The 72,089-nt window shown below is 35.9% G+C and overlaps 1 protein-coding gene and 2 pseudogenes across 1 annotated transcript; 2 read left to right on the top strand and 1 right to left on the bottom strand.

Moving 5' to 3' along the window:
- Window positions 1-3,475: 3,475 nt before the first annotated feature.
- Window positions 3,476-12,072, top strand: LOC139900342 (probable RNA-dependent RNA polymerase 1; annotated as a pseudogene).
- Window positions 12,073-16,747: 4,675 nt separating this feature from the next.
- Window positions 16,748-18,550, bottom strand: LOC139900341 (uncharacterized). The gene is made up of 3 exons (XM_071883121.1): window positions 18,267-18,550; window positions 17,651-17,843; window positions 16,748-17,572 (listed from the first exon to the last, which is right to left on the bottom strand). The coding sequence occupies exons 1-3, from the start codon at window positions 18,548-18,550 to the stop codon at window positions 16,748-16,750; spliced, it is 1,302 nt and encodes a 433-aa protein (XP_071739222.1).
- A 6,735-nt stretch (window positions 18,551-25,285) lies between these two features.
- Window positions 25,286-47,826, top strand: LOC139900340 (probable RNA-dependent RNA polymerase 1; annotated as a pseudogene).
- The last annotated feature ends 24,263 nt before the right edge of the window (window positions 47,827-72,089 follow it).

The raw sequence follows: 72,089 nt of genomic DNA, 5'->3' as shown, positions 1-72,089 counted from the left end.
GGATCCATATCTAAGATTCGCGTTCATGGTTCAAAAACCAATGATTAAACGTTACCGAGCTAAAGGGAATGTTTATGCCGTTGTATAACCCACACATATATAAGTTTAAGTACTCGTGCCTAGTATGTAAAACATAAAATCCGCATGTATTCTCAGTTCCCAAAATAAGTTAAAGTAAAAAGGGAATGCTATAACTCACAATGATATGTAGCGGTAAAGTAGTAGTCGGGAAAGGTGTGCAAGTAAATGGTCCGAAGTCCTCAACCTAAGTCAAATAGTACTAAGTCAGTAAATCATCTTAATAGGTTTAAAAGTATGTAATTAAGGTCTTAAGGGTCATCATCATTCATCATCAAACAAAAGGCGTAAAGTAAGTTTCGTTTATGAAAGTAGTTTTCAACAAAGTCTGACTTCAGTCAGTCACCACGGCCTCTAACCTTACTGAATTAAGGTGAGACCAGTGGCCATGGCTCCGTCTATGAGTCCCTTAAGTGTGGTAAAATTTACAGAAGCAAACTCGTCTTGGTTTGACCGTGGCGACGGTCTAAGTGCGAGTAGGTCAGAAATTTCTGCACAACGTTAAAGGACATAGTAACGATCGGAGGGCCATAAATCCTAAACCGTAACTCGGATTAAGATGAGTCCTATATGAAAAGTTATCTACTCGAAAAGTTCTATCTAAAAATCAAGGTTAGAACAGCCCAGGTCTATTGGTCTGTTCCAGAATCATCAGGTCAGTAGGTTTTGGACAGAACAGTGAGTTTAAAAGGGTTCCGGTGGTCTTGGTGCTTGATGTTCATCATGGTTCTCATCCTTGATGCATATAGCTTCAATTGTACAACTCATTGATGTATCTACATCATCTTAACCAAGTCTTGACCATCATAACCCATGTGCAAGTCTAAGACATGAAGCACAACTCACTTAAGAGTTGTATGAAGTTTGATGAACCAAAGTTGCATCAAGGTCTTAGATCTAACACATACATGGACTTTAAAGCTAATAACAAGTTACAAACTTGAAAGTAAACTAACTAATCAAGATCATAAGTAGTAGAACATAGTTCTTAGTTTGATCTTGAAGATCCAAGACTCAAAAGTCTAGATCCAAAGTTATATTTAATGAAAACTTATTTGTTTGTTCTTGAACTTTCAAAGTTAACTTAATTTGTTCAAGAGATATGAGATCAAGACTAACTTGTAGTACTTGACCATATAAACTAACTACATGAAATTAAAGTGTATAAAATAAAGAAACAAGTTAATTAAACAAGTAATTAGTTCAAGGGTTGCTCATACTTTAAAGATTCAACCAAAGTTGATCTTTAAGTAAAGTAAACTTTAAGTTTACTTCCATGACTTACAAGTATGATTTCAACAACAATGAACTTATATCTTTTGAAACAATATATGTAGAACATAAACTAGTAAGTTTAGTTCTTGTGTTCTTGATGAATACAAGATATTATGAAGAATCAAGACTAGGAAGTTAGATTCTTGGAACTAAGTAAGATTAACTAACAATTTCATGAAACAAACTAACAATAACAAGTAATCAATCTAAAAGTAACAAAAGATTAAAAGAAACAAAGTATGATGATGATGATTTAGAGCACAAGGCCCACGGTTTTTGAAAGAAAAAGAGAAAGAAAGAAGTTGTTTCAAACACTTACAAGTATGAGAGAAAAAGAGAAGAAAGTTTGAGGGAATTTGCAAGTAAAGTGTGTGTGTTTTTGAGAAAGCATACAAGTGAGAGTAATGAAGAAAAAATGAAGTCAAAACACCCCTTAGAGGGCTCCTAGCCGACGGTTTTTGGGTGGGGGAGGGAGGATGGCTTTGTTTGTTGGTCACTAGTGTGTAAAGTCTTACAAAAGTGGGGTAATAAGGGTGCTTACATGGGGATTATATGATAACAAGATTCTAAAGGAAGTAACTAACTAGTTACATGTTAAATGGTACTTACAAGTTGCAAGGGTGGGCTAAATGGTCCATTACAAAATGTAGGGTGGGCTTGAAAGTCCAATAACATGAGTCCATTACACTAACAAAGCCCAAGTTCAAATAAATCACAAGTTAAACCAATCAAAGCCCAAGTAACTAACTAATAGCCTTAGTTAATTAAAATGATTAATAAATTTAATCATGAATGTAAATAATATCTAAAAATATTATTCGTGAAAGTCCCGGGTGTCACAAAGACGTTTCGGGCACTTAAAAGCCAAGTTCGGGCAATCATGGCAACATGTAAATGTAATAACGTACATTCGTTTAATCACACGTATTAATAATAATAATTATTAATAAATAAACGTTGGAAATTCCAGGGTCGTTACAGTATCGTAAGCGATATCAATAATATACAAACAAAAACACAAAATACAAACACATTTCGTTGACACATTTTATCGAACAGTTGGCGTGCTAAAACTTTGTTTTAGCACATAAATATAAGAACTCGAAAGTAGATCGATGAATAATATAACATAGATCTAAGAAATCTAACCTGTTCTTGAGACATAGTGAGCGATGATGGTGATTCGATGATGTTGGTGGCGTAGAAGCTCGCTTGTACTCGGGAAGATCGACGATGGAAGGATGAAGATGACCTAGTAAGGATGAAGATGTGAGGAGGATGACGTGAGGATGATGATGATGATTTTGCGAGTGATTTGCGAGTGTTTGGGAGAACGTAAGCAAGCTTGATGAGGATCTTGCGAGTGACGAGCGAAAGGGCACCAGAGAGCAGTTTGCGTATGATTGTGGTTGTAAGGGAACAGTGAACGCAAAAGTTTCATTTAACTAGTTCTTTTAAGGAAACACGCAAGGTCGCAATGTCGCAAGGTCGCAATGACGCAAGGTCGCAAAGACGCAAGGAGTCTTGCGCCTTGCGAGGGCAAATTGTCAACTTTTTTTTTAAGGGCTGTCAGTCAACATGCTTAAAAAAAAGGGCATTTTGGTGATAATCCCTTTGGATTATGTTGACTAGGTGCAGTTGCACCTTCAACCCCGCCCAAAGCCCGGCCCTGAGTTTATCACTGCAATAAAAAGGTTCGGCAAGGTTTATAAGTCCAGAGGCTAGATGTTAGTTTTATTATTTATTTTAATTTTAATTAGTACTCGTATTACATTAGAGTTATGGTAAGTCTATAATTGTCAATTTTAATCAGTATTAGAATATAAGAATTATGGTATGTTTAGGAATATTGCAGAGCTATAAAGAGTCTTGGGTTTAGGTTTAATCTACTCGTATTTTCTGGAGTCAGATTGGGAGATCGACCTACGTCTGGAATTGTAGACTTATATCAGGTTTTTTTTATTGTTTTTGAGTGTTTTTTAATAATATAATAAAATAAATCGACAAGCGTTCTTATCAATTGGTATTAAAGCGTTGTTTCTGGGCCATTGTTTTTTTTTTATGTTCATCATCGATTTTTTTAGTTTAATTTTCCAGGTTTCTTTAATAAAATACAGGTACAATGGCAAACAACATCAACAAGCGGATTGAAAACTTGGAGGCTGAGTTGGCCCAAATTAAATCACTGTTGGAGGAACTTAAGATTAAGATTACACTTCAAACCGAGGTTGTGTCATCTATGAAACAACATCTGGTTGAGGCAGCAAAACAACAGAAACATGAATCAGAACTTCAAAGGAAGGATCTAACAGCTATGATTAGAAAAGAGTTGCTTGAGTTCATGGAAACAATGAAGAATTCTGCAGCAGCAGAAACGAGTGGCTCTATAACTAAAGAATCAAAAACCAGCATCAATGGTGGTAATGATTCTGAAGAGGAAGAGTTTTTTAATGAGAACACAGGGTCAAAAGATTTCAAGACAAACCCAAAAGAATGTTGTTATGATCCCGTTACTTGGATAACCGAAGAATACCCCAGGAAAAACAAAAAACTAACATCTCCTACTATCTCGTTAGATGATGGTCTCGTGTATGTTAGACGGGTTGAGATAACACCATCAAAAATGTATTTCCGTGGGCCAGAGGTTAATGTTTCCAATCGGGTTTTACGCCATTATGCAGAACATATCGATAACTTTCTTCTTGTAACGTTTCTCGTTGATGAGGAATGTTCCACACGTGTAATTAGTACAAACGTGGATACCAGAACAACTGCCATCTATAAACGGATTCTGAAGGTTCTTAGAGACGGTATCGTTATCGGTGAAAAGAAGTTTGAGTTTCTCGCTTTCTCGTCAATTCAGTTACGTGATAACTCTGTTTGGATGTTTGCTTCAACTGAAAAAGTTAACGCTGCTGTTATCAGGGACTGGATGGGTGACTTTAGCCGCATAAAAAACGTCGCTAAACATGGTGCTAGTCTTGGCCAATCTTTTGGTTCTTCACAAGAAAGCTTAAGCGTTGCATATGACAAAATTGAATGGAGCGAAGAAGTAGAAAATGCACGATTCGGCACTCACTACGTTTTTTCTTACGGATGCGGGATGATATCGGAATACTTTGCTAAGAAAGTTGCCAATAAATGTGGTTATGATTATATTCCATCAGCTTTTCAAATTCAATACGGTGGGTACGAAGGTGTTGTGGCAATCAATCCAACTTCATATAAGGATATATCATTGAGACCGAGTATGCGCAAGTTTGAATCGGCTTACACGAAGCTCGATATACTTAATATCAGTAAGTACCAACCTTGTTACTTGAATCGCCAACTCATCACACTTCTTTCGACCCTCGGAATTCAGGATTACGTCTTTGAAAAGAAGCAAAAAGAAGCAGTTGACCTTCTAGATGCTATTTTAAGGGACCCGTTGAAGGCACAAGAGGCGTTAGATTTAATGTCACCTGGAGAGAACACCAACATTATGAAAGAAATGCTTTCGTGTGGTTATAACCCTAATTCAGAACCGTTTCTTTCAATGATGCTCCAAGTTTTTCGTGCAACACAGTTGTTTGAATTGCGTACTAACACACGTATCTATATACCCGAAGGTAGATCGATGATTGGATGTTTGGACGAAACGGGTTTTCTTAAATATGGTGAAGTTTTTGTTCAATTTTCTAGTGCGGACTCGAAAACGCGCAAAATTGTTGAAGGGAAAGTAGTTGTTGCTAAAAATCCATGTTTGCATCCTGGTGATGTGCGTATCTTGAATGCTGTTAATAATGACTTAACTGATGAATTAGATCATATGGTGGATTGTGTTGTTTTTCCACAAAGAGGGCCAAGGTATTAATAAGAATTTTATTTATGTTTTTTTATTCTTAATTTTATTTTTAAATATAAAATTTGGGCTTATATATATATTTTTGTTCGACTGTGACTGAAATTGAGTGTAGGCCTCATCAGAACCAATGCTCGGGAGGTGATTGATGGGAAAATAATCACAACGGGCAATCTACAAAGCGGAAACAAACCCGTTTGACAAGCATTTCCCGACCCTTATGAACCCGTGAGGAAACTAACAAACAAGCTATATCAAAACCAACCCAAATCAGTCCCCAAATCTGTTCCAAATCAGTAGCTAAACAATAATCAAGCACACACTAAAACACGAGACTTTTTACGTGGAAAACCCCTCAAAATCGAGAGTAAAAACCACGGGACTCGTAAGCCACTTAAATTCCACTATCATCAACAAAGAGAGCAATAAAATAATCCTTCTCTAGATCAACTAGAGGTATACAACATCATCATACTCTTGAACAACAATAATCAACAAGTATATGAAACAATTAAAGACAAAAGAAGAATTTCATCACCCAAAATTCTGCTACTGTTCGACCTGCTGTAACTCGAGCTACAGACCACTTGAGATGAATTCAACGGTTGAAAATGTTGGCACTGATGTCAGGAAGACACAGCCCAAAAATGAAGAAGATTCAACGGTCGGATCTCCGGGGATCGAAGGTTTTCTGGCCTGCTGTCACTGTAGACGGGAATTGGGGTTTCACACAATTTCTTGATCTATCTCTCTGCACTCTTTTGTGAATACAGCTGCACAACTTCAAATTAAAGATGCCCCTTGATGGTTGACCAAGTCAAACAATCAATTGGGCTTAATTTGTTGGGCTTGGGCTAACCACATAATTGGAAACCAAATAAAAAACCCAACAAATCTCCCCCTTTCCAATTATGAGGAAGGGATCGCCATCCCGGCGATCGAGCAACATACCTTAAGCTTCTCACTTGCTAAAGCCTTTGTGAACATGTCGGAACCATTATCATCGGTATGAACTTTATCAAGTTCAAACGAACCATCTTCAAGACGTTCTCTAATCCAATGATACCGCACATCTATATGTTTTGTCCGCTTATGATACATAGAATTTCTAGCCAAATGAATCGCACTCTCATTATCACAAAGAACCACATATCGTGATTGCTTAAACCCAAGATCTTGTAGAAACCTTTTCATCCACAATAGTTCTTTGCACGCTTCTGTTGCTGCCATATACTCAGCCTCGGTTGTAGACAATGCAACACACTTTTGTAACCTTGATTGCCATGAAACTGCTCCCCCTGCGAAAGTCATCAAATATCCAGAAGTGGATTTCATGTTATCTTTGTTTCCTGCCATATCTGAGTCTGTATAACCAACAAGCACCGGCTCTCCATTTCCGAATGTGATACCTAACTTTGAAGTACCTCGTAAGTATCTCATAATCCATTTAACCGCTTCCCAATGCTTCTTACCCGGATTTGACATAAACCGACTAACAACACTTACCGCATGAGCTATATCTGGCCTAGTACACACCATAGCATACATCAAGCTACCAACTGCTGACGCATATGGAACTATATCCATCTCCTCAACATCCTCCTTTGAAGTAGGACAATCTCTTTCTGTTAGCTTAAAGTTGTTTGTAAGAGGGGAACTAACCACTTTAGCATTCTTCATGTTGAATCTACTTAGCACCTTTTCAATGTATTGCTCTTGTGATATATGTAACGTCTTAGCACCTCTATCTCTAGAAATCCGAATGCCAAGAATCTGTTTTGCTGGCCCCAAGTCTTTCATAGCAAAAGACTTGCTCAATTCTCGCTTCAACTGCGCAATTCTTTTAATATTTTTACCAACAATTAACATATCATCAACGTATAACAACAATATGATGAAATCATCATCACCAAACCTCTGAAAGAAAACACAATGATCTGAAGTTGTCTTTCGGTAGCCTTGCTTTCCTATAACCGACTCAAACTTCTTATACCACTGTCTCGGTGCTTGCTTCAACCCATATAAACTTTTCTGAAGTCTACAAACATAATTTTCTTTACCCTTAACCCGAAAACCTTCAGGTTGCATCATGTAGATTTCCTTATCCAAATCACCGTGAAGAAAAGCAGTCTTGACATCCATCTGTTCAACCTCAAGATCAAGACTAGCAGCTAATCCAAGAACCACTCGAATAGATCCCATCTTCACAACCGGTGAGAAAATCTCATCAAAATCAATACCCTTTTTCTGGCTGAATCCTTTAACGACTAACCTAGCTTTGTACCTTGGTTGTGAAGTAAGCTCATCTGTCTTCACTTTGAATACCCATTTGTTTCTCAAAGCTCTCTTGCCTTTAGGTAACTTCACCAGCTCATAAGTATTGTTCTCATGCAAGGAATTCATCTCATCTTGCATAGCTTCACCCCACTCTTTCTTATGCTCATCTTTCATTGCTTCTGAATAACATTCTGGCTCTCCCCCATCAGTAACTAATACATACTCATCAGCAGAATATCTAACAGAAGGATGACGGTCTCGGGTAGACCGCCTAAGTGGGACAAATGGGGGCACATCTGGTACTGGAATCTCTACCTGCTCCGGAGCATAATCATCATCAGTACCATGTTCATCATTATGAACATCATCTCCAACATGTTGTGGAGTAACTGGATCCAAATCAACAAGATCAGCACTAGGTTGAGGAACTGAATCTGTCTTATCAACATCTTTTAACATCTGATCTTCTGTAAAAACAACATCTCGGCTTCGTACAAGTTTCTTCTGAACTGGATCATATAACCTGTACCCAAAATCATCTTCACCATAGCCGAGGAATACACATGGCTTAGTCTTCATATCAAGCTTTGACCTCTCATCTTTGGGAACATGAACAAAAGCTTTACATCCAAAAACTCATAAATGACGGTAAGAAACATCTTTGCAGCTCCAAACCCTGTTAGGAACATCAAAACGCAAAGGAACACAAGGGGTTAGATTAATAATATGAACTGCCGTATTTAAAGCCTCACCCCAAAAGGAATCGGACAACCCTGCATGTGAAAGCAAACATCTAACTCTCTCAACCAAAGTTCTATTCATCCTCTCTGCTAAGCCATTCAACTGAGGTGTCTTTGGTGGAGTCTTTTGATGCCGAATACCATTCTCCTTACAGTAAGCATCAAATCTGCCAATGTATTCACCGCCATTATCAGTCCGAATACACTTGAGTTTCTTTCCCGTTTGCCTTTCAACTAGTGTATGAAATTCTTTAAACTTTTCAAATACTTGATCCTTTGACTTTAAGGTATAAACCCACACCTTCCTGGAATGATCATCGATGAATGTAACAAAGTAGGAACATCCACCAAGTGTCCTAGTCTTCATAGGCCCACAAACATCCGAATGAACTAGATCAAGTACGTTCTCCATTCGAAAGGGAGAATGACTCTTAAACGCAACTCTGGTCTGTTTCCCTGCCAAACAGTGAGAACACTTACTCAAATCAATACCACTAACACCCGACAACACATTCTTCTTGAACAAGATAGACATCCCCTTTTCACTCATGTGGCCAAGTATTTTATGCCACAACTCAGTAGAATCAACATTGTCCACTGCGTTAACAATGTTCTGGATGATCTTCGGACGCGTGATGTATAATCTTGAGTCTTTCTTGCCTCTTCCCACTATCATAGAACCAAGAGTTAGTTTCCAAATACCATTACCAAAACCGTTATAATAACCATCATCATCAAGAATGCCTGTTGAAATAACATTAAGTCTCATATCCGGAACATGTTTTACATTATGCAAAACTAACTCCATTCCCGTGTCAAATTTCAAACAAACATCTCCAATACCAACGATCTTTGATAACCCGGCATTACCCATCCTAGCAAATCCATAGTCACCTGGAGTGTAAGATGAGAAGTGATCTCTACAAATTGCAACATGACATGTAGCACCACTATCAACAATCCAACTCGTGTCATCATGAGTAAGATTGATCATATCATAATCAATACAAACAAAGAACTCATCTGTGATAGCGTTAACTTCAACCTTATCATCATCACCACCATCACTTTTCTTTTGTTTATTCTTGTCATATGCCTTTTTCTTCTCATTCTTCAACTTTGGACAATACCACTTTGTGTGCCCCTTTTCATGACAATTATAACACTCAACGTTAGCAAATTTGCCTTTGCGTGAGCTGCTACGATGATTGCCTCTTTTACCCTGACCTCTACTATGACTTCTCCCCCGCGTTTCTGTGACCAAGATATTTGACTGTGAAGAGGAACCTTGTGACTTTCTTCTCATCTCTTCATTCAATATACTACCCTTAGCCAATTCCATGGTGATAGTACCATTCGGTGCAGAGTTGGACAAAGATGTCCTAAAAGTCTCCCAAGAGTCTGGTAATGTACCAAGTAACCAGAGACCTTGAATCTCATCCTCAAACTTGATACCCATACCTGCAAGCTGATTTATAATACCCTGATATGCATTTAGGTGATCTGTAATAGGAGTCCCATCATGATACTTCAAAGCCATCATCTGCTTAATTAAGAACAACTTGTTATTCCCAGTCTTTCGTTCATATAACTGCTCAAGCTTTTTCCATAAGGCTTTAGCATCAGTCTCCCCAGTAATATGATTCACAACATTATCATCAACCCACTGCCGAATATACCCACATACTTGTCTATGCAAAATTTTCCATTGAGCATCAGATTTTTCCTCAGGTTTATCCTCAGTAAAAACAGGCAAATAATAATCTTTCACATAAAGAAGATCCTCCATCTTGCCTTTCCAAACATGATAATTTGAACCATTTAAACTAATCATTTTACTTGTATTAGCTTCCATCTTTCACACAAGTCAATAAAAAAACCTTAAGCTCTAGATACCAATTTGATGGGAAAATAATCACAACGGGCAATCTACAAAGCGGAAACAAACCCGTTTGACAAGCATTTTCCGACCCGTATGAACCCGTGAGGAAACTAACAAACAAGCTATATCAAAACCAACCCAAATCAGTCCCCAAATCTGTTCCAAATCAGTAGCTAAACAATAATCAAGCACACACTAAAACACGAGACTTTTTACGTGGAAAATCCCTCAAAATCGAGAGTAAAAACCACGGGACTCGTAAGCCACTTAAATTCCACTATCATCAACAAAGAGAGCAATAAAATAATCCTTCTCTAGATCAACTAGAGGTATACAACATCATCATACTCTTGAACAACAATAATCAACAAGTATATGAAACAATTAAAGACAAAAGAAGAATTTCATCACCCAAAATTCTGCTACTGTTCGACCTGCTGTAACTCGAGCTACAGACCACTTGAGATGAATTCAACGGTTGAAAATGTTGGCACTGATGTCAGGAAGACACAGCCCAAAAATGAAGAAGATTCAACGGTCGGATCTCCGGGGATCGAAGGTTTTCTGGTCTGCTGTCACTGTAGACGGGAATTGGGGTTTCACACAATTTCTTGATCTATCTCTCTGCACTCTTTTGTGAATACAGCTGCACAACTTCAAATTAAAGATGCCCCTTGATGGTTGACCAAGTCAAACAATCAATTGGGCTTAATTTGTTGGGCTTGGGCTAACCACATAATTGGAAACCAAATAAAAAACCCAACAGTGATTTGGATGGAGATATTTACTTTGTTTGTTGGGACCCTGATCTAATTCCACCTAAGCAAGTCGACCCGATGGATTATACCCCGGCGCCAAGTATGCAACTGGATCGAGATGTTACAATAGAGGTATAATTTTTAATTTAGGGAGTGTTTGGTTTCTTATTCTGATTCACTATGGGTATCAATAAGTAGATCTAACCCCCTGGGGCAACCATTTTCTTGGATTTGATATCTTTATTTAGAGCCTAAACTCACATCCAAATTGTCTGAATCAGAATGAAACCCATAGCTTAATTGCCATTCCCATTAACCAAACACACGTCAGTGAGCCAACTTTACCTGAACCAAACACATATAGAGTAGTTAGTCAGCCACCCGTGTTTCTCGTTTAGTTAGTTACTAAGGTTTACTGCATAAAACTATAAACATATGCCCACGTTTAGTTTAGTTACTGATCCTGTTATCTACTTCAGGATGTGCAGGAGTTTTTTTCAGATTATATAGTCAACGACAATCTTGAAATAATCGCAAACGCCCACACAGTGTTTGCAGATCGAGAACCCGAAAAGGCAATGTCTGATAATTGTGTAGAGCTTGCAAAGCTCTTTTCAATTGCTGTCAACTTTCCCAAAACGGGGGTCCCAGCAGAAATACCCGAACATCTTTGTGTCAAGGAGTATCCAGATTTCATGGAAAAAGCAGACAAAACCACGTACGAATCACAAAATGTAATCGGGAAGCTTTTTCGTAAAGTCAAAGACGTCGCACTAATACACATGACCCCGGTCAACCCTTTTACACGTGAAGTGGCAAGGCAGACATATGACCGAGACATGGAAGTAGATGGTTTTATGGATTATGTCGATGATGCGTTTGAATTCAAAACAGAGTACGATTTCAAATTGGGTAATTTAATGGACTACTACGGGATTAAAACCGAGGCGGAAATTTTTGGTAGTAGTATTATGAAAATGTCGTATGGTGAGGCAGTTAGTTTGGCTGTGAAGTCGTTAAGGAAAGAAGCTAGAAGCTGGTTTGAAAAAGGAAGAGGAGATGATGATATTTATGCAAAAGCGTCAGCATGGTATCATGTGACGTTATCATCCATATTCGTACAATGAGGATATGTCACGTGGACATTTTCTGAGTTTCCCGTGGTGCCTTCACGACAAATTAGTTGAAATCAAGAAGCGAAAAGCAGCTAGTACATAGGAAACATGTTGATTCGGATTGGTTCTAAAAGCAGTTTGGTACTACATTTAGGTTGGTATAATTGTTACAGCTAGGTACTTTTGGAAAATTGGTTTAATCTACTTGTGCATAACTTTGGCAGAAATATTAAAAATAAAATAATGTAAAATAATTCAAATAGCACAGTTTAATACTTAGCTTAACTAAGTGCCTATTCTAATATGTTTCTTTCTGTAATGTCAACTATAATTCCATTGAAATAAAATTAATGAATGCATTATATATGCGTGAATATGCTAGCTTGTGATTATGTTAATTATCTAATTAAGTGTCAAGTCAAATATTGCAATAGTAAGTTCAAAAACATAGCACAATATTAATTTGCTTGTAGAATTCAAATGTCAGCCATACAATTATGGTTTGCTAGTTCACAGTACTGGTGTTGTATCCTCTAAATTTGGTTACTTCAATGTATAAGCCTATAATACGCAAGTGCAACCTACATTCCCATACTAAAAGCCACCCTGCTGTTGAGTTGGGTGAACGATTTTGGTACCATTTGAGCCCTAAATATTACAATGCATGTAGTTATTTAAAGTAAGGTTATAGGATTACACAAAAAACAATCAATCGCTCATGTGATAATAGAAACCTAAATTGCCCATTCCTCTTTGTACCCTGTTTTAAATATAAAATTCTCGATAACCCATAAATCGTTTACTCAACATAGTGTTTGTGGTTTTCTGTTCATTTTTATTTATACTTATAACAATTAGGTCTCATATTTCTGCTTGTGCCAGAAAATACAATCCATAAACCGAGTGTAAGATCAGTTGAGGATAATAATAATTTTTCCTTTTGACAGTAAGGCCACTTGCAATGGAACCGCCACCACCACCGTTACCCATCGCCACCGTGTCACCACCATCACCAGCAAACCGCCACTGGCTTCGCCAGTGGCTGCTGCAACGGCTGTAACGAATGAAAAAGTGGGCCCCACATCGAATTTTTGAATGACTGTTGTTTTTTTTTTCTTTTTCTTTTTTCCAACCCAATTCATATACATATACACCATTCACAACCCAAATCCAAAACAAAAAACACTTATCTTAGTTATTTACACTTAAAACGAACAACATCTTGGCTTGATGGTATCCTTGGTTTCACTTCGGTGGGGCCAGGGCAAGGGGGAGAGTGGACTCAAGTTCGAGTCCCACTCTTTAAAAATACCAGTGGTAGGCTTACTTACCATAAGCCGGGTTGCCCCGTGGGAAGGTTTTACCGACCTATTCAGGACCCAGATCCGACCCGTCTGCCCCTCGAGATGGTTTAAGGTTCGGATCCCTGTAATATGGTTCGGGTTTCCTGCCCGAACGCGTGTGTGTGTGCAAATGATGAGTGTCGTTGATGATACGCTGATGCAAGCTTGCCGTTCAAAAAAAAAAACGAACAGCATACTATCACCGTCATTGACGGTAGCGGCGGCGTTGTCACCGTCGTTGATGACTTCGTGAAAAGAGGTACTGTGAAGTGAGGGGGTGATTGGCAAAAGGGTTATTGCAAAGTTAATTAAAGGGATGATGGGAATAGGGTTATTGTTAATTGAATCAATTAACAAGTAATAGTTCTTGTGAATAAAAAGAAGTGTGATGTGTGAAGAAGAAATGTAAAAGGGATTATTTTTATACGATAATTTTTATCTTTTTCTTTATTTTAATTCAACCTCTTACACAAAAATAACATGGTAGGTCACAATTTCCATGTAATGTTTTTAACAATATAATGTTTTTATTTTATTAATAAAATGTTATTTGTATTTATTTATTGTATTTAAATAATAATTTTAAATTAGTTAAAGTTTAAAATGGAGTGTATGATAATGAGTATTTAGTGAAAGGAATGTGAAAGGAATGTTAAAGGGTTTGCGCTGATGTGGCAGGAAAAATGATAGTGAAAGAGTTGTACCATAACAATTGGCCTAAATATTATATCTTAAAACCCTTCATCCCCAAATTAATATCAATATCAATATAACTTTTATACGACTGATCAGATACATACAATACAAGCTTTAATTAATAAACAGTAAAATTGTAAATTCGGCAATGAATGAATCAGATAAAAGGTTGAAACAGAAGTCGAGATTACCTCGAAACCACAACCGAAAAACTCGAGCATGAACCTTAGGCCACTCTTATCGGTTCGTCTTGCACCCGCCGTTGAACATCGTCGATCAACGGCGCCGATATTAGCAAAGCGCCGTTGATCTCGCCGTTGAAGCCCGCACTCGAAAATGTCGTTGGATGACAAAACCCATCACGGAAGAAAAGCAGTGTTTACGTTTGAAATTGCATGCAGGTGTATACGTTTGCAGGTTTACATTTAATTTCAAAATCTTCAATTCTCATCTATATACACACACGAGTATACACACTTACGACACTCTTCACAAACATCATTCTTGTTTCAAACATAAACATATACACACACTGTTATTATTCAAACATAAAACACACACTCAATCAAACATAAACACACACTCAAACATAAAACACACACTCAATCGTTCGAGTTTAACTGTTTCGATGGCGCGTTTAACTGTTTCGATAAATGTTTGGTACGGGGGACAACTAAGCGAAGATTGGAAGATGTACCTGGACGGGCAGTGCAAGTCGTTTGTTGGGACACGGGGCGTTTGTTCGACTACATACGCGAACATGTTGACTTCGAGGCCTCGAATTTTGCTTGGTGTGATCCAGAAACCGATAAGTTTGAGTTTATCACGACTGAAAAAGAATGACATGAAATTGTCGGGAGAGCCTTATTCAAATGCAACCGAATCGAGCTGTATTGTATTGGTATTTGGACCTGACAATTCAACACCCGACCTCATTCTCACTACTCGCACGACAATAGCAATGAGGGTTACGTGAGTGATGACACGATCAGTGGCGGAGCCAGGATTGTAACTGGTTGGTGTCATAACATAGCATAAAAATAGTTTAAGTTACAAAAGTTATTGACAAAAAAACCAAATTACTTTCAATCACAATTGTTTCATTTGTAATACTAGCAAGCGTTTTATCTTTCTATGACACCAAGAAAACAACCGTTTAGATATTCAGCATTCATTCAATTGCATAAGTCTGTCTAATTTCACAAGCTTCATTGTCGAAAAACACCTCTCTACCGTTGCGGGTGCACATGAAGGTTCTCCTTCATCACATGGTTTGCACTTGAAGGTTCTCCTTCATATAGTTTTATTTTTACAAAATTATCTAGTGTGCCTTGCATCTCTATATAATCGACGTTAAATAGAATATGCAAATAAATAACATAAACAATTCATGATATATCAAGTAAACTAGATTATCAAACTAAATTAAGCATAAAACTTATATAATAAACCCTAAGATTTTAGATTGCTAAAAATAATTAAAAGAATAAAATATTCGAGATGTTTTAATAATATCTTAAATAAACTTATGAACTTTAATGGGGTTTACGAATTACTCTTTTATGAGCCTTAAAAGATGACGATTGACGAAGTGACGAATCATGAATAAACGGCAGAGCATAATATAATTATTATTATATGAATATGAGCATGAGTATACATAACTCTAATTTGTTTGGCAAACTTTGTAACGCACCAAGTCAGTGACACCAAGTACGTAGTATTTGTATTGTATTACTCCGTATTAATTACTAAGATAATAATAATAATAATTGGGCCGTACGTCCATAGTAAACAACTGGGCTGAAGTTTCCAATCCAATTACAATTACCAAATGCAAAAGGGAAATTCGCCCAAATACACTTGTTTATAAAGTTTTATTCTAAAATACACTTTTTGGAAGAAAAAAAATTGTCTATTTACACCATTAGGTCGACCACCCTTTGGGTCGACTACCCCTTGACCTGGTCGACCACCACAAATTTCAATGTAGTCGACAAACATTCTTTGTAAGAGATGGTCGACTACTTCAAAAACACGGTCGACCACGAGGTCGACCGTATTTGCATTGTAGTCGACCAACATGTAGGTCGACTAAGCATAAAAGCACTCTTTTATTGGATAAGATATATCAGATTACATACCTAACTTATTATTAAACCACAAAGACTTAAACACACGAAACAGAAAACATACAAACACACATACCTATCATCCATGACATTTAAACACATTTAAAACTTAAAAAAAGAAGCTAATCATCACTCAAATTGTAAGTCGAGTCAAATTGTGTTGAGCATGAGTCTTCACGTTTTCCTTTCCCCTTCCCCTTTACCATCCCCTTCGGCTTTGCCTTCGTTTTTGACTTAACTTGAACTTTTGTGTACCTTCAGATAGATCATAATGTGCGGTGCAAGTTGATCTAGTGTGTCCTGGTTCCAAGCAAAGACTGCATTTTCTTTTAGATTTGAAATTGTCTTTGTCTTCTCCTTGGGACGGTATACGAGCAGTACTCTTCGGTCTACCTGATTGTCGTTTTGTAACCAATGGCGGTCGGACGGTTTGTAGGTGTCCTGGATCTATCCATTCAGAAATATGATCTAGCGGGTTAATGTCTTCCATGTATGCAGACTTGTACGTTTCAGTGCGGAAATACTTCTGAACGTGTGTAGTAACGTCACGTAAGACAAAATACCTTGCTACTGCCATTACATGTCCACAAAGTAGACCGAAAAACTGTCATTGTTTACATGTGCAAGTTTTATCTTGTAGATTGACTTTACCGCCTTTTTTCATATCCATTATCTCAAACTTAACTTGTGATATCGGTTTGACACTCCAAGTAAGAGACTTACGATTTCTTTTACCCAGCTTACGCTCTGCATATGGTGTGACAGGTGTTGTTAAACCATCAGCAGTGTTTCGATGTTCCCAAAACCATTGTTGAACTGAAGCTCTAAAGAATTCTAGAAGCATTGTAACAGGGAGCTTCCTCGCATGAAGTGACAGCGCGTTTATGAACTCTGCACCATTAGTAGTCAGGTAAGCATACCGAACACGATCTGCATGATGTCTAGACCATCTGTTGAGGCCAACAGTAGTGAGTGTACGTGTACTGTCTGGAATACGTCGTGATAGTATACCATAGTGGTGATCAAAATCAGATTTTCTATACGCTTTGCACATTTTCCAGTAGTGCCACTCGTAACTTTTAACCCTTTTAGACACACTTTTGAGGTTTCCCAACAAATGTCTAGCACATAGTGCATGAAATAGTTCTGGAAATACAATTGATATGCCAGCGGCTATTGCAGGTGCCCTGTCAGATATAATGGTAACATTATCAATACAACACCCCGAAGACTGTAGAGAGTCTCTTAGATTACCAAAAAACCATGTCCAATGATCGGTGTTCTCTCCTGCTCCAATACCGTAGGCTAATGGAAGGATTCCAGTGTTAGCATCCATAGCGACAACAATCAAGTTAGTCCCCAAGTAACAACTTTTTAAATGAGCCCCATCGACTATGATTACTGGTCGTGCATAGTTAACAAACGAACGTGTCTACATATAAAAGTATTGGAAAATTGTTAATGAATACGAGTTAAATTAATAAGTAAATGATGAGAGCATTAAACATACCGCTTCACCAATGGACATGTAACTCATAACAAATCTGCCTTGGTTGTCCATTCGAATGTTGGTTACACTACCTGGGTTAGACAATCTAAGATTATATAGATAATTAGGTAGTACTTGAAAGGAATCTTCAAGACTACCCCTCAACATCTCAATTGCGTAACATTTGGCTTTCCATGCTTGGTGGTATGATAGACTAATTTTAAATCACGCAGACATATCAGTCCTGATATCATTCGGTCGATAGACACGACCTTCTTGTTTCATCACCTCTTTCAGTATATTCCCTAGGACCTTCTTGGTGGCATGCCTATTGTTTGGAAGAATTTGCGTATTTGAGCAGGTGTGTAGATCATTCAACTTCTATACTTGAAAGTTGTTGCAATCTTGTATACACCTAGCAGTAATTTGCCATGAAAAATTTGGTGATATGCATGTAGCTGTATACCTTAATTTGTCTGAGTACTTTGGTTTTATCTAGAACCCTTCAGTAACACACTTTATACGTAATTGCATAAGAAAATCTTCTTTGTTTTCGAAAGTCTGATTCAATTTAACTAGATCTGAGGTTTCATAGATTGCCATTGATTAAGGTTTCATTTCGGGTTGGGTGTTAGACAGTAACGGTGGCATGTTCCAAAATATATCATCTGGTTGGGGATTATACTTAATTGGCTGGTCATAAGTTGATTTTTGATCGACGTATTCATCTTCGTATTCATCATTACTATCAGGAACATCATCCTCATCAACTATGTAGCTAGAAAAAGGGTGTTTTGTTGGTTTGACTGGATTCACATTTTCCATATCATCATGCTCGGATTCGCTTTGATCAGATGTAGGTAGGTCAACGATGTAAGGATCTTCCTTTTCTTCAACTTGTGGTTGTTTGGGGTTCAACATATTGGTGTATTGTATTTGTTGGTTGATTTCATCTGTAGTTTGAGTGTGTAAGTTGAACTGATTTACAGATTGATTTTGTAGGTTGAAATGATTTGTGTATGGATGTGTATGGTTGTACTGATCATTATACGGGTGGTGAAGGTTGAACTGATTGTCAGTTTGGTGTTCTAGGTCGTACTGATTGATGGATGACTGTTGTAGGTTGAACTGATTATTGTATGGATGTTGTAGGTTGAACTGATTATTGTATGGATGTTGTAGGTTGAACTGATTATTGGATGGATGATGTAGGTTGAATTGATTATTGGATGGATGATGTAGGTTGTACTGATTATTGTAAGGATGTTGTAGGTTGAACTGATTATTGGTCGGATGTTGTAGGTTTAACTGATTATTGTATTGTTGTTGTAGGTTGAACTGATCAGTAGGATTAGTAAGGTTTCGACCTAAAACATGCATTGAATTCGTTATATCTTCTAGATATATGTGAACGGGTTGATTTGAGATGGCGAAATTCATAAAATCATTAAAATCATCTTCATCATCATTGATATCCAAGACACAGTTATCGACAATGTATTTCATAGATATAACTAAATCTTGTGAAACATCGATCATTTTTAACTCATTTTTTAACAAAATCGTACGATTTAAGGGTTTGTTTGGCGCGATTGGAAGTTTCAAAGGTACTCTGAGACAATTAAGTGGCATATAAACTATATGACTATTGACATGTTCAAAATAACCTACTGAACAAATATATATCTTTAACTTACTCATCACTAAAAATGTAAAGACATATAAAAGTATTACTCACCAGTAAGTGATGACCTCAAAATGACCTCTGAATAACTTCAACTACTAATTTGTTGTGAATATGAATTTGGTGTGTTTGAATATCGATCATGTATGGTACTACTTATAGAGTACAAAAGGATAAAAGGATCTAACGTTGTCCAATTAAAATCATGAAAGATGGATTTCCTATCCGTAGCTAATAAGGATAAGAAATGTTATCTAAATGTGGGACCTAGGTTGCCTTTTTAATCATGAAAACCATTTTTAGTCGACCACTTCATATATAGTGTTCGACTAAAGCATATTTGTCAAGTGGTCGACCCACAACAGGGTCGACTATAGTGTATTTCAGCAGTGGTCGACCACTTCATATATAGTGGTCGACTAAAGCATATTTTACAAGTGGTCGACCCACAACAGGGTCGACTATAGTGTATTTCAGCAGTGGTCGACCACATTTTACATTAATGGTCGACCACTCAAAATGGAACCTGTAAAAGCAGTATGTTTGGAGCCTGTTCAACCTGCTGACTTAGTATACAACTACACACTACACATACATACAACACTATATAACCTTTTCAAAATATAATACCAACACAAATATTAGATCGACCTTTTACGTACTTTGATTCGAGATCTAAAGAATGTCCTCCCCATCATGTGTCTGTATTAGCCGTATCTTTCTCAAACGGATACGTTAGCTCACAAAACACACGCTCCATGTGCATGTAAACCCATACACCACAGTCACCTTAATATCCTGACTGCTGAGGTGAATCGATATACGTAAATGTAGATGGCATCGAGACATGTGGTGGAGGAGTGTAACTAATTGCCCTCAAGAACTCTGGCAGACACTGACCTAACTCTTTAACATAATAAGCGCGGTGGTCAATTGATTTATACTTGACAAAACTATCATAAATGACGACGGTGAAGTCCTTAAGATCAAGCACAATAAGCACCCAGTGATCCGCATCTTCCAAACATGTTGGGAATAGGACCTACAATTTAAAGTTATACAAATAACTATAATCTGAATGTATATGTCTATGTATATGAAAACTGCATATGTATATGTATAAAGTATACTAACCTTCTGAATCTTCGACCAATGTGGGAAAGTGAGTCTCGAACCGTCTGCATAACAAGTAATATCAGGATTGGTGTAATTCGGGTCAAGTGTTACACCCATTTTAAAAATTCCCATCCACTTAATCATGTCGACCGACATGATCGCACATCTTTGACAGTCCTTTAGCGGCTGAAAATCCATTTGATCTAAACGGTAGCTCCACCACAACAACATAGATCCCCAACCATTAATATTCTGCAATTAACAAACACGTAGTCAATCTCATGTTTTCGAAGTTAAATTTACGATATTAATAATAAGTTTATAAAACACTTACAAAGTTATCTAAGTAACCGCCTTCAGATTTGTTGTAGATCTGCTCCCAAAACTCGTCAGTGATGAATATAAATCCGTCGGATAGGCCCCGAACAAATACAAAAATGCACTCGTAATGTGGAGTCATCATCTCTTCCGGTGTCTTAGGGCCTTCTAGATTCCTTTCATTATCATATAATGTGGAAGGGTCGGGATAGAGTCCAGATCCATGGATCAAATCGTCAACGATTTCTAGAATAACAGTATCAGCAACTATCGGAGCCCTCAGTCTCCCAATCTTCTGTTGTTTTATCGGGATTTCTTTCTCTGGTATGTCAGGCTTTCGTTTACCAGCCTTTTTGATCATCTGTGATGGTGTAACATAAGGAGACATCCTTGCCCTTGCAACCCGACGGTCCCTTTTGCTTTTTCTGACATAAACTGGTGAAGCAACCTTCACATTATCAAACATATCGTTCTTGGTTGTTTGAACTTGTACATCTGACACATATCCACCAATGAAACCACCATCATCCTGTCATAGAGAACACAGAACAAATGTAACAGAAATATTCAATATAGTCGACCTTGATTAAGGTCGACTATAGTATAACTTTACTATATTCGACCTAATTAATGGTCGACTATAGGCAAATAATGTGATAGTCGACCAATTGTAAGGTCGACTACTCCACAACACACTGCCCAGTTTATACTTTGGGAAAATTATCAACTTGCACAATAAATGAATTATATAATAATAAATTACATGTACTTGTTGTTGTTGTTGAAGCTTTTGTATCATAGAATGGAGTTTTAAAATACTTGTTTCATGGATGCCTCTAGAAACATGTAAACTCTGCACTATCTTTAGTGTCTCACGTGTAACACGGATGCCAGACTCAACCCGATCACTCATCACCTTAATCTCCTTGGCATGTTTCTTTTCCTGATCATCTAATCTCTTTGTCAAATTCTGAATCATATCCATCAACTCCTTCTTCGTCTCATCATCAAATTTCTTCGGATCATCAGCTTTCTTCACCGGGACTTTAGCATCGGGGTTCTTGAAATAGTTGACACTAGCAACCCACCACTCACACTTGGCCTCTGTCTTGGTGGGCCTCAAACGATTAAGAGGTCGTTCTTCGGTAGGGATATCATCCTGTCATATACATATACATATACATATAGATACACATTCAAGCACTGATATACATATACATATACATATACATATACATATACATATACATATACATATACATATACATATACATATACATATACATATACATATACATATAATATACATATACATATACATACACTTTTTGGTATAATTATACTCACCGGGAGTTGCATCAACTCAACATACTCATTCCAGCCCATGACTTTCTTCTTCCGTTTCCAGTAGATTCCACGAGTTATGCCATCACTTTCCGGCTTGAAAGCGTATGCTTCTATTCGCTGTTTGTATGCCTCCCATATCCACATCTTCAAACAAAAGTCAAATTTGATTAAACATGAGACATGTTAATTGCTTAACAGGGTATAAGTACGGATGAATACCTTAAACGCCCAAGTGAAGCCGCTCAAATGGTATGTCATCACCCCCTTCCTGGTTTTATCTGCTGCCATCTCTTTATAAGGTACTAACACGTGACGCAAACTATTGTAAAGTTTGGTCCATAAGAAAGAACCCCGCGGATACTTGTTCATCAAATCAAAGTCCTCTATTAAAAGCAGCATATCATCGTTTACACCATCCCGCAACTGCTTGCCAAGGAAGCATAAGTTAATTATCAACGCAATGGCGACTATGACCTTATCCTTGTCAGTTCCTTTCAAATCATCATTAAAAAAGGCATCGTGAAACTCTGAAAGATGACGGGGACCACTATGTCGTTTACTAAAAACACGAGATGAAACCGAGTGGTCAAAATCAGACCTCTCTTGACCTATCCAATCTACAAAAGATGTAACCGGACCAAACCGCATCCCGGTAACCAATCAAAACTCACGTCTACCACACCTAATGACATGATCTCGGGTAACTCGAAACCATAGCTCTTCTGGCTCCTCGCATATTTCGCGTCCGTTGATTGCAAAGTTTTTCGGACGGTCAATCTGATTCATTAATAAGCAATGTATGTATCCCGGATCATTGTCATCACACTTTATATCTAACCAATGACCAAAACACGTTTCTCTGAAAATCTTTGTCTGAGCCGGAGTCAGTTTGTTCTTAATCTCACGAATAAGAGACATCTTTCTTCGAATGGTGACCTTTGCCTCGAACCAAACCTGTAATCAAACAATGAAAATGTCATTATACATATATGTATGTTAATATACATACATATACATACATTTAACTATACATATACATACATTTAACTATACATGTACATACCATAAAAAAGGGACAAATACAGTATAGTCGACCTTGATTCCGGTCGACTATAGTTTAATTCAACTATAGTCGACTCAGGATGTGGTTGACTATAGTGTATTTTGTTGTCATTCGACCCCTAGAAAGGTCGAGTATGCAAGTGCTCTTCTGCCCTAACTAATTTATCTAATTTATTACTAACATCACCATCACCATCATCATACAGTTATACACTTTAGCAAAAACAATGGGAGATATGTATATCTATATATACATATACATATACATATACATATACATATACATATACATATACATATACATATACATATACATATACATATACATATACATATACATATACATATGCATATACATATACATATACATATGCATATACATATACATATACATATACATTTACATATACAGTTACATATACCTATACATATACTGACATATACACACATACAGATACATCCATACACACATATACACATACATACAGTGACCCATACATACATATACATATATACACATATATACACATACAGATACACTAACATAAAGATACAATAATGCGAATTAGGTTTTACCTCAATATCTGTCATCTTTGCCTGATGATCGATTTACGGTTTATCTGCAATTGATTGAATATGCAATGAATCAGGGTTGATGGTTCGTATCTAGGGTTTGTGGAGCGAAATTTTGTTAAAGTTGTAATTTGAATTGTGTGAACTCGCTATTTCAATGTCTTTTTGTATACTCGACCAACATTAAGGTCACCCTTGTTTTTTTGGGTCGAATATAGTGGTCGACCTATAACACATGGTAGTCGACCTTTCCAGTTATAAACGAAGGTCGACCACATTGAAATTTGTGGTGGTCGACCTGGTAAAGGGGTAGTCGACCCCTATGGTGGTCGACCTAATGGTGTAAATAGACAATTTTTTCGCAAAAAGTGTATTTTGTAATAAAACTTTATAAAAAATGTATTTTGGGGAATTTCCCAATGCAAAATTATGCTGTATTAATATGTAAACTTCTTTTGAGTGGGGTCAAAGTGGGATGTCAGGATGGGGTCATTTATTCAGAATACACAAACATATACCCACTAAATTAGAAAATACTAGATTACAATTTTTATTTTTATTTTTGGTTGGTGTCATTTGACCACCCCAAATACTATGTGGCTCCGCCACTGGACACGATCGGGTCGTATTAAACTTTTTTTTTTTGGAATTTGTAATGGGTTTTTATTTTTTTTATTTATAGGAATTGTAATAGTTTTTTTTTTAGAAATTTGTAATGGTTTTTTTTTTCTTTTTTTTTAGAGGAATTTGTAATGTTTTAGTTTATTAATAAAACTTTTATTTTTAGAATTTTAATTGTTATATATAAGTTAATAATATATAATGTAACAGTTTAGTGGTTGGTTAGTGATAAGAAGTAAGTGCTGATATGGGGCTAGTGTGGCAGTCAGTGATCCCATGACAGACCGTCTTGGTTAAGAATGGTCTTATGGAAAGGGTTAATGATATAGATAGTCAACCTTTAACGTTAGTTAACTAACAAAATAAACTGATAGAAGAATTTGTTATCTGTTAAGCTATAAAATTATTTTTCTTTACAGGCTGTTTAATTTTGTAATTTTGAAAAGATCCGTGAATTCAAGGGTTTGTTTAACGTTTGATCTAAGATTCAATTTGCGTCTACACATACTGAGAGACATCAGCAGCGTTTTGGACGAGTTTATCACCGCAAAGGAAAAGGCCAAGCAAGGTTTATAAGTCCAGGGGCCTAGATGTTAGTTTTATTATTTATTTATTTATTTTATTTTGAATTGTTAGAGTTATGGTAAGTTTATAATTCTCAATTTTAATAGTATAAGAATAAGGATTAAGGTATGTTTAGGATTGCAGGGCTATATAAAGAGCCTTAGGTTTAGGTTTAATATACACGTATTTACTTCTCGAATTGTAGACTTATTGTCAGGTTTTTTTTATTGCTTTTGAGTTTTAAAATAATAATTCGATAAGCGTTCTTGTCAATTGGTATTTAGAGCATTGTTTCTGGGCCATTGTTTCCTGATGTTCCAATAATTTTACTTTAATTTTCCAGATTTTCTAAAGAAAAAAATACAGGTACAATGGCAAACAACAACAACAAGCGGATTGAAAACTTGGAGGCTGAGTTGGCCCAAATTAAATCACTATTGGAGGAACTTAAGATTACACTGAAAATCGAGGTTGCTTCATCTATCAAACAACATCTGGTTGAGGCAGCAAAACAACAGAAACATGAAGCACAACTTCAAAGGAAGGATCTAACATCTATGATTAGAAAAGAGTTGCTTGAGTTAATGGAAACAATGGAGAATTCTGCAGCAGCAGAATCGAGTGGCTCTTTAACTAAAGAATCAAAAACCCGCCTGTTCGAACACCCTTCATACAGGTTTAAGACACCAGGGAACGCTAACCATCAACAAATCATCAATGGTGGTAGGCATGATTCTGAAGAGGAAAAAAATTTTAACGTGAACACGGGGCCAAAATATTTCAAGAAAAGGCTAAGATCTCCTACTATCTCGTTACATGATGCTGTTGTGTATGTTAAACGGGTTCAGATAACACCTTCAAAAGTGTATTTTTGTGGGCCTGAAGTTAATGTTTCCAATCGGGTTTTACGCCATTATGCGGAATATATCGATAACTTTCTTATTGTATCTTTTGTTGATGAGGAACTAGAGAAACTTTATTCAACCGAATTATCCTCATGTCTGATTAGTCCAAACGGGGATACCAGAACTGCCATCTATAAACGGATTCTGAAGGTTCTTAGAGACGGTATCATTATCGGTGAAAAGAAGTTTGAGTTTCTCGCTTTCTCGTCAAGTCAATTACGTGATAACTCTCTTTGGATGTTTGCTTCAACTGACAGAGTTAACGCTACCGTTATCAGGGAATGGATGGGTGACTTTAGCAGTATAAAAAACGTTGCTAAATATGGTGCTAGACTCGGCCAATCTTTTGGTTCTTCACAAGAAAGCTTAAACGTTGAGGAAATTGAATGGCTTAAAGAAGTTGAATATGCAGATTTTGGTACTAAGTATGTTTTTTCTGACGGATGCGGGCTGATATCGGAATACTTTGCTACGAAGGTTGCCAATAAATGCGGTTATGATTATACTCCATCAGCTTTTCAAATTCAATACGGTGGGTACCAAGGTGTTGTGGCAATCGATCCAACTTCATATAAGGATATATCATTGAGACCGAGTATGTGCAAGTTTCAATCGGTTCACACAAAGCTGGATATACTTGGAATCAGTAAGTACGGGCCTTGTTACTTGAATCGCCAGCTCATCACACTTCTTTCGACCCTTGGGATTCAGGATTACGTCTTTGAAAAGAAACAAAAAGAAGCGGTTGAACTTCTAGATGCTGTTTTAAGGGACCCGTTGAAGGCACAAGAGGCGTTAGATTTGATGTCACCCCGGGAGTACAAAAACATTATGAAAGAAATGCTTTCGTGTGGTTATAACCCTAATTCAGAACCGTTTCTTTCAATGATGCTACAAGTTTTTCGTGCAACACAATTGTTTGAATTGTGTACTAAGACACAAATTTATATTCCTCAAGGAAGATCGATGATGGGATGTTTGGATGAAACAGGCATGATTGACTATGGTGAAGTTTTTGTCCAGTTTTCTAGTGCGCGATTTGGCTTTAAAGATTGCAAAATTGTTCAAGGGAAAGTAGTTGTTGCTAAATACCCATGTTTGCATCCTGGTGATGTGCGTGTTTTGAAGGCTGTTAATACTCGCCTATTACATCATATGGTGGATTGTGTTGTTTTTCCACGAAGTGGGCCAATGTATTAATAATAAATATATGTATGCTTTTTCATTCGTTATAAAAAAATAAAATAAAAAATATTTGGGCTTATATATATTTTTGTTCTACTTTGTCTGAAATTGAGTGTAGGCCTCAAAAGAACGAATGCTCGGGGAGTGATTTGGATGGAGATATTTACTTTGTTTGTTGGGACCCTGATCTAATTCCACCTAAGCAAATCGACCCGATGGATTATACCCCGGCGCCAACTACGCAACTGGATCGCGATGTTACAATAGAGGTATAAATGTTATTTTTGAGAGTATTTGGTTTGTTATTCTAGCACACTATGGGTATCAATAGGTAAATCCAACCCTCTAGCTCCCAATGCAAACACACGTTAGCTTATTTTATACCTTTATTTAGATCCTAAACTCACAATCCAAACTGTTTAAATGAGAATCAACCTTTGTTATACCAAAATGTTTAATGTTAATTTATACTTTGTTTGTTAAGACCCTGATTTATTATACCGTTATATCAAGAGCCAAGCTCACAATCCAAAAACAGTAGCTTAATTGCCATTCCCATTAACCAAACACACGTTAGAGAGCCAACTTGAGGTGACCCAAACACATATACAGTAGTTAGTCAACCACCCGTTTTGCCACATGTTAAAATACAATGCAAATTTAGAATAATATGGAATTAGTATATGTATATGGGTAAAATATCTAGATATTAATATGTATATGAAAAATATCTAGATATTAAAATGTAAAGAAAAATCTAGATATTTATGTGTGTAAGAAATATCTAGATATTTATATGTATAAAAATATCTAGATATTTATATATATCCATGGAAATATCTAGTTTCTAGAAACTTCCATGGAGTAGTATAAATAAGGGTGAAGATTTCATTTGTAGAGTGTGAAGTAAGTTGTGTGAAGTTGTGAGAGTGAAGTAAGAAGTGAAGTGTGAAGTAGAGAAATAAGTTGTAAGAGTGAAGTAGAGAAGAAGAGAGTTGTGAGGAAGTAAGAAGAGTGTGAGTTAGAGAAGAGAAAGCTTGTAAGTAATATTGTAATTGTATTCTAATATAAGTGTTCTTTGTTAAGTTTCCCGGTTAAGTCTTAGTTTGTGTTTAAGTTCTTAGTGCACTTGTGTTGTTCTTATTATATGGTCGGCTCTGCCGCCTAAGTGATATATGGTCGGTTATACCGCCTGAATGATATATGGTCGACACTGTCGCCTCACTATTATTGTGCACTAAGGATTCATAAAATTAAAGGCTAACCAACGTCAAAGTGTTGGTGTAGTGAGTGAGTATAACCTAGGTCCTCTATAGTGGGTGTGTTGGGCTCGTCGAAGCTTCCAACAAGTGGTATCAGAGCGGGTCGTTCGGTACCATTGCTAGTAGAGGTACTCATCGGTAAACGTTGGACGTTTACATCGTCTTGTTGACACCAAGGCCCTAAGGGAGATTCTGTCAGAGCACAGTTAGGAACTGTGAAAGCTCATTGGTCTGGGACCAAGCTTATTGGACGTTGGACGTCATAATGGCAGATCTTGCAAGTACGAGCAGTGGAATCAAGAGTCTCAATAACCACAACTATGGTTATTGGCGGACCTGTATAGAATCCTACCTACAAGGACATGATTTATGGGAAATAGTTGCTGGCAGTGACACAAAGCCTCCACGAAAGAAAATGCCGAAGCCTTGAGAAAATGGAACATCAAGGCCGGGAAGGCTTTATTTATATTGAAGGCTACAATCGAGGAGGATCTATTGGAGCACATTCGTGAGGAGAAAACACCAAAGGCCGCTTGGGAAACTTTTGAAAAATTATTTTCAAAGAAGAATGAAGCACGCCTCCAGCTCTTGGAAAATGAGCTTGTGGGTATCTCACAAGGAAGTCTATCTATTTCTCAATATTTTACCAAGGTGAAATCTGTTTGTCGTGAGATATCTCAACTTGCTCCTGAAGAGAAAGTGAGTGATGCAAGGATGAAGAGAATTATCATCCACGGCTTAAGATCCGAGTATAATGGATTTATAGCCGCTGTGAGAGGATGGCCTACTCAACCATCATTAATAGAGCTGGAGAATTTATTGGCTAATCAAGAGGCATTAGCCAAGCAGATGAATGAAGTAACCATAAAAGACGGAGAAGATGCACTCTTTGAAATGTCCCGTTCTTATTGATTAAAAACGTTCCATATTAATTGATTTCGTTGCGAGGTTTTGACCTCTACATGAGACGTTTTTCAAAGACTGCATTCATTTTAAAACAAACCATAACCTTTATTTCATCAATAAAGGTTTAAAAAGCTTTACGTAGATTATCAAATAATGATAATCTAAAATATCATGTTTACACACGACCATTACATAATGGTTTACAATACAAATATGTTACAACAAAATAAGTTTCTTGAATGCAGTTTTTACACAATATCATACAAGCATGGACTCCAAATCTCGTCCTTATTTAAGTATGCAACAGCGGAAGCTCTTAATAATCACCTGAGAATAAACATGCTTAAAACGTCAACAAAAATGTTGGTGAGTTATAGGTTTAACCTATATATATCAAATCTTAATAATAGACCACAAGATTTCATATTTCAATACACATCCCATACATAGAGATAAAAATCATTCATATGGTGAACACCTGGTAACCGACATTAACAAGATGCATATATAAGAATATCCCCATCATTCCGGGACACCCTTCGGATATGATATAAATTTCGAAGTACTAAAGCATCCGGTACTTTGGATGGGGTTTGTTAGGCCCAATAGATCTATCTTTAGGATTCGCGTCAATTAGGGTGTCTGTTCCCTAATTCTTAGATTACCAGACTTACTAAAAAGGGGCATATTCGATTTCGATAATTCAACCATAGAATGTAGTTTCACGTACTTGTGTCTATTTTGTAAATCATTTATAAAACCTGCATGTATTCTCATCCCAAAAATATTAGATTTTAAAAGTGGGACTATAACTCACTTTCACAGATTTTTTTTACTTCGTCGGGAAGTAAGACTTGGCCACTGGTTGATTCACGAACCTATAACAATATATACATATATATCAAAGTATGTTCAAAATATATTTACAACACTTTTAATATATTTTGATGTTTTAAGTTTATTAAGTCAGCTGTCCTCGTTAGTAACCTACAACTAGTTGTCCACAGTTAGATGTACAGAAATAAATCGATAAATATTATCTTGAATCAATCCACGACCCAGTGTATACGTATCTCAGTATTGATCACAACTCAAACTATATATATTTTGGAATCAACCTCAACCCTGTATAGCTAACTCCAACATTCACATATAGAGTGTCTATGGTTGTTCCGAAATATATATAGATGTGTCGACATGATAGGTCGAAACATTGTATACGTGTCTATGGTATCTCAAGATTACATAATATACAATACAAGTTGATTAAGTTATGGTTGGAATAGATTTGTTACCAATTTTCACGTAGCTAAAATGAGAAAAATTATCCAATCTTGTTTTACCCATAACTTCTTCATTTTAAATCCGTTTTGAGTGAATCAAATTGCTATGGTTTCATATTGAACTCTATTTTATGAATCTAAACATAAAAGTATAGGTTTATAGTCGAAAAAATAAGTTACAAGTCGTTTTTTGTAAAGGTAGTCATTTCAGTCGAAAGAACGACGTCTAGATGACCATTTTAGAAAACATACTTCCACTTTGAGTTTAACCATAATTTTTGGATATATTTTCATGTTCATAATAAAAATCATTTTCTCAGAATAACAACTTTTAAATCAAAGTTTATCATAGTTTTTAATTAACTAACCCAAAACAGCCCGCGGTGTTACTACGACGGCGTAAATCCGATTTTACGGGGTTTTTCGTGTTTCCAGGTTTTAAATCATTAAGTTAGCATATCATATAGATATAGAACATGTGTTTAGTTGATTTTAAAAGTCAAGTTAGAAGGATTAACTTTTGTTTGCGAACAAGTTTAGAATTAACTAAACTATGTTCTAGTGATTACAAGTTTAAACCTTCGAATAAGATAGCTTTATATGTATGAATCGAATGATGTTATGAACATAATTACTACCTTAAGTTCCTTGGATAAACCTACTGGAAAAGAGAAAAATGGATCTAGCTTCAATGGATCCTTGGATGGCTCGAAGTTCTTGAAGCAAAATCATGACACGAAAACAAGTTCAAGTAAGATCATCACTTGAAATAAGATTGTTATAGTTATAGAAATTGAACCAAAGTTTGAATATGATTATTACCTTGTATTAGAATGATAACCTACTGTAAGAAACAAAGATTTCTTGAGGTTGGATGATCACCTTACAAGATTGGAAGTGAGCTAGCAAACTTGAAAGTATTCTTGATTTTATGAAACTAGAACTTTTGGAATTTATGAAGAACACTTAGAACTTGAAGATAGAACTTGAGAGAGATCAATTAGATGAAGAAAATTGAAGAATGAAAGTGTTTTTAGGTGTTTTTGGTCATTGGTGTATGGATTAGATATAAAGGATATGTAATTTTGTTTTCATGTAAATAAGTCATGAATGATTACTCATATTTTTGTAATTTTATGAGATATTTCATGCTAGTTGCCAAATGATGGTTCCCACATGTGTTAGGTGACTCACATGGGCTGCTAAGAGCTGATCATTGGAGTGTATATACCAATAGTACATACAACTAAAAGCTGTGTATTGTACGAGTACGAATACGGGTGCATACGAGTAGAATTGTTGATGAAACTGAACGAGGATATAATTGTAAGCATTTTTGTTAAGTAGAAGTATTTTGATAAGTGTCTTGAAGTCTTTCAAAAGTGTATGAATACATATTAAAACACTACATGTATATACATTTTAACTGAGTCGTTAAGTCATCGTTAGTCGTTACATGTAAATGTTGTTTTGAAACCTTTAGGTTAACGATCTTGTTAAATGTTGTTAACCCAATGTTTATAATATCAAAAGAGATTTTAAATTATTATATTATCATGATATTATGATGTACTAATATCTCTTAATATGATATATATACATTAAATGTCGTTACAACGATAATCGTTACATATATGTCTCGTTTCAAAATCATTAAGTTAGTAGTCTTGTTTTTACATATGTAGTTCATTGTTAATATACTTAATGATATGTTTACTTATCATAATATCATGTTAACTATATATATATAACCATATATATGTCATCATATAGTTTTTACAAATTTTAACGTTCGTGAATCACCGGTCAACTTGGGTGGTCAATTGTCTATATGAAACCTATTTCAATTAATCAAGTCTTAACAAGTTTGATTGCTTAACATGTTGGAAACATTTAATCATGTAAATATCAATCTCAATTAATATATATAAACATGGAAAAGTTCGGTTCACTACACTCTTCACCAATAAGAAGAAAGCAACATCTCGAAGACAAGATGCGATGAAAGAAAGTCAGGCATATGGATAGAAGAGTCACCCAAAGTCAAAAGGCAACGCTTCCGGGGGAGCTCGGGGAGCTCAACAAGGAAGAAGAGATCATTGCCAACAACATGGAGAAAATGATAAGAGAAAGAATGGTGAATGCTTCAATTGTGGCAAGAAGGGTCATTTTGCTCGAGATTGTAAATTCCCCAAAAGGCGAACTTTTGAAGGAAATGTGGCCACCGCAAGAGATGAGAAGAAAGAGGTCACATTTGAAGCAACCATTAATGAGGAAACATGGGATGCAGAAGCTGGACTCTCTGTTGAAGCTGACATAGATGATCAAGCTCTTACAACAACTTTAAAGTCAAAAATAAACTACAAAGATGATTGGATCATCGATTCTGGGTGCTCAAATCATATGACCAATGATCGGACGAAGCTACAAGAAATGGAGGATTACAAAGGAAAGAGAGTCGTGTTGACAGCCGAAAATTCAAGGTTGTCTATTTCTCACATTGGAAAGATAATAATTCCAAATGAAGGCGACTCTCATAAGCTCCAACTCGAGAAGGTGTATCTTGTCCCTGGCCTAAAGAAGAATTTACTATCAGTACCACAATTGACAGCAGAAGGGAATTATGTGCTCTTTGGACCAGAAGATGTGTCCGTATTCAAGAGAGTGAAGGTGGTTGGCAATCCAATTATGCAAGGAAGAAGAATAGAGTCGGTCTATGTACTATCTGCTAAAACAACATATGTGGATAAGACTCGGAAGAATGAGACGGCTGATCTTTGGCATGAACGTCTTGGGCATGTGGGCTACAACAAGTTAAAGGAGATGATGGTGAAACACATAGTAAATGGGCTTCCTCAAATTGATATCCGAACAGATACAATATGTGCTGGATGTCAATTTGGAAAAGCTCATCAATTGCCATTCAAGGAGTTACAACATCAGTCCAAGACACCACTAGAGCTCATACACTCAGGCGTCTTTGGCCCAGTGAAACAAACATCACTTGGAGGAATGAAGTATATGGTGACATTCATTGATGACTTCTCAAGGTATGTCTGGGTTTACTTCATGAAGGAAAAGTCGGAGACTTTTTAGAAGTTTAAAGAGTTCAAGAAGAAGATAGAAAGTGAGCTCAATAATAAGATTAGGTGCTTACGCACAGATAATGGATGAGAATATTTATCAACCGAGTTCAATATCTATCTTGAGAAGCACAAGATCAGAAGGCAATTGACTTGCCCCAATACCCCACAACAGAATGGAGTGGCAGAATGCAAGAATCGTCACCTTGTTGAAACTTGTCGAAGTATGCTTCATGGTAAGAATGTACCAGGAAGATTTTGGGCCGAATGTATGAGGACGGCATCATACGTGATTAATAGGCTTCCACAAACCAAGTTGGGGTATATTTCACCATATGAAAGATTATGGAAGATCAAGCCAACCGTCAACCATCTCAAGGTTTTTGGATGTGTATGCTACGTCTTCGTGCCAGATCATCTCCGAAGCAAATTTGATAAGAAGGCAATTCGGTGCATTTTTGTCGGTTATGATGAATCAAGAAAAGGATGGAGATGTTGTGATCCAAATACTGGAAAGTGCCATACTTCAAGAAATGTGGTATTTGATGAAGCTTCTTCATGGTGGTCACCTCAAAAGATAGAGCTTCCAGAACAAGGTTGCAAAATACGTGAGACGGGGTCGAGACGGTCGGGTTCTAAAAAGGTCGAGACGTTCGAGACGGGGTCGAGACGGGGGTCGAGACGGACGTTGACCAAAATTGACTTCTAAATATATAAGTATATAAATGTATATATGTGTACATATTTTAAAGTCAAAAACTTTAATTGACTAATTTGTACTCATAATTGCTATCACCGTTAATATAATACAGAAAATTTAAACTAAAATACGACAAATTTGACCGATTTTACCGACTTTCTGGCTTTTCCAAATTTTGAGAGACTTTGACCTGATTTTTTTTCAACTTTGACCCGAATTTTGACCGTTGATTGTCATATTAGACGGTTTTCTTCAAGACGGGACGGGCTAGTCACCAAAACGTCGCAACGGGCGTCGAGACAGCTCGAGACGGGGTGTTTTGCAACAGAGTTCCAAAATCTCATGGATTAGAAGAAGTTCCAGAAGAAAAAGAAGAACCTAAAGAGCAGATATTGGATCCAATAAAAGAAGGAGAAGGGTCGTACTCTAAGAAAAAGAGTCCATGGAAAACTCGTGTACATCAATCTATATCCGAGGAGGTTCGTCCAAGCCAAAAGAAAGTCGAGGAGCATGCACAAGAATTAAGGAGGTCAACAAGGCCGAGACAACCTAATCCAAGGTATGCCAATGCTGCTCATGTGGATGAATCAATACCTATTGAGCCTTCTACTTATGAAGAAGCAGCGCAAAATCGAGAATGGTAGAAAGCGATGGAAGGAGAAATTAATGCACTAAAAGAAAACCAGACATGGAGTTTAGTTCCAAAGCCAAAAGATGTAAAACCAATATCTTGTAAATGGGTTTACAAGGTAAAGACTCGATCAGATGGCTCCATTGAAAGGTATAAAGCTCGACTTGTTGCTAGAGGTTTTTCTCAACAATATGGGCTGGATTATGAAGAAACGTTTAGTCCAGTGGCGAAGATCACAACAATTTGAGCTCTACTAGCTTTGGCCGCTAGCAAATCTTGGAAGCTGTGGCAGATGGATGTCAAGAACGCTTTCTGATAAGGCTAAAAAGGAACATATATTTCATAGCAAAATCCCCCAAGAAAGACAAGATTTTAGTTGCAATTGTTCCATTTTCAAGTAATATTCGTTTATTTTAAATAAGTGCGAAGACAAAAGGCGAAAACGACGAATTGAAGACACAAAGGTCCAAAAAGCTCAAAAGTACAAGATACAATCAAAAAGGTTCAAATTATTGATGAGGAACGTCTAAAAATGACAAGAGTACAAGTTACAAAACGCAAAGTACAAAATATAAAATTGTACGCAAGGACGTTCGAAAATCCGGAACCGGGACCAGAGTCAACTCTCAACGCTCGACGCAACGGTGTAAAAATTACGAGTCAACTATGCACAAGAATAAAATATAATATTTAAATAATTCATAATAAGAATAATATTAAATAATAAAAAGTTGTTAATTGAGCATAGTTCAGGGGTCATAAGTGAAAATTCAATTTCTAAATTCGCCTATAAAAGGCTTTGTAATCGTAATGTAAAAACACACCTTTTTCTATCTTTTTCTTATTTATCAATATCAATTATCAATATCTATATTCTATATCTCTATCATAATGTTAACTTAATAAGATATAACAATAATCTTAATTTTAATTTTAAATTATGATAATAATAAGATTTATGATAGAGATCGTTTGAGTGTGTAAGTCGAAATTCTGCCCGTGTAACGCTACGCGATTAATCACCACTGTAAGCTATGTTCTTCCTTTTTAAATTAATGTATCGTAACTAAGTTATTATTATGCTTATTTGAGCCGAAGTAATCGTGATGTTGGGCTAAAATATTAAGAAGGGGTTATTGAACTTTGGACCATAATTAAGGTTTGGGCAAAAGACCGACACTTGTAGAAATTGAACTACTGACTATTAATAGATGAGGGGTATTGTCTAATTGAGTGACAACTCATTGGAGTCTGTCGAACCTATCTTCAAATTAATTAACCTAATAATTAATAATGATTATGGTTGTCCTATTTAGTGATGTTCATATGGAATCTGTTATAATCATTTAATTAATCAATTGGGTTGGGTAATTGATTATTCATTCTGATCAAGTGGATGAATTAATATTCATAAACTAATTAAAACAGGGGTGGATTACGTACAGTGATAACTGGTGTAATTGTTGACAGAAGTGATAACTGCGTCACAGTTTAAATCCTTAATCAGTTGGAATATTTGACTTCGGGTATAAGGGTAATTTGACGAGGATACTCGCACTTTATTTTTATGACCGATGGACTATTATGGACAAAAACCAGATAGACGTATCAAATAAACCAGGACAAAGGACAATTAACCCATGGTAATAAATTAAAATCAACACGTCAAACATCATGATTACGGAAGTTTAAATAAGCATAATTCTTTTATTATATTTCTCATCGTATCTTTATTTACTGTCATTTTATTACTCGCAATTTTATTTACTGTCATTTTATTTATTGTCATTATTTTACGCACTTTAATTATCGTCATTTATCTTTACGCTTAAAATATAGAATCGACAAACCGGTCATTAAACGGTAAAACCCCCCTTTTATAATAATATTACTACTTATATAATTATATATATTTTGTATAAATATAGTTAAAAATATAGTAAGTATCACCAGCTCCCTGTGGAACGAACCGGACTTACTAAAAACTACACTACTCTACGATTAGGTACACTGCCTATAGTGTTGTAGCAAGGTTTAGGTATATCCCATCCGTAAATTAATAAAACTTGTGTCATATTTTGTAGTATTTTGTATTAAAAATAATACTATTTCGTACACCCCGCTGCACACATCAAGTTTTTGGCGCCGCTGCCGGGGAGCGCTAAAACGCTATATTTTTAATTATAATAATATTGAAATAAAATATAATAATATAATAATATTGAAATAGAATATAATAATATAATAATATTTTAGAATCAAAATTTGATACGTAAAGTTTTAAAAAGTCGTATTTATTAAATACTTCAGGGGTATATTATGTAACTTATAATTAATAATTTCTATCATGTCGCTTTCATGTGAATAGTAAATTAATTAATTTATTTTCATTTACTATTCATGAATAGTAAATGAATTAAAAAAAAAAGTTTTGAAAAAAAATTTATAATCATAAAAAAAGTATTAATTTGTAAAAAAAATCATTTTTAAAAAAAAAAAAAAAAATTGTAAAAAAAAAACGTTTTTTTTTTAGAAAAAAAAATTCGTTTTTAAAAAAAAAACGTAAAAAAAAAAATTATTAAAAAAAAATATATTTTTTTAAGATTTTGTCTATAAAAAAAAAATGTTTTTTTTTTTTAGTTTTATTACCTTTAGATTTTTAGACTATAGTCGCAACTTTTAGTATTAAGTTTAGTTTTGCCATAGTTATTTTTACTTCTAGAATTTTTAGGCTTTGCCGTAAAATCCCTTAAGTGCTTATTCCTTAGATTAAGTTTTAGGTGCTTTAGAATTTTACGACGCCGTATTTCGCACTACTTTCTTATTTTTATTTTTCGACGCCTATTTTTCGACCTTTTTATTTTTCGACCTTTTTCGACGCGCAATCTTTTTCTTTCTTATTTCTCGCCATTCTAGTTTTTAGGACTTAGATTTTTTTCTACTTCTTCTCTAAATTTCTTAAAATTACGAAAATTTATTTTAAGTGGTTAAATTGATAGACATCAAAATTTTCTGGTTCGTAGTAATAGTTGGATTTGTACGTGGACCGGGTTATTGGAGCCAAACAGTACTCAATTATATTGAGACCAAACGAATCCTGCCCCTCTGCTGCATCTTTTGGCTATTCGAAACGTGGGCAAAATCAGAAAAGTCTATTGATTGGACAACTTATATAAGTTTTTCTTATTTTTATAAATAATAGGATACTCTGTGAATGCACCGAGCAAAACGTTCACCACCTTTCATACGTTCACCACCTGTAACTCGATCAAGACATCTAGCAAATATTGTCGCCGTTGATTTTTCTTTAGAATCGTCATCCAGTCGAACAAGAACTCCAACTCAAATTTCCGATAATCCATCTTTTGAACCCGACTTCACAATTAAGAACCCGGAGCATATTCAAGGACAATTCCAAGATCTTGAACCACTAATTATTCCTCCTGAGCCACAAACCATTAAATCAGAATCCTCTAGTGATTCGTATTCAACAAATTCAATTATGGAAGTAACGGAACCTCTAAGTATGGAAGATCGAATGAGAGCCGCACGCACGGGCCAAGGTCACGCCATTATTAAGCCAGAAGTTAATGCGCCAGATTATGAAATCAAAGGACAAATTCTACACATGGTAACTAACCAATGCCAATTCAGTGGTGCACCGAATGAAGATCCTAATGAACACCTTCGTACGTTTAAAAGAATTTGTACACTATTCAAAATCCAAGAAGTGGAAGATGAGCAGATCTATCTCATGTTGTTTCCCTGGACTTTAAAGGGAGAAGCCAAAGATTGGTTAGAATCGTTACCTGAAGGGGCGATTGACACATGGGATGTTTTAGTTGAAAAATTTCTTAAACAATTCTTTCCGGCATCCAAAGCCGTAAGACTTCAAGGAGAAATTGTTACGTTCGCGCAAAAGCCAAACGAAACTCTATATGAGGCGTGGACAAGATTCGGAAGGATGTTGAGAGGATGTCCTCAACACGGTCTAGATACTTTTCAAATAGTGCAAATCTTCTATAAAGGCGTAGACATCGCTACAAGAAAAGACATCGACATAACAGCTGGTGGTTCCATCATGAAGAAAACCGCAACTGAAGCTTACAAAATTATTGATAATACAGCCTCCCACTCTCATGAGTGGCACCAAAAAAAAGATATCGTTAGATCATCTAAAGCAGCTAGAGCCGATTCTAGCCATGACTTTGATTCCGTTTCAGCAAAAATAGATGCTTTCGAAAGACGAATGGAAAAGATGAATAAAGATATTCACGCAATACGAATCAGTTGTGAGCAATGCGGTGGACCACACTTAATGAAAGACTGTCACATTGAACAAACGATGGAACAACGTGAGAATGTTGTCTACATGAACCAAAGGCTGGAAAATAGTTATCAGAATAATTATCAACCGCCAAGGCCAAACTTCAATCGAAATCAAAACATTCTTTACAATCCAAAAGGACCCGACAATAACTCGTATAACCAACAAGGTCCGAATAACCAACCAACTCAAAATAACACTTTCAATCAACAAAGACCTGGCTTGTATAAACCACCACAACAAACCGACGAGAAGAAGTCAAATCTGGAAGAAGTGGTATTTAAGCTAGTTGAATCTCAAACACAATTTATTGAAACTCAAACCCAAACGAATGAGAGGTTTGAGCAGTCATTTAGAACTCAACAAGCTTCCATTTTGAATCTAGAAAAACAAGTAGGTACTCTTGTTAGATTGATGAGTGAAAGGGAACAAGGAAAGCTACCGAGTAATAATGAAGTAAATCCTCGGAATGAAAATGTTAACATGATATCAACAAATTCTGAAAAACCAATACCAGAAGATGGGAAAGTTTTAGATGTAAGTAACAATGAAGAAGTTACACCACCACCACCACCCGAGTATGTAAAGCCAGTGGTGGCACCATACAGACCACCCATCCCGTTTCCAAGAAAAGGAGTTGAGTATGAGCAAGTAATAGGTAATAAAGTTTGTGATACCTCTGGAAAGAAGAAGAAGAAGAATAAAAAAGTGCAAGAAACAAAAACAGTAGAAGTAAACCCGGTGAAGACAGTTCCACCAAATCCTCCACCTAGGGTAGGTGATCCGGGTGAATTTATTGTTCCTTGTCTACTTAGTGACTGTGTCATGTATGATGCACTAGCAGATTTAGGTTCAAGTGTGAGTGTTATGCCTCTTTCATTATATAAGAGATTAGGTGTAGGTGAGTTAACTCCAACGGATATGAGTGTTCGACTCCTTGATCAAACCATTAAGCACCCAGTTGGAATTGCTGACAACCTACCCGTTCAAGTAGGTAATTTAACCTTTCTAGTCGAATTCATTGTCATTGACATAGAAGAGGACTCAAACGTTCCTCTAATTTTAGGTCGACCATTCTTAGCGTCCACCGGGGCGTTATTTGATGTAAGAAAGGGTAGAATGACACTTAGTAATGATGAGAAATCGATCACCTTTATGATTCGACAGTCTAAATATCCACAAACCAAAACCGTTGAACCGACAAAAACGATTGGTAAGAACCATGTTGTTTTACCAACTCCAACGGTAATGCTTAATAATAATAAAACGCCTAAGTGTGGGGAAAATGAAGTAACACCTAATGATGACATGATAACAAAGAACTCCGTTGTTGATACGAAATTAAATGACCCCGTTATTAACAGTTCAATGAAGAAACTTTTTAAACGCGCTATCGATGCTAGAAGTAAGGGGAACTTTAAGTTATGTAACCGGTTAGTATCCAATCTGTCGCCTAAAGAAAAGGCGAAACTAGTTGAATTATGGGATTTCACAGAAGAAGCTAGGCAATGGCTTAAAGAAAAAGTCACAGATATGCAAGTTGATTATGGACCAAGAGAAATTGACAATGAAGTTAATCACAATTTTGACACCACAACTACTTAAGTGTGGGGAGATTCAAATGTTCTAACAAGAAAATGCTGTCTAGAGTTAGTTGTTCTGTTCTCGTGTAGTTCCGAGAATGGAATCCGATTGGTCTTTTCCGCTAGCAGACACTAAAGAACTAGTTTTCTCCCTCCATTCTGAATTTTTGTTTTGTAGGTTTTTTTTTATGAAATTAATATGCATTTTAATTTAAGTTTTTAAAAACAAAATTTACTTTAATTCATTAAGTTGAAAAAATGATTTCTAAAATTCGTCGTGAGTTGAAGACTAGGTCATTAAGCCGAAATTACTTTACCCGAGGGCGGGGCGACAAATTTTGTTATCATTATTTTTAATTTTATTGATTTAAAGTATGCCAAAAATATTATACTTTATAAATTTTTGAAAAGTGGGGTTATAAACCAAACTTCAAAAAAAAAAAAAAAAATATATATATATATATATATATATATATATATATATATATATATATATATATATATATATATATATATATATATATATATATATATATATATGTTTGTATTTTATCTTATGTACACAACAGGGTAAAACAGCGCACTTTCAAAGACTGTCATTAAGTTCAACAAAAAGCTACTAATTTTGATGACAAGGCGCAAAATATCAAATGTGATGTAAAATAATATGCTTACAAACTGGGTATTTTTAATCACTTTTCTACACTAATCACCCTCATGAATTTATAATTATAGTCTGATTTCATGCAAATGAGGGCATTGCATGATCTCAAGTGTGGGGAAGGGTTATAAATTCTCTCGGGTTTACACTTAGTTTATTTGCCAAATTTTGTGAAAATTTGAAAAATTTTCAATTAAATGAATTTAAAATCATGTTTATACATATTTATGAACGGTGAAAACTAGGTGATAATACCGAAATTATCGTTACCTCGGAAAGGACATAAATTGAGAAACACCCTAAAACGCTTGAATTCATTTAAAATGAAATAGAAGAAAATAAAAAGGCAAAGAAAGAAACTAAGTGTGGGAAGAATGTACCAAGTTATTCAATTTAAAACATATATCACATATTTTTGTACAAGATTATTACAGGTACTTTTGTTTTGGACGATTTTAATCAGTTTTACCCGATTTACTGTAAGAAAGATGGATCTACACGATGAATCAATTCCATCATTAAAAGGAAGTAAAGTCTTCCGAAAAAGACACGCGCTTCTTGATTTAGGTCATGAAGTTGTCGTCTAGACCAGCTGTAGGTTGACGAAAAATCTAGAAAAGTCATCTCTAAAATCAGCAGGAAATCCACGGACCTCAGCATCAAACAGGGTCGCCATGTGGTCAGATTTATCCTAACCATGAGAAGAATTTATCTCGTACAATGGGGGGGCACCGTGCAAATTAGCTTGATAAGACTAATGAATCAGATCCCCAGAAAGGATAATCTCCTTAAAGATTAAAAATCAGCTTTTAAGACTGATATTACTCAATCCTTGAGATTGACCTTAAAGATTGAGAATTCAAACTCATGGAATTCAATGATATCTAAACTCGAGCTTGAACGAGAAAATATTTTGATCAAAAATACAAACCGATTTGTTTTCTGAAAACCCATTTTCAATGCGTTCATTACCATTGAACGTAAAATCCTAGGAATTCACCTGGAATTCATTAGGTCACCTGAACCAAATCGGGTGTCAACCATAAGAGGTGGTTGCATAGCATGGTCGGAGACAGGACCTTGTGCCAGACCGAAAAATCATAGGATGATCTTTACTATCGCTCCTACCAAGGATAGTTCTAGCATCCGACACGTTAAAAGACCATAATCATCTGCATGTCACGGGACATTGCCTTAACAGTTTCTTGTTCATCGCTTTCCTTTACAACCGGACGGTAGTTTACCGAAAGATAATATACGGAACAAGTAAACTGGATGTGTACTTTCCGATACCGGGATAGCAGTGGATTACACGAACCTAAAAGTTTTAGCCAAAATATTGATCCACAAATATATTTTGCAACACCGATGATGGATCAAATCAGAAAACTTGTCTAGGGTAAAATCTAGCTTGAATTTTCAAAAGATCAAATGTTTTCATAAAGATCCAATTTCCTTAAAGGATCTAAATTTTTATAGTCATGTGGGACTGTAAACCGCCTTTCAAATGTGCACTTTGCTTTGGAAACCGAAAGTAAATCGGCTATTTGATTGCAAGTGTCGTTGTCCTAAACCCAAGGCAACTGTGGATGACACACCCACCTTTAACCATATCGTTACTATCATTGTTTATATCGCTCTATCAAAATCACTGATGTACAAAGTGTGAAGAATAAAGAAGTGATTCGTGTGATGTATTATATTATTTCAAGACTGTATTGCTTGAGGACAAGCAACGCTCAAGTGTGGGGATATTGATAAGGCTAAAAAGGAACATATATTTCATAGCAAAATCCCCCAAGAAAGACAAGATTTTAGTTGCAATTGTTCCATTTTCAAGTAATATTCGTTTATTTTAAATAAGTGCGAAGACAAAAGGCGAAAACGACGAATTGAAGACACAAAGGTCCAAAAAGCTCAAAAGTACAAGATACAATAAAAAAGGTTCAAATTATTGATGAGGAACGTCTAAAAATGACAAGAGTACAAGTTACAAAACGCAAAGTACAAAATATAAAATTGTACGCAAGGACGTTCGAAAATCCGGAACCGGGACCAGAGTCAACTCTCAACGCTCGACGCAACGGTGTAAAAATTACGAGTCAACTATGCACAAGAATAAAATATAATATTTAAATAATTCATAATAAGAATAATATTAAATAATAAAAAGTTGTTAATTGAGCATAGTTCAGGGGTCATAAGTGAAAATTCAATTTCTAAATTCGCCTATAAAAGGCTTTGTAATCGTAATGTAAAAACACACCTTTTTCTATCTTTTTCTTATTTATCAATATCAATTATCAATATCTATATTCTATATCTCTATCATAATGTTAACTTAATAAGATATAACAATAATCTTAATTTTAATTTTAAATTATGATAATAATAAGATTTATGATAGAGATCGTTTGAGTGTGTAAGTCGAAATTCTGCCCGTGTAACACTACGCGATTAATCACCACTGTAAGCTATGTTCTTCCTTTTTAAATTAATGTATCGTAACTAAGTTATTATTATGCTTATTTGAGCCGAAGTAATCGTGATGTTGGGCTAAAATATTAAGAAGGGGTTATTGAACTTTGGACCATAATTAAGGTTTGGGCAAAAGACCGACACTTGTAGAAATTGAACTATTGACTATTAATAGATGAGGGGTATTGTCTAATTGAGTGACAACTCATTGGAGTCTGTCGAACCTATCTTCAAATTAATTAACCTAATAATTAATAATGATTATGGTTGTCCTATTTAGTGATGTTCATATGGAATCTGTTATAATCATTTAATTAATCAATTGGGTTGGGTAATTGATTATTCATTCTGATCAAGTGGATGAATTAATATTCATAAACTAATTAAAACAGGGGTGGATTACATACAGTGATAACTGGTGTAATTGTTGACAGAAGTGATAACTGCGTCACAGTTTAAATCCTTAATCAGTTGGAATATTTGACTTCTGGTATAAGGGTAATTTGACGAGGATACTCGCACTTTATTTTTATGACCGATGGACTATTATGGACAAAAACCAGATAGACGTATCAAATAAACCAGGACAAAGGACAATTAACCCATGGTAATAAATTAAAATCAACACGTCAAACATCATGATTACGGAAGTTTAAATAAGCATAATTCTTTTATTATATTTCTCATCGTATCTTTATTTACTGTCATTTTATTACTCGCAATTTTATTTACTGTCATTTTATTTATTGTCATTATTTTACGCACTTTAATTATCGTCATTTATCTTTACGCTTAAAATATAGAATCGACAAACCGGTCATTAAACGGTAAAACCCCCCTTTTATAATAATATTACTACTTATATAATTATATATATTTTGTATAAATATAGTTAAAAATATAGTAAGTATCACCAGCTCCCTGTGGAACGAACCGGACTTACTAAAAACTACACTACTCTACGATTAGGTACACTGCCTATAGTGTTGTAGCAAGGTTTAGGTATATCCCATCCGTAAATTAATAAAACTTGTGTCATATTTTGTAGTATTTTGTATTAAAAATAATACTATTTCGTACACCCCGCTGCACACATCACTTTCTTACATGGAGAACTTGACAAAGAAATTTATATGGAGCAACCAAGAGGCTTTGAGAACAAGTTCCATCCTGACCATGTCTGCAAATTAAAGAAAGCACTATACGGCTTGAAGCAGGCTCCAAGAGCTTGGTACGGGAAGATTGGCGAGTTCTTAGTACAAAGTGGTTTTACAGTTGCTCCTTCAGATTCTAGTTTATTTGTGAAACAAGATCAAGGAAAACTAGCCATAGTGCTAGTATATGTGGATGACTTAATCATCACGGGAGATCACTATGAGGAGATCCAAAGAACAAGAGAGAATCTGTCTATCAGATTTCATATGAAGGAGCTTGGAGAACTCAAACATTTTCTTGGACTCGAAATTGAGCAGAAAAGAGAAGGATTATTTCTGGGACAACAGAAATAGGCGCGAGATCTTTTACAAAAGTACGGAATGCTTAATTGCAAACCTATCTCAACTCCGATGGATCCGAATACAAAACTACGAGCAGATGAAGGAAAAAGTCTTCAAGATGTTACCATGTATCGAAAGATGGTTGGAAGTCTTATTTATCTCACATTAAGCCGGCCGGACATATCTTATGCAGTTGGAGTGGTTAGTCGATACATGAGCAATCCGAAGAAGCCTCACCTTGATGTTGTACGACGCATCTTAAGGTATGTTAAAGGCACTATTAACTTTGGTATTTTATACAAGAAATCAAAAGAATGTCACGTGACTGGATATTGTGACGCCGATTATGCTGGAGACTATGATACACGACGGTCAACAACTGGATACATGTTTAGTCTTGGATCGGGAGTAATATCATGGTGCAGCAAGAGACAACCAACTGTATCCTTATCGAGCACTGAAGCAGAATATCGATCGGCTGCATCAGCAACACAAGAAATTACTTGGTTGAAGCAACTAATGGAAGATCTTCATCAATCAACAGATTATCAAGTAAATCTTCTTTGCGATAACCTATCAGCTATACGTCTAGCAGAAAATTCAGTCTTTCATGCGAGAACAAAATATATAGAAGTGCACTATCACTATGTTCGCGAAAAGGTTCTTGAAGGGGAGATCAAGATGGTGCCAACAAAGACAGATGAACAGGTTGCAGATATATTCACCAAGAGCCTAAGTAAACCGAAGTTTACAAAATTCAGAGAAGCACTTGGAATGGTCTGCAAGACATCGTTGGAAGAAAATTTGCATTGAGGGGGAGTGTTAAAATACAATGCAAATTTAGAATAATATGGAATTAGTATATGTATATGGGTAAAATATCTAGATATTAATATGTATATGAAAAATATCTAGATATTAAAATGTAAAGAAAAATCTAGATATTTATGTGTGTAAGAAATATCTAGATATTTATATGTATAAAAATATCTAGATATTTATATATATCCATGGAAATATCTAGTTTCTAGAAACTTCTATGGAGTAGTATAAATAAGGGTGAAGATTTCATTTGTAGAGTGTGAAGTAAGTTGTGTGAAGTTGTGAGAGTGAAGTAAGAAGTGAAGTGTGAAGTAGAGAAATAAGTTGTAAGAGTGAAGTAGAGAAGAAGAGAGTTGTGAGGAAGTAAGAAGAGTGTGAGTTAGAGAAGAGAAAGCTTGTAAGTAATATTGTAATTGTATTCTAATATAAGTGTTCTTTGGTAAGTTTCCCGGTTAAGTCTTAGTTTGTGTTTAAGTTCTTAGTGCACTTGTGTTGTTCTTATTATATGGTCGGCTCTGCCGCCTAAGTGATATATGGTCGGTTATACCGCCTGAATGATATATGGTCGACACTGTCGCCTCACTATTATTGTGCACTAAGGATTCATAAAATTAAAGGCTAACCAACGTCAAAGTGTTGGTGTAGTGAGTGAGTATAACCTAGGTCCTCTATAGTGGGTGTGTTGGGCTCGTCGAAGCTTCCAACACCACATGTAGTTGGTTACTAAGGTTTACTGCATAATACAAGAAACAGATGCCCACTTTTTTTTTTCTTTTTTCTTTTGTGAATCGTGTTATTTCTGTTATCTACTTCAGGAAGTGCAGGAGTTTCTTACAAATTATATAGTCAACGACAATATTGAAACAATCGCAAACGCCCACACAGTGTTTGCAGATCGAGAACCCGAAAAGGCAATGTCCAAAAATTGTGTAGAGCTTGCAAAACTCTTTTCAATCGCTGTCAACTTTCACAAAACGGGCGTCCCAGCAGAAATACCCGCACATCTTCATGTCAACGAGTATCCAGATTTCATGGAAAAACCAGACAAACCCACATACGACTCACAAAATGTAATCGGGAAGCTTTTTCGTAAAGTCAAAGACATCGCACCAATAGACATGACCCCAGTCAACCCTTTTACACGTGAGGTGGCAAGGCAGACATATGACCGAGACATGGAAGTAGACGGTTTTATGGATTATGTCGATGATGCGTTTGAATTCAAAACAGACTACGACTACAAATTGGGTAATCTAATGGACTACTACGGGATTAAAACCGGGGCGGAACTTTTAAGTGGTAGTATTTTGAAAATGTCGAATGGTGAGGCCGTTAGTTTGGCTTTGAAGTCTTTAAGGAAGGAAACTAGAAGCTGGTTTGAAAAAGGAAGAGGAGATGATGATATTTATGCAAAAGCGTCAGCTTGGTATCATGTGACGTATCATCCAGGTTACTGGGGCCCGTACAAAGAGGATATGTCACGTGGACATTTTCTGAGTTTCCCGTGGTGCCTTCACGACATATTAGTTGAAATCAAGAATCGAAAAGCAGCTCGCACATGGGAAACACGTTGATTCAGATTGGATTTAAAAGTAGTTCGGTACTACATTTAAGCTCTGTTTTTTTGCATCACTTTGGAAGTGTGGTCTTGTTTCTTATGGTTTGTTGCTTTTAAGTTTCGAGTATGTGTAAATATTTGTTGTTTGCTTTTGGTCCAGATGATGTTTAATGTAGTGTTTTGAATTATTTGTGTGGAATACAGGGAGTTTTTGTAAATTAATGATATAATAATTGTTTTAAACCGGGTGTGTTGATTTTGATGTTTAGTTGACTGTATATGATTGTTTAGCAGGGATGGATTTGGGCATGTTCTAAGTGTGTCGTCGTACATGACCCATAATTCATAGGGTCCCAAGAATAACCCAACATATATATTGTGAAAAATCGAAAGATGTTAGTACTCATTATATTATTAGTGCTACTGAATTTATTATTATACATATAAAAAATTTTATTTATAAAAGACCTTCTTTGTATTTTTTGAACACGGCCCATAATTTTAATTCAAGTTTGCACCAAATTATATTTAATTGGCCTTTTGGTATTATACCCAGTTGGTCACATCTATAAACTCTTATTTATAGGTAAGCCTACTATATAACATTTGTGCCAATACATAATATGCTAACTACTACACTTTCACTACCAAGTTTACTATGTGAAGAAGACCATCCCTCTTTAAATGAAGTGAAACTCAAAATTTTATCACAATTTACATTATTCCAGAGGACAATCACTATGTTCGATCTTTAATCCAAAAAGAGAATCCGTATCAAATGATTATCGTCATGGGTTTGTTTGTGGCGATGAGATAACTGGTTTAAGTGTGCTCAATTATATGATAACTTGTTTAACATCCGCGAATATGCGGAATTATGTAAGTAAATTATAATTGACCACCAGCCTAGTTGCTTGAGTGGTACGAAGCCTTTGCGTTCATTGTCCTTTAATTGGTGAGGGTTCAAATCTCAAAGGGGGAGCTTTTCTCAAGGGTTCTGTTGTGGTGATAAAGGTGTATGCCCCAAGCCACTCGGTTTAATCCAAAACACACCGGGTACCCAATGCGGCGATGGTGTGTGAAGAGTTTCCTCCTAACGCGTGAGTGGGTGGCAAATGAGAGTATTCGATGCCGAAATAAGCCGCTCTAAAAAAAAAAAAATTTAAAAAATGTAATAAAATAACTGGTTTAAGGTGGCATCATTTGATATAAGAAAAATGTTTGGCCATTAATCAAAGATTTAGCAGTATTATCTGAAATAATACAAATCACCATGATGGTTTCAGATTAGCACCTATGTAGAGCCAACAAGCTGTGGCACCAAGCAAGAGAGCAATCTTTGATCCGACTTTTAGAACCACCTTAGAGACAATAAACCGTGAAGTGTACACACAATGCCAAGTGATATTGTTCCCAGATCCCCTTCCTCGAATAACACAGAGCATCCAATTCTCATATAAGAAAGCATGTAAACACTTTAAACAATTATGTCACGAGAAGGAAAAAAGTGTATATCATCAAATGTGTTTACACTTCTGAAATATTAACGAAGATCCAAAACACATAGGTTCATTAATGACACTCTCTGAGTACGATACAATGTTACGCATGATTGCAAACACATTGATTAATGCTTAATCAAAATAGTAAAATAAATACACGATGCTAATGAGCCAATCCCAAACACCCCACCACTTATGATAATCACTAATTCCCAGTAAACTAGATAATGTAGTGTAATAATCCTCGTAGTCAATAATACTAAACCACAAAAGCCCTAGCAGATAATTATTAGTTAACTACTTACCGGCATGTGTTTGGATCAAAACCAATGAGGTAGATTTCCACTTGGGGTTGGCTCAATCCGCAAAACCGGAAAAGGAAAAATGGGAAGACATGTTGAAACTTGAAACAGCCGCATGTAAAAATAGTCACCAGTTGAGTTTTATATCAAGTTTTCATCAACATCATCACTCACATATTTAGTTTAACTAAAACTGATCGTAATAGTTGACACTCGTGTATACAAGATACTAAAATATCATATCAGTTGTCAATACATCATATATTCATAAGTATAAAATTTGAACAATGCACTGATATACTTAATCCACTTGATCATTTTGTACTTACTAATACCTAACTAAATCCAACATCATTAAGCCTGTTGGACTGTTGGTCAAAGCCCCAACATCTTTATGAACCAATTGCAAATCCCAAGCCTTTTGTTAACTTTTGTAGGCTGATGATATTTTACAAAGTGAGAACTGAAATCAAATCATATACACATATTCGTTATTACTATTATAACACTGCGAAAATTGAGACAATTAGCGTGGACGTAACAGTTACTAAGATAATTTAGTATGTGCAAGATAAAAATCTAAAACAAAAGCTCATGACACACACAGTCTTCAATTAAATAACCCATGTGACCTGCCCAATTTATCACTTGTACTCAGTACGCACATAAGCATATGATTAGTTTTTGGCAGACTTACATTATTCATGTGTACCAAACCTCATATCTCCATGTAATCAAGGTTCTCAAAGCGCTCAGTTAATCTAAAGCGGAAAATGAACTATACATGAACAACTACTTATACACAAGTATATGCTTATAATACATGGATCGAAACATAGGAGACGATACCGTCCATCTTCATTTGAGAGAATAAAAGAAAAGGTTATTGTATTTTAGATCTGAATGAAAATCTGAAAATGGGCGTCAGACTGAACACCACATATTTTTTGTTACATGTAGGGCCATATGTTAACAATTGATATGCGAAATATTTGATTGTGTATTGATATTGATTGAATATTTATTGATCTAAGATGATAAACTGGAAAAAGATAAAGGAGAGCAAAAAAAGCTTTAAGGACTACATTTTTAATTACTTGTATGGTTACTTTACTTGTACAATTACAAAGAAAACATATTTATACTATGAAAGTCTAATAGCTAATTCGTATGATTCCAAACACACTTTTGGAATCACTTTAATATAAAGGAAAAAGATGCTTTGTTGACCTATTTCTTTGTAGCAGTTTGTGTGTTTTGTATGGTGACATATTCTATCACTTTGTGACCCATCTAAGTCAATCTTGTGAAGTCTTAATATTCGTTGTGAGTCACCATAAATGGAAATACTGAAAAGGATCTTTTGGATCTAAGAAGTCATCATTCCTGTTTTTAATATTCTTTGTTTTATTTTCTAACACTCTCCCTCAAGTTGAATAGTGGGATTTCCACAATTCAACTTGCCAAATGCATCATTGAGGAGTCTTCCGTTGACTAGTCAATCACGAGCTAGTCTTCAATTTTGTTCAGTCAATTCGCGAGTTGAACTTCTTTGATTTTCCTTCCGACATGAACCCAATTCATCTTGAACCTTTAGTGGTTCGCCATGGAGTATTCAATTTTTAGACATGAACCCAGTCCAACTTGGACCTTTACTGGTTCGCCTAAGAATATTCAGATTCCAAACTTGAACCCAGTTCATTCTTAAACCTTGTTTGGTTCGCTTGGAGATTCAGTTTCCCGACATGAACCCACTTCAACGTAAAATTTGTTTGGTTCGCCGGAGTATTAAGTTTCCTGACATGAACCCAGTTCAACATGAACCTTGTTTGGTTCGTCAAACATGAACCCAGTTTAACAATTATATCGTTCGATGTCCCGATACTTTGATCTTTTTTTTTTTGTTAAAGTACCATTAGGTCCAAACAGCATCTCTTATAGCCCAAAAAATTAATGTATTGGACTACCTTTTTCTTCCACTGTAGTTGACCACAACAATTTCAAGTGGGGCCAACTCACTCTCTTTTTTTTTTTTCTTTTTCTTCTCAAAGAGAACTTAAAAGTTTTCAATTAATTGAGACAAAGTGACATCTTTCTTTTAAAGAAAAGCTTTTCCAAACTTGTATCTTCCTAACTCTTGTACGTCAACAGTAAGCAACCCAAGATGGGTCCACCATGTGGCAAAGCTTACACCAAAACAAACAATTCATCTCTTTCCTTTCATTGTATTTGACCAAGTGAAGAAGCATACTCAACTGTTTTTTTTTCTCCACCTTTTTTCTTCCCTAATTTTCCTGTTCCTTTTTCATGATCGATCAAAAAGAATAACCCAAAGTGGGGTCATGGCTATTAGTTGCACACGGCTACCAACTCCCTAACAAACTAGCTTTTCGATCGATCCACCTGCTAAAGACCTCCGACGACCGTCATGTCTCTCGTTCGCTGGAGCTCCGTCTTCTCAAACCGTTCACCACTGTTGCATCCTGAGTTTCATTAGTAATTTTGCTTCTTCTTCAACTTTAACAGGAGCTACCTTTTCGACTTCAAACGCCGGCAAAATACAACAGCAGTCACTTCAACTTTCTCCGGCACCGTTTTGGGAACCACGACAACAACTTCCGTTTTCAGCCCTCTGTTTTTTGATTTTTTTTCCAGTTAATTAAGGGTTGATTTCTCGGATTGGCGTTCGGAATCGACACCATTTCTGAAAGGTTGGTTTTTTTCTTCTTATTTCCTCTTTTCTTTTCTTTTTCTCTTAAAACAGCAATACTGTGACTGGTGCTGCGGTTTGTGTTTTTGTAGATGATGAGTAAAAAAAATGAGTATGTTGATCAAAGGATCGATACCGTCAGCTCTGATACCATGTTAACAGTTGATATGCGGAAATATTTGATTGTGTATTGATATTGATTGAATATTTATTGATCTAAGATGATAAATTGGAAAAAGATAAAGAAGAGCAAAAAAAAAAAGCTTTAAGGACTACATTTTTAATTACTTTGTATGGTTACTTGTACAATTACAAAGAAAACATATTTATACTATGAAAGTCTAACAGCTAATTTATTACGAGAATGATTCCAAACACACTTTTGGAACCACTTTAATATAAAGGGAAAAGATGCTTTGTTGACCTATTTCTTTGTAGCAGTTTGTGTGTTTTGTATGGTGACATATTCTATCACTTTGTGATCCATCTAAGTCAATCTTGTGAAGTCTTAATATTCGTTGTGAGTCACCATAAATGGAAATACTGAAAAGGATCTTTCGGATCTAAGTAGTCATCATTCCTGTTTTTGATATTCTTTGTTTTATTTTCTAACAGCATAAACGTAATTACGTAGCAATTAGTATGATTCAGCAAAATGGAGTATTATCTGAGCATGTTTATCAACGACATCAATGTGAAGTTTTCCTAAATTTTTGTTGATAAAGCGGGGAATAACGTGAAGTTTACCTAAATTTGTTAATAAACTGTGGAAACAATGTATCCAGCTAGCAACACCATGCTTGTCTGTTGCCACTTATAAATGAGTGATTATGTATGTACCAAAAAGTACAAGTGATTTGTACACAACACATTTTCAAAATCTATATAACACAACATAAAGTTATATGAAACCTAAGCCATCAATTGCCAGTGTAGCAATAGTGGGTAGATTGAAGGAGATGCTCTTATCAGACCCTCCTTCAAGACCTTTAAGACCCTTGTATGACATATAATCCTTTAACAATTTTTAAGTTGTCCAACTGATGCATCACTCGGCATTGCTCACTTGATATTAGTAGCACCTATTCCAAAAACAAAATATCATATAATACATTACATTTTATTTGTAATTAAGTTAAGCTTGTATTGTATGTATCTGATTATTAATCGTATAAAAGTTATATTGATTTGGGACTGAAGGGTTTCAAGATAGAATACTTGCTGTCAAAAAGAGAAAAATGTGTATATTATCCTCAGCTGATCTAATACTCGGTTTATGAATTGTGTTGTTGGCGCAAACAAAAATATGAGAACTAGTTGTTAATGTTAGAAATAGGAGGTTATGTGTATATTATTTGTGGAAGAGAGGATTGATGATTTAGATGTTTGATTGATCTTGAAGGCTTTTCTTTTATTTGATTTGCTTATTGAATTGCTTTGCTTGATTACAAATGAGGGGTGAAGCCCTCTATTTATACTACTCAATGGAGTAGTTTAGATCACTCCATCATCTACTACTATCTAGATATTTTCTAGTATTTCTAGACCTAGATATTTTATAAGATCATTCTACACATTTGACTACTAGATTTTACAAGAAGTTTCTATACAATGGACTACAATCTTGATCCATAATACTTGAATACTTGCAAGCCCAAATTCAAGACATATAGCCCAAATCAAGTTTAGCTTCCAACAGCCCCCTTTAAACTTGATTTCGTCACTTCGAGCATACTCCGTAATCTTTGAAACGTCTCGTGTTTTAGAGGCTTTGTGAAAATATCTGCAACTTGGTCAAATGACTTCGTGTACTTTATCTGCACTTCTTTATTTGTAACACACTCCCTGATGTAATGGTATTTCGTATCGATGTGATTGCTTCTATCATGGAAGACTGGATTCTTTGCTAGAGCAATCGCGGACTTGTTATCCACATATATCTCTGTAGCTTCCTTTTGGAAAAACTTAAGCTCATTTAGTAATTTCCTCAGCCATACTGCATGACAGGTGCATGATGTTGCTGCTACAAACTCGGCTTCACACGTCGACAAAGTCACAATGGGTTGCTTCTTCGAACTCCATGTGAACGTCGTATCACCCATATAGAACACGTAACCACTCGTACTCTTACGATCATCTATGTCTCCAGCCCAATCACTATCACTGTATCCAACTAGCTTGAAGTGATCAGAAGGCGAATAAAATAGGCCATAGTCAATCGTACCTTTGATGTAGCGAAGTATCCTCTTGGCCGCCTTCAAGTGATTTATTGTAGGTGCTTCATCTCGAATTCTCGGGAAATTAATCCCTTTAACTTGTTAATTTTGGACATGTTAGAACCTGCAAGCAACATGTCATCAACATACAACAATAAGATTATGTAAGAAGACTTGAATTTCTTCAAGTAGCAACAATGATCCGCTTCACATCTTAAGAAACCAATCTTCTTCATAAACTCGTCAAACTTCAAGTACCATTGCCGAGGTGCTTGCTTCAATCCATACAAACTTTTCTTTAGCTTACAAACCCACTTCTCTTTACCCTTTACCTCAAAGCCCTCGGGTTGCCTCATGTAGATCTCTTCAACAAGATCACCATGTAAGAATGCAGTTTTTACATCTAGTTGCTCAAGATGTAAGTCTTCGGATGCAACCATAGAAAGTACCAAACGGATAGTAGTCATTTTAACTACCGGTGAAAATATCTCTTTGTAGTCAACCCCTTCCTTTTGTTGAAAGCCTTTGACTACCAAACGAGCCTTGTACCTTCTCTTGCCATCTAACTCATTCTTGATTCTATACACCCATTTGCTTTGCAATGCCCTTTTATCATGAGGTAACTTCACTAGTGACCAAGTCTTGTTCTTCTCAAGTGATCACATCTCTTCTTTCATGGCAAGCTCCCATTGTATGGATTCTTTTGTCTTCCTTGCCTCAAAGTAACTTTCGGGTTCACCATTCTCAGTATAGAGCAAGTAGTTTGCTGATGGAGAATACCTAGGATTAGGTTTGGGCACTCTAGTCGAGCGTCTTGGTATAGGAGTAACCGGAATGGTTGGACCGGTTTTATTTGTGTCCTCCTCATCACTAGAACTCGCACTATGTTCGGAATCATCACCGCTTTCCGAACCATCCCCATCATTAGCATTTTCCGACGCCTCACCGTCATTTGGCAATTCATTGTTTCTCAAACTCCCATTAGAACCTGCAAGATCATCAATAGAAACATCGTCAAAAGTAACTTGACTCGGTTTAGGACTCCCCGTTTCCGGTTTGCCATAGACCGAATCTTCATCAAAAGTAACATCTCGCGAACGAATTACTTTTCTAGCCTCGTCCCAACAACGATAGCCCATTTCATCCGACCCGTAGCCTATGAAAATACACTTCTTTGACTTAGCTTCAAGCTTGTCTTTATCTGCATCTTTGGTCTTCACATATGCATTACACCCAAAGATCCTAAGGTGATCATAACTCACCTTCTTACCTTGCCATTCTTCCTCGGGAATTCGGAAACCCAACGGTGTTGAGGGTCCCCTATTTATCAAATAAGCCGCCGTATTAACCGCATCCGCCCAAAACATCTTAGGCAAACCGGCATGTAGTCTCATACTCTTAGCCCTTTCATTTAACGTACGATTCATACGTTCGGCGACCCCATTGTGTTGCGGTGTTTCCTGTACCGTTTTCAACATTCTAATACCGAGCTTTGCACAATGGTCTTTAAATTCAAGACTAACATATTCCCCTCCATTATCCGACTTCAAGCACTTGACTTTCAAGTTAGTTTCATTTTCTACCATAGCTTTCCACTTCACAAAAGTATTAAACACATCGGATTTAGCTTTAAGAAAATAAACCCATACCTTTCTAGTGGAGTCGTCAATGAAGGTGACATAATAGCGAGAACCTCCATGTGATTCTACATTGGTTGGACCAAACACATCCGTATGAACGAGCTCCAATTTCTCCAACTTAGGTGCATTCCCCGATTTTCCAAAAGTCACCTTCTTTTGCTTCCCATAGACACATGGTTCGCAAAACCCAAGTTCTACCTTTTTCAAATCCGAAATTCTCCCACTCGAAACAAGCATCTTCATACCCTTCTCACTCATATGCCCGAGTCTTCGGTGCCATAGAGTTGATTCGGACTCAACATTAACCGTAGCAACCACCGTGTCTTCATCAAACACTTCAACCATATAAAGAGTTCCCTTTTTATGTCCACGAGCCACTACACAACTACCCTTAACCACCTTCCATTGGCGGTTTTCAAAAGTAACCGCGTTACCTTCATCATCTAATTGACCAACCGAAATAAGTTTCCTTTTCAATTTAGGAATGTACCTTACGTTCTTCAAAGTCCAATTAGAACCAAGAGTAGTCTTCAAAACAACATCTCCAATGCCCTCTATGTTGAGTTGCTTGTTGTCCGCCAATCTCACCTTGCCTTGATATGAACGAAAATTCTTCATCATGCTTTTGACATGAGTAGCATGAAACGAAGCTCCCGAATCTAAAATCCAAGACTCCATAGAATTTTCAACACTACACAAAAGTGCATCATCACTTTCCCCTTCGGCCAAGTTTACACCTTTCGCGGAACCATTTTTACAATTCCTTTGAAAGTGCCCCTTTTGATTGCATCCCCAACAAGTAACTTCACTTCTATCTTTCGATGGATTCCTCTTCTTAGACTTCTTCCTACCCTTCTTGTCACCGCGTTCAAATTTCCTACCCCGGTTGTCGGTACTTAACAAAGAACCGGACGTTGATTCTCCCGAGTTTCTCCTACGAGTATCTTCACCAAGAATCAAATCCCTTATAGCTTCAAACGCTAGCTTAGTAGTTCCCGTAGAGCTACTAACCGCGGTAACCGTACCCGACCAACTTTCCGGTAATGATGAAAGCAAGATAAGTGCTTTTAGTTCATCATCAAACTTAATCTCTACCGATTCAAGTCTTGAAACGATATTATTAAATTCATTGATATGATCCGTTGCACTCGTACCTTCCTTCATCTTAGTATTGAACAATTGACGCATGAGAAATACTTTATTTGCAGCGGTAGGTTTCTCATACATGTTAGAGAGTGCTTTCAAGCAAGCAAACGTCGTCTTCTCATTCACAACGTTGTATGCAACGTTCTTAGCAAGTGAAAGACGAATAGCACCCAAAGCTTGACGATCCAAAAGCGTCCAATCGGCATCGTCCATGCTTTCGGGCTTGGTTTCTAACAAGGGTTGGTGTAGCTTCTTTTGATACAAGTAATCTTCAATTTGCATCTTCCAAAGAAGAGTGAAGTATCCTTGGATTGGGTGTCAAACCCATATGGTCGGTTAACCCATATAATTCAGGCGGTATAACCGACCATATATAACTTAAATAACATAAATATAAATGTTAGTGAAGTTAATAAAAGTTAGATTACATAAATATAATTCATGCGGTATAACCCACCATATATATAACTTAAATAACATAAATATAAATGTTAGTGAAGTTAATAAATGTTAGATTACATAAATATAATTCAGGCGGTATAACCGACCATATATATAATTTAAATAACATAAATATAAATGTTAGTGAAGTATCCTTGGATTGGGTGTCAAACCCATATGGCCATATCAGGAGCATAAGGACGATAAGTCAAAGAAGAGTGAAGTATCCTTGGATTGGGTGTTATCTTAAGTTCCAGTAATATCAGACGATAACGGTGAGATAACAGAGTTATGTAACATGGCATGTGATGACGAGGAGGTTGATCGGGTCCATGATTAAGTATTCAAATTTTTCGTGCCAAAATAACGAAATTCAGTTTCGTTGATTTCGAGTTGAGAGAGTATGCCCTTCAGGCGTTCACGTAGAAATATTTCCATATTTGAGTTCCATCTTGTGCTTCACAAATTTGGCTAGTAAGGTTGGTGTGAATAATCACGTTCAAAGTTCGGACACAGAGAGGTTTAATTCTTCCCTTAGTGAGTTAACGAGGTTAAAGGACGAGCAACACGAGAAAAGTCGGAAATGAATTTTTTTGGTAACAACCGGCGAGGTCTAAGATTTTACGAATACAAGTCAGAGTCGTGAGGGTTTCCCGATTACGTGTGGTTCCGATTGTGAGACTTATTGCAATACCTTGACTACCAACAACATGGCCTAGAAATTGAACTTCGTTTAACCAAAATTCTCACTTGGAGAATTCGGTATAGAGTTGCTCTTTTCTCAAGTGTTCGAGCGTAAGTCGGAGACGTTGTTCGTTTTCTTCTTCGTTTGAATAGGTTTAGAACATCAATTATAAGTACGGTAACGATTTTTGTCTAGATAAGTTTGCACACGCGGCTCCGGAGGTTTATGAATACAGACGGAGCCTTAGATTAACTGAACGGTGCTAAGAGAGATTTACAACTATCGTAGCGAGTTCGGAAAATGGTTTAGGAGACATCGTCTCCCTCAACCCGCAATTGATGATAACAAGGATGGAGATCGATTTGGTATACACGAGATCCTCGTACTTGATCAAGAGGTCATTGATACGGGGAAAAAGAATATCGATTCTTAACCGGAAATTATTTAGTTCACAATAATCTATACAAGATGATAGGGAAACATTTCTTCTTAACGAATAGGTTTTGAGCTCCTCAGTTCTATAGGTGTCAAGTCAAAATTCAAATTATCCACCCAATAAGTTTAACGTACATCCTCCGATATAAATTTGGTGGCACACAATAGTTTTCCGTGGGTCACTTGAATTGCCTAAGTAATATCTAGGGGGGGGGGGGTGGAGTGCAAAGAGTACGAGTCAAAGTCTTGGTTATAAAATGTCTAACGGTACCCGAATCGAATAAACATGAAATATAAAGTTGTTGATAAGAAACGTACCCGTGACTAGTTGTCATCTCGGGCTCCCTCGGTGCAAATGTTGGAAGCTCGGCCGCGTGCGTTGGGGTTGATTTTCTTCTTTGGGCATTCATTCCTAAAATGACCCGTTTGGCCACATGCGTAGCAAGTGACCGACTTTTGTGTGTTGGGTCCCTTTTGAGTGACGGGGGTGGCACTTCCACAATGTTTGGCCATATGACCCCTTCCTTGGCATCGGCGGCAAATTAGCTTGCCACATTCACCAAAGTGATGTTTGTAGCATCTGTTGCAAAAAGGCTTGCTACATTCACCAAAATGATGTTTGTGGCACTTGTTACAATAAGGTAGGTACCCGGCGTAACCTTTCTTGTCGTCGGAGGTGAAGGACTTCTTGGTGAAGTTGTTGTTGTAGTTGCTCGATGGAGAGGCTTCCCATTTTCTTTTGTTGTTACCCGGTTGGTCCTCGGCCGTTGGTGTCGGCGCTTCAATTTCATTCACCGTTTTTATAGATTGGCGGGCCATCGTTAAAGCCTCTTGTAGGTTGGCGGGTTTGGATGACATTACCCCGTGTTGAACGCTATTCGGGAGGCCATCCATGTAAAGTTTGACTCTTAGGGATTCGGGAGTCATGAGATTTGGACACATTAAGACTAGTTCGGTAAACCGTTGATTATAAGCTTCGAGGTCATTTCCGACCGTTTTTAAATTCCTTAGACCCTGTTCGAGCCTTCGAGTCTCGTCGCACAGGAAGTATTCGGTGATCATTCTTTCTCTTAATTCGGTCCAAGAGAGTGTAAGGGCCTCATCGATACCCACTGATTGTACATACGTGTTCCACCATGAGAGAGCAATACCTACCGGTAAGAGTGAGGGTAGAAAACTTGACCTTATCTTGGTCCTGACAACCGCTTATGTTAAAAACGGCTTCCGTTTTTTTGAACCATCGGGTGAGAGCAATCGGTCCCCCGGTTCCATCGAAAGTGGGAGGTTTGTACCCCATGAAGTTTTTGTAGGAGCACCCCTCGTTTGAATTACCGGCTCCATGATTGTTGTTGTGGTTGGAGAAGTGATCGGCCACGGCCTCACCCACGGCGGTGGCTATCATTCGTTGAAGGGCTTGTTTTAAAGTTTCGGGAATGGTATTGTGTTGACCTTGGTGAGCCATTGTTCCTTCATGACACAAGAATATCGTTGATTAGTATTCTTAACAATACTAATCGTGATATGGAATAATGATGAAGAGAAAATTTTCCTTGACTCGCCTTAAATTCTTTATGTCGTAATGTCGGAACGTTCATATGAGTCACCGTAATATAATCCCGGCAATTATACTACCCTGATTCATATGTGCATTCGACATTTTTCTATAAAGTCAAGGTGGCTCGTCAATCAAATTAAACAACGAAAGATTTAGATGAAGCGAGAGTTAGTTATGAGTAGAAACGTTCGAGTATAAATGCACAAATAGTCAAGTAATTCCTACTTCAAGTCTATATGCCGGTTGTAGTCTAGATTCACTAATGTACCCTATGACTCGGGGTTGACACCAATGAACTCTAAATCCCTACAACCAATGCTCTGATACCACTTGTAGCGACCCCGACAAATCGTCAATTAACGACGTCGACTACTTAGGTCCCGTTGCGTGGTCATAGGTCTTTAACGTGACGTTTGACCAAAGATATGTCGCATTCCTTTCAAAAATAAAGATTGTTTCAAAGTTTACAAGAATTGTTCATCCAAAAGTTACGTTACAAAGTTATAGTTACATGTGAAACCTATGCGACACAGTTTTAAAGAAAGTCAAAAGACGCTCCATGAAATGCATGTATACTCGACATCCAATGCAAGTATCAAATAATGAGTGGAAGCATGTTTCACATAGCGTTCAAAGACCGGAGAAAAACATAGAAATCTGTCAACGAAAACGTTGGTGAAATCATAGGTTTAAGTAAGTAAGTGAGTAAAAGTAAGTCGAACTACAAGATTTGCAACATTGATAAAATAGTAGTACATTCTAAAAGTTAATATTCACGAGCACCCAATTATCAAGGCTTAACATTCCGTCCGTTGAACCCCATTAATAGTGCTAGAACAACACTGTTTTTCGAAAATATATTTCATCCGTAGACGGTAGCGAACCGTCTGAGATGAGGGTTTGTCAAACCCATATGGCCATACAACATAAGTTCACGCCCACACTTACACACTGCAAGAGTAACTAATGATAATCGAATTGAGGATTTCGTTCTAAACTCGTATGTAGAATGTTTGATTTCCTCTACTTGTGTTCACTTAGTTTAAAAGTAATGTTTATGTTTTCTCATCCCAAATGTAAGTTCAAAAGAGTAAAAGTGGGACTATGATCTCACATTGAGTGCAAGAGTAATAAAGTACTTCAACAAGTAAACGCGTGCAAAGACAAAGCTAGTCTTGACCTAAACATATAGGTTGTATCAATAACTGTAAACACGATAGGTCAAAGATGTTCAATTAGTCCTATGGCTCGTTACGACTCGATTATAAAGCATGTGAATCAAATTATCAAGTTTCATGCAAGATACAAGTAAAGAATCATGTTAGAAAGATTGCATAATCATTTGGTCAAGTTTGACAAAAAGTCAAACTTGGGTCGGGTCAAAGTCAATGAAAAAGTCAACACGTTCGGGTCAGGTCTCGAACTATTTTCCTGTGCTAGTTATTCATATATAAGCATGTTAGAACAAGTTGCATGTGAATTGGAGGTCCGTAGCATGCCAAACATTTCACGTGAAATGAACAAGTGGGACAGAATCCTGGACCCGGCTTATGCCGCGCCGCGGCCCCATTTGTCGCGCCGCGCCATAAGGCGTGGCCTGGTACCTGGTCAGTTTCAAATGTTCAAGTCTTGATCCAAAATTCGTTTTAGCACAAAATGCAAACCGTAAACATTTAGAAGGCGTATCTTATATCGTTGGAAAGCTCTTTTGACAAGGAACAAAACTAAACACGTTTCATCAAACAAAAACATCATTTTCAATAAACGATTTCTCGTCAAGTGATCATTTAAAGTCCATTTTCAAAGTTTCAAGCTCACAAAATGCATTTTAAGTTTCGGGAATCCAATTCACACATATGATATGCCGTTTTGAAGGTAATGAAACATACATTACAACTATACACTTACAATTAACATTTTATGGCATTCAAGCATCAAAAGTTCAACTCAAGAACTATCAAACCCTAATCAAGAATCACAAAATCATTAATCATGTTTTTGAAGTTTTACAAATCAACCTACACATCAAAATGAAGCTAGTGATACTAGTAACACAATTAAAACATGAACTTTAACAATTTAACAACATTTAATCTTCCAAAATCAAAGATTAAGCAAACCCATTTTCAATTGTTCAAACTAGTTGCTCAAATCAACAAATCGAACAAACAAAACATATATTCATGTTATACACGAGCCATAGACACTAATTAACACTTTTATAATTCAAAAACATCAAGAACACAAAATCTAGTGATTTTAGAAAGTTACCCAAATGAGATGAAATTGGTATCAAATTGTAGAGGATGAAGAGAGGATTCCAAATATGTAATTTGTTTTGATGTTAGCCTCCAAATCCGAAATTAGATGATGAATTTGTGTGTTTGGGTTTTATGGTTCAAAAATGGAAGTAAGAAGAGAGAAAGAGAGAAAGAGGAGGTGGAGGTGGAAATGAGTGGTGGATAAGGTGGGTTGACTAGTTGACCTAGTCAACTAGTTTGCCCACTTGGCAACCTCGGTCCCTCAAGTTTCAAAGCGGGTGCGGGAATTAACCAAACGAATTATTTTGAATTACACGAGAGTACGGGAGACGTTATAATCCAATAACGAAAATATTATGAATGTTTGTTAACGGAGGTTACGAATCTAGATACGAAGAATATTATTAAAATAAAATAAAATAAATAAATAAAAAATACGGTGTTAAAAATAATTTAAAAAAAAAATGCGGGATGTTACACATTATACATATATAAATGTACCAGAAGCGCACATGGTAGTAAATGAAAAGGCATGTGATCCTGTAATGATCAATCTGTGGCATGAAAGATTAGGCCACCCAGGATCAACAATGATGAAACGAATAATTCAAAATACACATGGACATCCATTGACGGATCAAAAGATCCTTAATGATGCACTTATTCCATGTACATCATGCTCACTTGGAAAATTGATAATAAGACCATCACCTCTTAAGATTGAAAAAGAATCAACAATGTTTCTTGAAAGAATTCAAGGTGATATATGTGGACCAATTCATCCACCATGTGGATCATTTAGATATTTCATGGTCCTAATAGACGCATCTAGTAGATGGTCTCATGCTTGTCTATTATCAAGTCGAAATGTTGCATTTGCAAAATTTCTTGCTCAAATTATTAAATTGAGAACATATTTCCCTGATTATACTATTAAAAGGGTGAGATTGGATAATGCTGGTGAGTTTACATCTCAAGCATTTAATGATTTTTGCATGTCTATTGAGATTGTTGTTGAACATCATGTTGCCCATGTGCATACACAAAATGGTTTAGCCGAATCACTAATAAAACGATTGCAGTTAATAGCTAGACCATTGACAATGAGAACAAAACTCCCAGTATCTGTATAGGGTCATGCAATTTTACATGCTGCATCATTAATTCGCATTAGACCAAGTGTAAAACATACATATTCTCCTTTGCAACTTGTTTTTGGCCATCAGCCAAATATTTTCCACCTTAGAACATTTGGTTGTGCGGTTTATGTTCCTATCGCACCACCACAACGCACTAAAATGGGTCCTCAAAGAAGGATGAGAATATATGTTGGATATGAAACATCTTCAATCATAAGATATATTGAACCCATGACGGGTGATGTTTTTACATCACGTTTTGCTGATTGTCACTTTAATGAAACATTGTTTCCTAGATTAGGGGGAGAAACAAAAAATAAAGAAAATGATGTTTCATGGTGTGAACCTCAATTAATGTATCTTGATCCTCGTACAAAAGAATGCGAGACCGAAGTTCAAAAAATAATGCATATGCAAGAACTTGCGAATAAATTGCCTGATGCATTTACAGATACAAAAAGAGTGACTAAATCATATATACCAACAGCAAATGCTCCAGCTCGAATTGAAATTCCAAAAGCTGGCAATAATGTCGCTCTTGAGTCTTTGGCACGCCAGAAACGTGGGAGACCAATTGGTTCCAACGATAAAAATCCTCGAAAAAGAAAATCAGCTGATAATGAGGTAAAAAAAGTGTTCAAGAAGAACCACAAATCAATACTCCTTCTGCAGAGGAGATTGATGATGTCAATACGGAATTTTCAATCAATTATGCACATTCAAAAATATTATGGAACCGAAATGAAATGAAAAATCTTGATGAGATATTTTCATATAATGTTGCATATGACATCATGAATGATGATGATGATCCAGAACCAATATCTATCATGGAATGTCAAAGTAAACATGATTGGGATCATTGAAAAGGAGCAATACGAGCTGAATTTGAATCGCTCAATAAAAGAAAAGTCTTCGGATCTATCATTCTCACACCTAAAGATGTGAAACCTGTGGGATATAGATGGGTTTTTGTGCGAAAAAGAAATGAGAAAAATGAAGTTACAAGGTATAAAGCTAGACTTGTAGCTCAAGGTTTTTCTCAAAGACCAGGAATTGATTATGAGGAAACTTATTCTCCTGTTATGGATGCAATTACTTTTAGATACTTAATCAGCCTGGCAGTTTCTAAAAATTTATAAATGCATCTCATGGATGTTGTGACTGCTTATCTATATGGATCACTTGATAGTGATATATATATATATATATATATATATATATATATATATATATATATATATATATATATATATATATATATATATGTGTGTGTGTGTGTGTGTGTGTGTGTGTGAAGATACCTGAAGGATTTAAGGTATCAGAAGCAACCAATGCAAAACCCAAAGAAATGTACTTAATCAAGTTACAAAGGTCTTTATATGAATTGAAACAATCGGGTCGCATGTAGTATAAACGATTAAGTGATTACTTGATAAGCAAAGGGTATACCAATAATCTTATTTGCCCATGTGTATTCATTAAGAAAACAACATCCAGATATGTGATCATAGGCGTTTATGTAGATGATCTTAACATCATAGGTACAAATAAAGAGATCCATGAAGCCATTCAACTTCTAAAGAAAGAATTTGAAATGAAAGATCTCGAAAAAACCAAGTATTGCCTTGGTTTGCAGATTGAGCATATGCCTAATGGTTTACTTGTACATCAAATAACTTATACGGAAAAGATTTTAAAACGTTTCAATATGGACAATGCAAAACCATTAAGTACTCCTATGGTTGTTAGATTACTTAATGTTGACACTGATCCAATTCGTCCCTGTGAAGATCATGAAGATATTCTTAGACCAGAAGTACCATATCTTAGTGCAATTGGAGCTCTTATGTATCATACAAATTATACAAGACCTGACATTTCTTTTGCAGTTAATTTGTTAGCAAGGTTCAGCTCTGCTCCTACCAAAAGACACTGGAATGAGATCAAACACATATTTTGATACCTTCAAGAAACTACAGACTTAGGATTATTTTATTCTAACAAATCAAAACAAGATTTGGTTGGTTATGCAGATGCAGGTTATTTATCTTATTCACATAAAGCTAAATCTCAAACTGGATATGTATTCCTAAATGGAGGTACTGCAATATCATGGCGTTCTCAGAAACAAACACTTGTTGCAACATCATCAAATCATGCCGAAGTGATTGCATTACATGAAGCTACTCGGGAATGTTTTTGATTGAGATCAATGACACAACTCATTACTGATTCTTGTGGACTAGAACGCGATAAAAGTCCAACAACTATCTATGAAGATAATGCAGCTTGCATAACACAGATGAAAGAAGGGTTTATCAAAAGTGACCGAACAAAACACATACCTCCTAGATTCTTCTCATATACTCAAAATCTCATTAAAGACAACCAGATTGAAATGAGATATGTTCAATCCAGCAAAAACTCTGCTGATCTTTTCACGAAATCACTTCCAACTGCTATTTTCAGAACACACGTTCATAACATTGGCATGAGACATGTTCAAAAGATGTAACAGCTGAAGCGATGTCTACTTGAGGGGGAGTCAACTCCATGCTGCACTCTTTTTCCCTTAGCTAAAGTTTTTTCCCACTGGGTTTTCTTTAGCAAGGTTTTTAACGAGCCAGTACAAGTTACTCTCTAATAAAATTGTCATCCAAGGGGGAGTGTTGTAATAAGTCAATATTGGATGACAATGTTTTCAACAATTGTACAGTTTATTACTATGTCAATAATTGTACAGGAAATAAATTGTACTACAAATATGCAATGAAGGTGTACCATTTTGATGTACACTTAGAATATATTTCATATATCACTATTCTTTTTGAATATATTTCATATATCACTATTCTTTTACTCTCTCTTATTTTAAGTTTATTAGTAGCCTATAGTCAAGAACAAACCTACTAAAGGTAGTTATAAGCCTACTGAATTATAACACGAACCAAATCACTAAAGGTAGTTATAAGCCTACTGAATTATAACAATATTCGCTTTATTTTGATATATCCACTCCCTGTTATGTTATGCAGTGAGTATTTGTACTATACAAACACTAAAACATAGTAGAAGGCATTTATCAAAAATAAAAGTGAACAAATATCATCGCCTAAAAATAAGGTGTTTTCTAAGGATAAAGCTCTTTTATGCATGGATTGTATATTTGATTAAAGTATTTATAAGAAATATCAAAAATGAATACCATAACATTTTATTTAATTAAATTAGCCGGAACATGTTAATTTCAAAAGAGAGGTTGAAATGTGATGAGATAGTGATGAAAAAGATATAATAAAATGCTTATGTGATCATGTGTTAATTATTAATAAAATAAATGTACAACTTCGACACATAATAAACAAATTTTACATCAGTTTAAACTTAACTAGTGGAGGACCCGCGAATTCGCGGGGCTATGTGAGTGTTTATAAAGAATTAATGTTTATGGTAACGCAGGATCAGTGAGTTTTGAACATGTGTTGACTTGTTAGAATCATTATATGTTAATAAGTATTTGTTAGGTTTATAGTGAATCAACTGAATAACAGTGCTACATGATTTATAATGTGTAGATTTTTTTGTCAATAAAACAATACTGTAGTTATAAGGCTAAGACTTTATAAAAAGAGAGATTATAAATTTATGTAGTTATGTTTGACATAATAATTGTTGTTGGGAGTCAGAAATATCGTCAATAAGTTTTTGGGATAACCCAACCCATTCAGTTTGCCATCTGGAGTTCATACCATATTAGTTGTACATAAAAAGAACAAACATGCATCAAAAATGAGGCCAGGATCCAAAGCGATTTGGGATTAACATGACCACTGCCATAATCAAATGGTGTGGCCCTAACAAACGTCATTGTCTCCAAACCTGAATATTGTTGGCCTATGATCAGTTTTCTACCTCTATCGAGTGTTTAAACAATGTGAATTTTAATAATACAACCTCAAATCGTTTTCTTCAAGACAATACATGTGTATGTTTATTTGCTGAAAGAAAAACTTCAAGTTAGGTCTCTTACACCCAATGCCCGAATTCCTTGTCCATACCATTTTTTACTATACCAACTTATTTACATCGAGATACTGAATCTAACTGTTAACTAAATGCCCGAAGACCTTTAACACCTTTTGTACTGCTCGGAGACCTTTAACACATTTTGTACTGTGCCACTGCTTTTGAGTTGACCACCATCTCTACAACATTCAGATCACCAACTTGGAGCCGCCAATGCAAAATTTCAATAGATTGCGTCAAGTATTATATTTTGACAAGAATTGGAGATGACCTTACTGTTAACCGATGCACCTATGAAAAAATCAACAATAATTACTTATTTAAACCAACAGGTAAAACAAATCATTCTCAAATACTGAAAAAGTAGAAGCATAGATTGAAACATTGATAAGGCTCATGAAACATGGGTAGGGATTAACATTTAAACCACGTGCACAGAGAGCACCTGCAAGAAACATAAAATTAGTAGAAAAAGATTAGTGTTATAGTGCGAAAGTTATACCATTTTGATCATCACGATGATCCATTCAGAGTAGACGTTTTCCAATAAATAAGCTTGTTTGACCGACCATAGGAAAATGCAGTTCCTACATTGGGCAAATGGTTAGCAAGTAAGTAAGCTTATTATCGTAAATATGAGTTTAATATTGGTGAGTTTAGAGCACATTGTTGATATTAATAACGATTTCAAACCAACATCTAGAGGAGTGAGTTGTCAAGAAAGCTCGATCTTTTAAGAAAAATGCATATGATACTGATTCGATGTACGATACAATTAGAACGACGAAACCCTTCAATATTGATAATATTTATATTGAAAGCAAACGTTTTAATACAATTAAAACTGGTCTTTTATCATGTTGTGTGGCTCAAAAATAACATTATACATGAGTTGTAAAATTAAGAGCCCGTGCGTGGCACGGCGACTCTTAATCAAACAAACTGAAAACGTGAATGTTATATCTAAAATAGCTTTAATATCCAAAATCCTTCGGTAATATGCCTTTCATCACTTACGGGATGCAAACTCGGTGACCACTTCATAAAATTCATATGTATGTCAAACGTAACAATTCTTTCATAGTTTCAACCGTTTAAGCTGAAATACATACATCAAATAAGTACTCCAGACAACAAATCAAGCTTTAAAAGTTAAAAAGGAGCTTAATTTATCCTTTGAGCATATCATATAACATGTATACTGATACATACCTACACTTGAAATTTCAGACAATCCGCAAAATCGGTTTGTATAACTAAGACTTCATCATTTTGAGGCCTCAATCTCACTGAAACTAATATTTCCACCATAAACTGCAATGTCAACTTTGGTTTATTTATCATGTGATATCAGCGGATGCTAAGCAACATGTGAATATTAAAAAAATTTGAACACGTGAAATCTTCAAACTCAACGGTGAAGTGTGTTTTAGTTTGTTTAAGAAAGAACGACACCACCCATCATTAGTTTTAACAGCTTCATTTACCTGTCAATTTTTTTATTCATGATCTTTACCCTACGATTTCATAAAGACCATAGAAGATTAACAGTTGAAGTATAACTTGTAACTGGTTGCACTTTTCAAATGCTCAATGATTTCCTCGTGACAGAAACATCTATTGATTATTTCCAGCATAAAAATAAGAAGTATATCGGCATTTGCACAAAACTTAGGGTGAATCTCCTTATTTCTAAAAGGCAAGCGTTTGAAGCAGGAAAAAAACTTTTATAGAGTTCACCTCGTGAGAACAGTGTCTTATGAAGATGGTCAACGTCATAGTATTTTCTCATAAATGTTTTTGTGATGGTCTTTAATTAACGTAACATTCTGTCAAGAATTGAACATATTATTTACACATGATAACAAATGAAAAGAATGATTTAACAAAAAAGAATAGTCGAAAAGAAGAACTGAGCTGAGTGAGTAATGTGTAGCAAGCCCAGACGCAATCATTTCTACTCCTCTGAGCCCGTCTCCCGTTTTAACCAAATACAGCCCTGCATACAACGTTATTATCTCTTATATATCACAAAACTGGCAACCAAGTAGTGACTGTTATACACAATTTATTCTAATTTAGGTATTATAAGATACCCACATATCCAGGAAGACATGAAAGGTAAAACAAAGCGCCGATATAGACCTATCAACTTTTCGGGGGTAAAACAAAAACGTGTTGTAAAACAAAACACCACCATCATGGATGAACAGTCTAGGCCAAATGGCCAATAATGTGTTGCAAAACAAAAACAATGGTTGAAAACAATCAGTATTATGTTTATGTAGAATGAGAAGAAGCAAGAATAAACCATAACTCAAGGCTAATAAGATGCTTTAAGTTCTTGCTCATGTGTCCATGACATTCTGTGTGTTAGTAACAAAACTTTAAAAAAAAAAAAAAAAATATCCCTGAACAAAAAGAAGACTGCCTTCCAGTGATCAAACATTCAGATTTGGGTTCACGATTGACTTTGAAAGAGAAAGAGAATACATACATGAATATATTAATTCCTACCCCAGTCTTCTTATCAATCTGTACCACAATAATTGGATAGTCATTAAAACATGAGAAAATAAAAATAAGTATTTGATGAGAATCACATAAAACTCTTACAGTTAGATATTCAAGCTTGTGTGATAATGTCTTAATTTTTAACTTCCCGGACACTGTTTCCTCAATTACCTTCGAACCTGGCATGTATCCAAAACATATTATGTAAAAACAGAATATACAATCTTACTTGATGGGTCTTCAGGATCACGATTAGACTCCTTGTTAATGAGATCGAAAAAAACAGTCTTCTTATCTATATTCCGAATCAATGTGTATGATAGTTATATGATGATTATGAATATGTCTAGTTTTATGAGCGTTGGACGACAGTTTTCAAAAAGGTGCAACAAAAGGCTGAATTAACACCAACAGAACATCAAAAGAAAATAAACGTATAGCAGCAGCTAACCTATATGCACAATAACTAACCAAGCCATATATAAAATGAAGAGAACTCAAATCAACCACATATGATTCACAAGCCCACAAAGTGGCTACTGCCAATTTTATGTCAGGCATACAATTCAGTTGGAACCTAGTTTGCCAATAAATAATCAGATTTAAAGCACAAAGAATTTAGACTAATATCCTAGTAACACGTGTGTTGTTTGCTCTAACCCGTAATAAAAGTGCTTGTTTGACCCATTTACCTGCCTTTTCAACCCACCCTTTTTGGCATCGGAACAGACCCACCCATTTTGGCACCGTAACAACCGAACTATAAGTCCAATTACGACAACGGAACAACACAAAATACCAAAACTAACAAAATTGAACACAAAATCGTAGTTCTTGAAGTAACTTATATAGACTTAAAATGCATGAACATTATTTTATGCAAATAACATAAAGTAACATAACTAACAGAGTTTGATGGTGGGACTTCGGTACCTGACTTAAAATGTAGACTGTTGTACCACTCGTTCTTTAATTCAGCTACGCGCATCGTGGGACTTCGGCACCTAATTTTTTGCGATGTGGCAATAACAATATCAGCCAAAACAACACAAATCAGAAACAATGAATGTCAAATAAAAATAAAAAATGCGCTCCTTTGATGGTGGTACAACAGTCTGCTGGTCTACAGGTTTGAGCTAAAAAGAATTCCATCTCAAGTTTCCCACATGTAACAATTATATACCAAAACAATTCCAAAATTAATAAAACGCATTAGTAACACAATGTGTCATGCCTTCAAAGAGGAAAATTTTTAAGGAATTTGAATCTGTAATGTGGATCATGTAGCTACCAAATAGAGGGATAGCAATTGTTATCATCAAAAACCGTAAATCATGTTAATTTAGAAACAATAAATACCACAATACCAATTTTAAATATCAAAATATAAAAACAAAAGAAGATATCAAAATGCATAATATACTGTAACAGATTATGATACTTTGTTTTGAATTCGAGTGGGATTTTAATTGATAAGTCATCGATAATATTTTTCCATATTCAGAAATCGCATAAATATGGATAATTTTATCAACTTTAATATATTATGATATTCGCATATTCATAAAAGAATATAAATAAGGATAATTTTAACAATTTTGAAAAATTATGCGAGTATCTTTTAAATTCAATAAACATAATATGAAAAGGATTTTGCAAATCAATCAATTGAACAAACGAAGATAAAAACCTGGAAATATTTTAGGGCGTGAATTTGAGT

The sequence above is a fragment of the Rutidosis leptorrhynchoides genome, chromosome 3 (assembly GCF_046630445.1).
Source record: "Rutidosis leptorrhynchoides isolate AG116_Rl617_1_P2 chromosome 3, CSIRO_AGI_Rlap_v1, whole genome shotgun sequence".
Lineage (NCBI taxonomy): Eukaryota > Viridiplantae > Streptophyta > Magnoliopsida > Asterales > Asteraceae > Rutidosis > Rutidosis leptorrhynchoides.
This window is presented reverse-complemented; position numbering and strand designations above follow the sequence as displayed.

Bases quoted from the DNA above. Each gene is read 5' to 3' on its own strand.
- LOC139900341 (XM_071883121.1), bottom strand. From the start codon at position 18,550: ATGTTGAACCCCAAACAACCACAAGTTGAAGAAAAGGAAGATCCTTAC. The intron at 17,844-18,266 runs GTCTAACACCCA...ATTTAAAATTAG, and splicing joins TGGAACATGCCACCGTTACT to TCTATCATACCACCAAGCAT. The intron at 17,573-17,650 runs GTATGTTTAATG...TTTTATATGTAG, and splicing joins ACATGTCCATTGGTGAAGCG to ACACGTTCGTTTGTTAACTA.